We start from the raw sequence: 72,089 nt of genomic DNA on the forward strand, positions 1-72,089 counted from the left end.
TGATTTTCAAGATTTCCATGACTGTGTTGCACAGCTGTGTGGTTTGCATTCACACTGTTATCATCTGCCTTATCTGTGAGGCTTTAGCTAACAAGGGTATTCAGGGGGTAATGTGTTTTGTCTATGTTTACATACATAACTAGGAAGCTCTTGTGATGCGCCACTGGTAAGTCGTGTTTGCGCACACACACACGCACAAACACACAATTACTGCTACACAGAGGGATTAGCAGGTAGTAGGCAACAGAATAGATTGTTCAATTATTTAAATTGTATGCATGGTTCTTATTGTTTGTTTTGGTAAAGTTAAACAATCATTTATCAACCCAACTGACTAGAGTCCTTTTCCTGTTGCCTGGTTTTGCTGCATACTGGGGAGCCCACCCTGTACACGACTTAAAAGGAAGCATAAGTCGCAATGTGAATTTCACTGTGCTACAATGCGGCCTAGCGTGCCTGTGCAACCACCGCCTGCCCCATCAAGTGTATCTGCGTGCTCTTCATCCTCTGTGACTGGGGACAGCAGTCTCACATGGTTTTTCACACTGAACTTCCACCCCTTTACACGCAACAGGGAGTGTGATTGGCAGGTCATCACTTGTTTTGGAAGTGGAAACAGATGGTATTGTTGAGCTGTCAGACATCGAGAAAACCAACATTGCATGCAGGCTACATTATATCCACACCTGCACCTTCGTCACAGATTGGCTGGACTACCTGGATTCAATAATTGCATTCCAGAAATGGAAAGGAGTGTAGAATGCACATGTGTTGTACCTTGCATGGCAGCAAAGGAACACTAACTTAGTATTACAGACAATTTTAGGAAGGCAGAAAAAGAGTCAGCTCTTTGGGCAAATTAAATAGCGTGGCAAAAGTGGAAAGTGGGTACAGTGGCTGTGTTCTGTGGGTACCAGGACAGTAAAGGAAGCCTCACTTTCTATCCCTCCGAATGATCAAATGCAGCAAGGAATTCCCTGAGTTTGCTATAAAATTAGCGTAGCAAAATGTGCATGAGGGTGTCATGCAGAGGTGCTGCAAATAGATTTGCACCAGTGGGGCACTAATGGAGTACAACAGCCAGTACTTGTATGCCACTAAATGGGAGCATTTTTTGCTATTATTATAGCTTAATAAAAACAGAGCAGGAGGGTGTCATGCAGAGGTCCTGCACATAGATTTGGACCAGTGGGGCACTAATGGAGTACAACAGCCAGTTCTTGTATGCCACTAAGTTTACTCATTTTTTGGTATTATAATGGCTTAGTAACAATGAGTTTGAGTGTGCAATGCAGGCAGAGGTGCTGCACATAGATTTGCACCAGTGGGGCACTAATGGAGTACAACAGCCAGTTCTTGTATGCCACTAAATGGCAGCATTTTTTGCTATTATTATAGCTTATTAAAAACAGAGCAGGAGGGTGTCATGCAGAGGTGCTAGAAATAGCTTGGCACCAGTGGGGCACTAATGGAGTACAACAGCCAGTTCTTGTATGCCACTGAATGGCAGCATTTTTTGCTATCATTATAGCTTATTAAAAACAGAGCAGGAGGGTGTCATGCAGAGGTGCTGTACATAGATATGCACCAGTGGGGCACTAATGGAGTACAACAGCCACTTCTTGTATGCCACTAAATGGCAGCATTTTTTGCTATTATTATAGCTTATTAAAAACAGAGCAGGAGGGTGTCATGCAGTGGTGCTGCACATAGATTTGCACCAGTGGGGCACTAATGAAGTACAACAGCCACTTCTTGTATGCCACTAAATGGCAGCATTTTTTCTATTATTATAGCTTATTAAAAACAGAGCAGGAGGGTGTCATGCAGAGGTGCTGCACATAGATTTGCACCAGTGGGGTACTAATAAAGTACAGCCACCACTTTTAGGATGCCACTAAGTTCACTCAGTGTTTGCTAGTATAATGGCTTAGTAACAATGAGTTTGAGTGTGCAATGTAGGCAGACGTGCTGCAAATATCTTTGCACTAGTGGGACAATACAGAAGTCCAACAGCCACGTTTAGGATGCCACTAAGTTCACTCAGTGTTTGCTAGTATAATGGCTTAGTAACAATGAGTTTGAGTGTGCAATGCAGGCAGACGTGCTGCAAATATCTTTGCACTAGTGGGACAATACAGAAGTCCAACAGCCACGTTTAGGATGCCACTAAGTTCACTCAGTGTTTGCTAGTATAATGGCTTAGTAACAATGAGTTTAAGTGTTCAATGCAGGCAAATGTGCTGCAAATATCTTTGCACTAGTGGGACAATACAGAAGTCCAACAGCCACTTTTAGGATGCCACTAAGTTCACTCAGTGTTTGCTAGTATAATGGCTTAGTACAATGAGCTCGAGTGTGCAAAGGGCAGGAGGGTACAGTGGCAGGGTTGTGGGTCTGGGTAGAGGAAAGGAAGCCTCCCTTTCTATCCCTCCTAATGGGGAAATGCAGCTAGGAAATCCCTGACCTTAGCTACACAGACGCTGTCATCTTGTGTAGCTGTTAAACTCTGTTTTCACGGCCCTGACTGTCACCTATGGCTCTGACCCTGCCGGTATTAGCCCTTAAAAGGACTGATAGAAACTTCTATCCTTATTCTGTACAGCGCTGTGTATAGAGCATACACAGCAGTATCGGAGACAGGAGCTACGCCAGCGGTGACTGACACCAAGGACGCAGAAGGCAGATAATGGCGTGCTGGAGGAAAATGTCCGTTTTTATAATGCAGGGACATGTGACATGGACATCCTATCACACATGCCGTTGCTTCTCTGGCTAAAAGTCCACTTAGCTGTGTATGTGTCTGGGATTGGTGACATGATGGCCCGCCCCACTACACGCGCGCGCTTAGGGAAGGAAGACAAGGAAAAAAAAAAAATGGCGATCGCCATTATCCAAACAGCAGTGATCTGAATGCGCTTTTCCCGCACACTCTACACTGAAATTTCATAATAGTGTGAGTCACAGAGTGACTTACACTATTACAGCGGAAAGCCAGCTAGTAATTAGCTGGTCGTTTTGCTGCAAGAACCGTTCTCAAATGTATCTAGAACTATCGAGCTTTAGCAAAAAGCTCGAGTTCTAGTTTGATCTAGAACAGCCCCCAAAATCACTCGAGCCGCGAACTGGAGAACCGCGAACCGCGCTCAACTCTAATCCTAATCTAAGTATTACAAAAATATTGTCTGGAATTTGTTAACAAGGATATCTATTGGCAGTTCACAGCAAAGATTATTTTTAACTTTAATTGTTTAATGATTTAGCAGGTGTAAAATAACATTTAATGCGCACTAATATTTAGATTATGTGTAAATACAATAAACAGGAAAGAAAATATTTAGATGCATACTTCTGATTCCCTTATGTTCAGAAAGGTTTATTTTTATTTCCCTATTGTTTGTTCTTTTAGATTTTGTGCAGCTATTAAGATATAGAAATGATGTAAACAATAATTAATTTTCTGCATTAAACAATTCTGCAGTTGTCTTAAAAAAGGAAATATATATATTTTTTTAAATGACATATAAATAACTTTTCTTACATAAAGCAGTCTAAGCCTTTATTAAAATTGAATGCAAATAATGAGTGTTCGCCATCTTATAAAGCAATGGCACATCACTTCAGAGAATAATGGTGATACTGTGCTGCTTTAAATTAGGGTCTAGACTAGACTCTGTACAGAGATCTGCACAGCCGCATATTATTATTTTGTACCAGGTGATTTGGCATATCTTATTTTTACAGGACACTAGTATTTGAATGTGTCAATATATATTTGTGAATTGGGCATTTTGCTGATATTTTTTATCCCATTGTGACTTTCCTTTGACTAACAGTATTTTTCTCAGAAAATGATCTACCTTAGCTATTACTAAGGCTGCATTTATATTCCCTTTTTTTCTCACATATGTGTTGTCCATTTAAAAAAAAAAAAATAATATAAAAAACACTTAGAACTATATACGTATCCATTTTAATAGACTAGAGTATGTTCCATTAGTTTCAGAGCATAATCGATTCATATCTGTTTTTTGAGGATCAGACTAACCCATTCAAGTCAGTCTAAGTGCTTTCAATAAAATTGGAAGAAAAATCAAACTCATACATATCACATCAATTTTCTGTTTACATTGACCCATAGCTAAATATAAAGGGAATAAAAAAGTTTAGATAGTTTACCCATTCTAGTTTTTGAAAATGGATGACAAAAAAGATTTAAAATGGATGACAAGCATAAAAAACTGGTTCTTTTTTGATGGATATAAAAGCAAGAATGGATATGTGAGGCATCCTTTAGAAATAGAAACCAAGCCATAATGGTAAAGTGTATGCCTCATATACACGTCCATTTTTTGATATGGGAAAAAATAAGACCGATTTTTGCTGGATCCAGTTTTCATCAGTATTCACCAGTTTTTCTTGTATGCAAAAAGAAGAGAGAATGAAGATTTCTGAAGCTTCTATTAACATCCAATGAAACACAGCTATCACAAAGATGCAACTTGGATGGCTTCAATTTGCTGTGAGTTTTTACAGATCCATAAGCTTAAATATGCAATTTGACCAAAACGACAAATGCCCCTAGTTTTCTTTATTCATTTTTAAAGAAACACTCAAAAAATAAACTTTGTGAACAGTCCTATTGCCTTTACGAGAATACATGATCAATATGCAAAAACAAGGCTAAAATATGGACATAAAAAATGGACACATTAATGAGGTTTTGGGAAACAAAAGATATTAAATGATCAGACTAATTCAAAACTCTTGTTACAAGGTTATGAAAACGTCTCCAGGCTAATAGTTAAGAAGTCAAGTTTTTGCTTTTGTTCTCTGTTTCATTCATTTCTTGATTTTGAGTCTAACTAAATTTACTCCTATACCTGAGTTTAGGTTTTAACATTTAAAACCTAAGTAAGTAAGAATGCAGGCAAAACAAACATTAAAATCTAAAGCATGTTCTGATAAAATACTTGTTTATTATTGCGTCTACTGAAAGTTTTTGCTAATTTTAAATGGAATAGTGAGCCAAAGTATATTTGAGAAATGCTGATATCCTATAATTACCAAATCTGTTTTGCTTATACTTGGAAAAATATACTCTAAAAAAAATGCACCTGGCAATGTATGTGGATGCCAGATGTTTAACAAGCATCCATATTCTATACTGTTTGCTCCCTGGCAGCACCTGTGTGTCCTTAATTCAAAGACATCTGCTTCACATTAATTCATTGACATAGATGGCATTTTCTATATTACTTTCTACATTTGGACACATGAATCTTATTTATAATTCATAAGGTACAGATGCTTACAGGCAGCAGAATCTCAAGTTTCGTTGAATGTCAATCATCTTTTCTTGCTTTGCGATCATGGGAAATAAATGGACAAGTTCTCATTTATCATGTTATGTATAACCAGAATACTTAATAGTTTGCGTAGGGTTTAGTGTTTCTTTTTCTCCTCTCTTACTTCCAAACTCCGATTACGATTCCAATTCTAATATTCTCTTTGCTTCCCACCATTTCTTATGTGAAATTCTGAATATCAATAGGATGAAAACTTTAGATAAATGGTAATTGTTGATTTATTAATTCATCAGGTACCAAGCTCTGTTTGATTATTTTTCTAATTAAGGGGCTGCTCAGATAGTTTTCTTTTATTTTAAATCATTTGTTTGGTGCACTCAAGGGTAAGAAGTGACTAACAGTAGTACATTAGTCTTCTTCTGCTTGGAACAGTTAAAGAGAAGTCACGTGATCGCTCCTAACAGTGATTGTATCAATTCACGTCATGTCAATAGAATAGTTCCGTTACTTCTGCTCTGCTCGAGGTGTAACTGCTGACATCATAATGGATGTCCGCTGCATAACTCAGTGCATTTAAGAGTGCAACTGTAATATTTTTTATTATATTGACTAGTTGTCTCAGCCTGTACCTGTTCGAACTTGTCTTTTTCTTGGAGGTGCTGGTCAGTTATTTTATATTTGTAGTACACTCATTTCTGACTGAACATTCCTCCCATCAGCCCAGGGTATTTTTAATTGCAGCAGGATCTTGCCTGCTCTTAAAATTGTAGGATTCCAGCTGTGGTGGAGGCATATATGGTTAGGGTCCCAACAAAGGGTACACCTTATCACTGTCTGTTGGGCTTCTATAAATTACCCAGTTTGTGAGCTTAGTACTTCATTTTTTAACACAGTTTCTATAACACTAATGCATTTCCAATTTCATATATTCAATAATTATGCAAGCATGCTGAGTTAGTGCGAGTGGCAGCATGTGGAGAAAGATATTCATGTGACACAGAGAGACAGAGCTTGGGAAGATGCTGCTGGAGGGAAGTATGCATTCATCGAGGAGATGAAAACAAAAAGCTCACCATTAAAGGATTCTGTATTGTACAGTTTTTGGCTGCTCTGCTAAAGATCAGTGGGAGTTATAACCATAGCTTCAACACTCACACAAATGGAGTTGCACTTTCAGTATGAGGTCATCACCTGCAACATCACTTGATCTGTATGAAAGATCAGTCTGCTGAAATAATACGTTCAAACGCTGCAGAATGACCAACCATGGACATGACAAAACTTTCTTACAGGAATGTCCTGATGACAAGAGAGTTGTGATTTGCAATATGTGCCGTCAGAGCCTCTAGCGAGAGAAAAATGTTTTCAACCTTTGCACCACCTGCATAATGCGTCATATGACTTCAAAGCACAAGGTGCAGTAGAGTAGTTTCCTGAGAAATCACAAAAGAAGCCTGGCTTATTCCTCTTCTGCTGCAATGTTGGCCTCTTCAGCTGTGGTGTCAGCATCTTGCATCTGCCCACACTCACCAGGGCCACCTTCCTCCCTGCAAGCACCTGATGTGGCAGCAACACCACCATCAACATTACCACCACTATTACGACCACCCCAAGCATCACCTACTATATCCACACTGTCCCATGGAAGTCTGTAGCTTTCCATCACTCAAACCCTCAAAAAAAGGATTAAATATCCACTAGACACTCACAAGCCTTGGCCTTGAATGACAGCATTTCCAAAATGCTTGACTTTGAAATGTTGCTATTCGGGCTGGTGGAAATGGACAGTTTCCAACAAATGATTTCTGTGGCTGTACCATAGTATGTTGTTACAAGCCACCATTATTTTTGCAGGTGTGCTATCCCTGCCTTGCACACACATGTGGCGGAACAAATCCATTGTTCACTTCACAATACCATAAATGGAAAGGTTCACGTAACTAAGGATACTTAGCGGCAATGATAAATCTTTCTAACTGCACACTGGATAAATGTAGTGGAGGCTGGGCATGAGGCTCTAAGTGATCAAGTAGAAATCCTATCACCACCTCAGATTGCTGGATGTTTGTCGGTAAGTGTTGCTTCCTCCTCCACCTCCTTCTCATCCCATCAGAGTAAGAACTGCACCACCAACTTCAGCACAGCCAAGGGTAAATGACAGCAGGCCATTCTTAAACTCATCTCCCTGGTTGACAAACTTAACACAGCGCAGGAGCTGTAGACAGGTGTAAAACAACAAACAGATGAGTGGCTGGTGACGGTGAACCTACAGCTCAGCAAGGCTGTGTGTGATAATGGCCAAAATTTTGACACATCTCTGGGCCTAGACAGCTTGATGCACATCCCTTACCTAGTGCATGTGCTGAATTTGATGGTGCATAGCTTCCTCAAAAATTACCCAAATATAGTAGAGAGACTGTGCAAGCATTAGTCATAGTGGAGTTTCAGCTGCAGCATGTAATGCAGAATTGCTTTGTGGACCATCACAACTTTACTATCAACAAGTGGGCCTCCATGCAGAACCTGTGTGCCGTGTTGGGCTGCATTGAAAACTCTATCAACATGACTAGCGCTGATGATGCCATAATCAGTGGCACTATACTAATTTTATGCCGGCTGGAAAAACCACTGGATGCAATGATAGGCAAGGTGATGGCACCGGAGGAAGAGAAGCAGGAGGAAACATTGACTCATTTATCTAGTCTGTCGGCCACACAATTTTTCCAGGTACAGTTTGTGGGGCGAAATCTGCCCCGAACCCAACTTTACAGGGGACAGTTTTGGAGGAGGAGGAGGAGGAGGAGAAACCATCTGCACAGTAGTGTGTTCAGGAAGTTTGGTTAGAGGCATCATGGCAGTGTGGCTGGGGGGATACAGGTGAGCCATTCCTCACACTTGACTGAGGAAAGCTTGTCATTGACTCTGGGAATCCTGGTGCACATGAGCCAATACATGCTGTTGCGCCCGCACAATGACCCTCAAATTGCAAGGATTCTGACCAGTGGTGATTACTGGGTGGTGACTGTTCAGGGTCCACACCTCAAAGACAACATCGCTATTTTCGCCTCTGAAGTGAAATAAAAAAATGTCAAAATATAAGTACAAGGTGTGTAAGGCTGTATGGCAATTCCACCAGACATCAGGGGCTCAGTTGAACATTAAGGGGGTGTAGGAGGAGGAGGAGGAACGACAGCATGGTTGCTCCAGCCACACCCTCGGAGGGAGAGTTATCATGGCTCCAATGTGGCAACAATTCCTGTGCAGCCCTCCACACCATCCAGCAATACCATCTGCTATGGTGCAAATTTCCAGGAAATAGCATTTAGCAATCATGGTGGAAGAGTACATGTCCCCATGTATCAAAGTACTAGCTGATGGTTCTGCACCACTTAATTTCTGGGTGTCAAAATTGAAGACATGGCCTCATCTTGCATAATACGCCTTAGAAGTACTGGACTCCCCTGCCACAAGTGTACTGTCTCAACAGCACAGTAGGTGCATCAGCACCGACAGGCGCATCCACCTGTCCTCAGCTAACATAGACAAGCTGACTTTCAGTGAAATGAATAAGCCATGAATTACACAAGACATGTCTATATCTTTGGATGAGTAGACAACTAGACCACCCAAAAACAGACATTAGTATACTCTATTTGCCATGCCCAATGTTTTGGAAACTCCAAATAAATAGTTGGCTGCCTCCTCCTCATTTTCCTCCATAATTCTACTTGTCAGTCTGTGGTTTTAATTTTTTTGGAGAAACCATCTCTCACCATTACTCACCAGGGTTTGTTGCTTTAATTTTTTGAAAAAATACCTCTCACCAATCTTCACCAGGTTCTGTGGCATTATTTTTAAAAAAAATAATAACTCTCACCACTTAATAACTACTAATTACCTGACCCCTTAGTATGGAAGGTAATAGAATATGCTCTAGCAGATATATATTAAACACGGTGTGTAAAACATGAAAGGAGACTATATTCACAAACTAGTATAAACGTTATTATTAAAGTACATATCAACAAATATATATTGGACACAAAGGCCAACATACATTAAATACACAGTGCATAGGTATAGAGGGGGGCTCTATCAATCCCTCCCACAATATGGCAAGCAAAAAGAACTACATAAAACTGCTACATAACAGTTAGTTCACATCATCTTTAAAATCATTAAATAGCACCCATCCAGGGTAGAGCACACCAACGTGAATGCATACTGGCATGCACTAGTAGTCAAAAATATATCTTCATAAATACAACCAACCCATTATGGTTCAAAAGTGCTTGTTGCCGACAACCAGTGGGAGAAGCAGGGTCCCAAGAGAGTCTGTTGCTTTACTTTTTAACAAACCAAAATTCTAATTATGGCCAGTCTGAAGCCTGGTCTGTTACTTTAAAAACAGAAGCTTAAAATTAGGCTGTATAGAGGAACTTAGAAAACAGGCTCTCTTGGCGCCTTTTTTAAAAAAATGTTGTTCTGTGAGGGTATCCTCCCAATCTTGGCTAGTATGGTAAAATTTGAAATCAGGGTCGGCAGGCTGCAATTTAATGTGGGCTGCATCTTAGGCGGAAACCATTTTAGCGCAAGTCTTACCACCAAGGATTGATGTACATTGTACATTTCTCCGGGAGACAAGGACATTTCTCTGGGAAACAAGGTGGTGGATGATAGAGTCACTGACCCAAAGTGGTATGCAGAGCAAGGACAGCAGTGGATTTGCACCACTGCAATGAGCACGAAAAGGCAGTGGGTTGGCCAGAGAAAGAAGACATTATATTGTTCCATTTAGCACACATGCAGCAAATTCCCAGACCAAACATTTGATGTTTCCCAGTTTTTTAAAGAAAATTTGCAACCTGTTATTTGCAACACGTACTGTAAAAAGATCAGCAGAGTCTAACCACTATGAGTCATACCACCTCTAGCACACTTAAGGCCGCTTTACACGCTGCGACATCGCTCAAGCGATCTAGTTGGGGTTACGGAATTTGTGACACACATCCGTCCGCTTTAGCGATGTCGTTGTGTATGACACCTATGAGCGATTTTGAATCGCTGCAAAATTGTTCAAAATCGCTCATCGGTGACATGCCCCCCTATTCTTGATTATCGCTGCTGCTGCAGCTAGCGATGTAATTCCTCATTGCTGTGGAAGCACACATCGCTATGTGTGACACCGCAGGAACGAGGAACCTCACATTACCTGCATCCGCCCGCAATGAGGAAGGAAAGAGGTGGGCGGGATGTTACATCCCACTCATATCCGCCCCTCCGCTTCTATTAGCGGTGGTTCAGTGACGCTGCTGTGACGTCATTGTGACGCTGAACGAACCGCCCCCTTAGAAAGGAGGCGGTTTGCCGGTCACAGCGACGTCGCTAGGCAGGTAAGTAGTGTGATGGGTCCGCGCGATGTTGTGCACCACGGGCAGCAATTTGCCCATGTCGCACAACTGATGGGGGTGGGTACACACGTTAGTGATATCGGTCACGATATCGCAGCGTGTAAAGTGGCCTTCAGTCACTTGTCATCAAAGTAACTTGCTAAGAATACCAATTGCCTGGCTCCACAATTGGTGTCTGTGGTTTGCAAGACTGCATATCCTGTGCTATGTGTTTGCCAACCCCTGTCCAGGAAGTAGGCATGGATGCCTCCTGCCCTGCACCAGTTGTTGCACAGTCACAAGCATTTTAAGCAACCATGTCTATTTCTTTGTCACAATGCAGCATGCAGCTGCACCCATCCCAGGTCTTGGAACAAAAGTGGAAATAAAAAGCCACCTACCCACAGTCCCAAATGCTTAATACTTGCACTTGGTGTATATGCTTTACCACTATAGGAATTACATGCTTTTTAAAATTGTCCAAAAATTTATTATGAGGTTCTCCCCTATGTGTCTTCCATTGTGTATTGCAATAACTCCTTTCATTTTTTGTTATGCCTTCTTGTGCATAGGCATTACCACTGTAGGAGTCCCACTCTATTTAGAATGAGCAATTTGTGCTGGTTCAGAAAACCTGAACATCCACAGATTCACAAATAACTACTAGTAACACCATTCTCCATGCATATAGCAGTCACCCTAAACATACTGTTAAAGCTATAAAAGAAAGGGCATTTAAAGGAATGAAGAGAAATTGCAATGAAAATTAAAACTTTGTAAAGAACTTCCTCTTTGTCAAGAGAAAATGTAAAAGAGTTAATTATTTTCCCTGCATTTGAAATAGAACAACAAATATTCTGAAAAGAAAGAATTGTGACGATCTCATTATTTCTAGGCACAATAAATCGCTTAATAAAATTACAAAATCTGTTTTGTCACTGCAATACATAGTAAGTTGAACTCAAAGCTCCAACATTGTAACACTCTCTGGTGTTGCGAATGGGAGTAGACCCATTGGACTGCAGGAGGGAACTAACTATCACTTGGGAGGGGCTTAACTAGCACCATCAGAAGCCTCCTAGGTGTATCCAGCACCATTTTAGATGTGTTTTTTTTAAGTGTATTAAACACCATTTTAGATCTATTATGTATGTGGTGATGCATTTATACATATATTGTGTAATGTGCCAATATCATGGATTGTGTATTAATATAATCAAAATGTTAAGTGTATCATTATACCATAACAAATTCAAACAACAATATAATATTAATTTCCCACTCGTAGATCAGATTATTTCCCTAACATTTCCCGTCTCTTGTTTGTATTTCTAAACATACACCTATTGCTTGATCATTATCGTGTACCCCAAGTGTCTCTAATCTCTACCTGCCTAGGCCAGTGAACCCCCATGTTAGCTGGTTCTTACCTGAGGTTCGTGGATAGGTAACTCAAATCAATAGACCCAACGGTCCGTCCCCAGACTGTTAGTTGCTCACTGTAGTTAAGGCAAACACTCATGGTTTATTTCTCATTCAACCACACACATTCTCTATTACTAAGCTCATGTGTAAAACTGTCCAGATGTGCACTCCACCACAGGTTCAGGCCTAGGACAATAACCCAAACTACTAGGGTGCAACTGTGAGACCCCCTTCAGAAATGAAGTTCTCTATCCATCCTTCAAACAACGGGTGAGTCTTAAAACAGGAAGAAGAGACAGTTGGGTTGGACCATTAGATTGTCATTTCCAGAGTTACATTTGAGCTTCAGTTTTTGTGGTACACATGAAGTGCCATGCAAACCCAGAGTCAAGCCACAAACCTCATTTTTCTGACAAGAAATTAGACATCAACTATTGCTAGCAATATTTTTGCAGCAATTACATGATGCTCACCAATCAATGTTCTCATTACTTTGAGCCGGTTGGTAGGGTTGAGTCAGATGAGCCAATCAGGGCACTGAAATTATTGAGAATTGAGTTCTGTTTAGATAATCTGGCAAGCTATATGTCCTATATGTCCTATATGTCCTGTTGCACTGGCATTATACACATAGTGGCCACACCAGCCTTTTTGGAAATCGCCACAGGTTGGTCCCCTTTTGCTTTATGTATGGCTTCTAGCTGATGATGGTCCCTTGCTTTCATTGGATTGCAGGCTTTAAACAATTTCATCTGAGGTTCTTTTACTGCTTCCAACACAAACCTTGGTAAGACGCTCTGTGCTCAGTTAGCTGGGACAACGAGTTGCTCCAGAGACCAGTATGGGGACCTTCTAAGAAGTTAGGGTCTGGAAAGAAATATGGAGATTTCTTATAATGACCATGACTCGCCTACCCCAGGGCCTTAGGTGACTCGGTGTCGGGCTAGTCAGCGGTGGTGGGGCCCGACTCCGTGACCCTGGTGGAGTCAATTAATGTGTGGCGATATTGGGGGAGATGGTGATAATGTTTATATGAATGATTTGTGACACCACCTGTGGTAATTTGCAGCTATGGAGCTGCAGCTGCTGGAAGGGACCTCCGGGGCTGATGTTATGGCAGCTAAAGTGTTTCTTGCTCTCCAAAGGTAGAGCGGATACCCGGGGCAACCTTTGGTGCTTGGTAAAGTCTATGGTGTTTGTAGACGAGATGCAGGATAAACCAGACGACACACAGCTTGCAGTCAAGATGTTTACTCACTGTTCAGTTCAATTCGGCCGCGGACTGGTTGCCCACGGAGTGCCAGGATCCGCTGTCAGGGTCTGCCGCCGATCCCGGTTAGGTCAGAGGTCAGTCCTGGTGTACCCCTAGTTGTGTGTCCTTTTCTGACTGACTTCTTAGCCTTGACTATTTTAGCTGAGCTGGTCTTGGCCTCCACCATAGGGCCTGTACAAAGGGGGCTAACCGCAGTTGTTTCTTGCCCACTTCACCAGGGATCTGTGGCGGGTAGTGGCCCTGAGCGCCTGCAACGATCTCCCAGGCCTTCGGTGTTACTTTTGAGGAATTGTCTTTCTTCCCTCTGTCTAGGGACCGTCCCTGAATGCAGCCAGATCCCTCCCCCCAATGTTGTCAGTGGAACAGGTCACGGGACAATTGCCCTTTCGTGGCCCTGGAATCCTTTCTTTCTTTGGGTGTCACCTGGGCCTAGCTAGACCCCAGGATCTCCACCAGGAACCTCTTTCTGTCTCTCTCCTTTCTCTCTGCTGTCCTCTCCTGACAGCCCACCTCCTCACTCCTCTACTCCTTCTCTCTCACTGCCTGACAGGCTGACTAAACTTGAACTTCCTAGTTCCCTTTGTCTACTCTCTCTTTCTGACTCCTCCCACACACCCACTGACTAGGCCCCACCCACACTATTGGGACCATAAATGGGACTTACGGCCCCATGAATACATCTATGGGGGTTGCTGTCACTATCCCTGACCCAGTTTATGCCTACCAGTTGGTGTGTGCAAGTTTAGTCTGTAAACCGGTAGTTGACCCATTCTTACCCGGGATGAGATACCACACCTCTGGCTGAGGTGCAATATCTCTGTGGTGATGGAAGCCTCAGAGGCGCCACAACCACCCTTATAAAATATGCATTGTATCAGTTCAGGAACTCCATTTTTACATACCACCTCAGCTATGTGATTTTCAGCAGTAAAGCGGTTTTCTGCACTGGGTATGCCCCACAACTATCCTTGAAAAATACCAACACAACATAATTGCTCACAAACCTACTTATGAAATATATATATATATATATATATATATATATATATATATATATATATATATATATATATATATATATATATATATATATATATATATACTAGCTGTACTACCCTAACAAAATAGAATGAATTAACATTCCCGGGATAGAATGTATAAATAGAATGTATTAACGCCCGGGATAGTAACTGTCTCTCTGTTTCTCTCCCATTCTCTGTCTGTCTCCCCCTCTGTATATATCTCTCTGTCTCTCTCTCTATCTCTTTGTCTGTCTGTCTCTTTCCCTGTCTGTCTCTGACTGTCTCTGTCTCTTTCTCCGTCTGTCTCTGTCTCTTTTCCGTCTTTCTCAATCTCTTTCCCTGTCTGTCTATCTATCTATCTCTTTCCCTGTCTGTCTATCTATCTCTGTCACTTTCCCTGTCTGTCTCTTTCCCTTTCTTTCCCTGTCTTTCTCTTTCCCTCTCTTTCCCTGTCTGTCTCTTTCCCTCTTTCTCTTTCCCTGTGTCTGTCTCTTTTTCTGTCTCTTTACCTGTCTTTGTCTGTCTGTATCTTTATCTTTTTTTCCCTGTCTGTCTCTTTTCCTGTCAGTCTGTCTCTTTGTCTATGTCTGTCTCTTTGTGTCTGTCTCTTACCCTGTGTATGTCTGTTTCTTACCCTGTCTGTGTCTGCCTCTTTCCCTGTCTGTGTCTGTCTCTTTCCCTGGCTGCATTGTGACACGCCAACATTCCATATAAGGGCGTGGCTGTGCATTCTTCTGAAGTTCTGGCAGCACTGTGGCTCCCAGCTCCATTCGCTTTAATGGAGGCAGGTTTTTTGGTGAATAAGTGTAAAGCGCAGAGTTAAAATTTCCCCTCAAAACATAGCCGATGACGCTCTCGGGGTCCAGAAGTGTGAGTGTGCAAAATTTTGTGGCTGTACCTGCGACGGTGCAGATGCCAATCCCGGACATACATACATACACATACACACATTCAGCTTTATATATTAGATATATATATATATATATATATATATATATATATATATATACAGTCAGGGCCAGAAATATTTGGACAGTGACACAAGTTTTGTTATTTTAGCTGTTTACAAAAACATGTTCAGAAATACAATTATATATATAATATGGGCTGAAAGTGCACACTCCCAGCTGCAATATGAGAGTTTTCACATCCAAATCGGAGAAAGGGTTTAGGAATCATAGCTCTGTAATGCATAGCCTCCTCTTTTTCAAGGGACCAAAAGTAATTGGACAAGGGACTCTAAGGGCTGCAATTAACTCTGAAGGCGTCTCCCTCGTTAACCTGTAATCAATGAAGTAGTTAAAAGGTCTGGGGTTGATTACAGGTGTGTGGTTTTGCATTTGGAAGCTGTTGCTGTGACCAGACAACATGCGGTCTAAGGAACTCTCAATTGAGGTGAAGCAGAACATCCTGAGGCTGAAAAAAAAGAAAAAGTCCATCAGAGAGATAGCAGACATGCTTGGAGTAGCAAAATCAACAGTCGGGTACATTCTGAGAAAAAAGGAATTGACTGGTGAGCTTGGGAACTCAAAAAGGCCTGGGCGTCCACGGATGACAACAGTGGTGGATGATCGCCGCATACTTTCTTTGGTGAAGAAGAACCCGTTCACAACATCAACTGAAGTCCAGAACACTCTCAGTGAAGTAGGTGTATCTGTCTCTAAGTCAACAGTAAAGAGAAGACTCCATGAAAGTAAATACAAAGGGTTCACATCTAGATGCAAACCATTCATCAATTCCAAAAATAGACAGGCCAGAGTTAAATTTGCTGAAAAACACCTCATGAAGCCAGCTCAGTTCTGGAAAAGTATTCTATGGACAGATGAGACAAAGATCAACCTGTACCAGAATGATGGGAAGAAAAAAGTTTGGAGAAGAAAAGGAACGGCACATGATCCAAGGCACACCACATCCTCTGTAAAACATGGTGGAGGCAACGTGATGGCATGGGCATACATGGCTTTCAATGGCACTGGGTCACTTGTGTTTATTGATGACATAACAGCAGACAAGAGTAGCCGGATGATTTCTGAAGTGTACTGGGATATACTTTCAGCCCAGATTCCGCCAAATGCCGCAAAGTTGATCGGACGGCGCTTCATAGTACAGATGGACAATGACCCCAAGCATACAGCCAAAGCTACCCAGGAGTTCATGAGTGCAAAAAAGTGGAACATTCTGCAATGGCCAAGTCAATCACCAGATCTTAACCCAATTGAGCATGTATTTCACTTGCTCAAATCCAGACTGAAGACGGAAAGACCCACAAACAAGCAAGAGCTGAAGGCTGCGGCTGTAAAGGCCTGGCAAAGCATTAAGAAGGAGGAAACCCAGCGTTTGGTGATGTCCATGGGTTCCAGACTTAAGGCAGTGATTGCCTCCAAAGGATTCGCAACAAAATATTGAAAATAAAAATATTTTGTTTGGGTTTGGTTTATTTGTCCAATTACTTTTGACCTCCTAAAATGTGGAGTGTTTGTAAAGAAATGTGTAAAATTCCTACAATTTCTATTAGATATTTTTGTTCAAACCTTCAAATTAAACGTTACAATCTGCACTTGAATTCTGTTGTAGAGGTTTCATTTCAAATCCAATGTGGTGGCATGCAGAGCCCAACTCGCGAAAATTGTGTCACTGTCCAAATATTTCTTGACCTAACTGTATATATATATATATATATATATATATATATATATATATATATATATATATATATATATATTCCTATAACCTCTTGAATGGGTAGAGCAGATGAAGGGTGTGTATCTACAGGGTCTTTGCAGTCTTTCCTACATTGTATTAGGCATACGTCTTACAAGGCTGGACGTATCTGGCCACCTGGGTACTGAACTCTGGTGCCACCCATACTCTTATCCTCCAGAGCACATGCACATATAACTCTTTTTGACAAGTGTTTAAGTCCATGGGTTATCTGGGCCATCACTGAGAAGAGAGTTAGTGGCAGAAACGTTTACCACCCTTTATCCACAGACCTTCCTCAGTCAGCTAGGATTTATGCATCTCACACTCCTTTGGTTGTTCCTGTAGGGATTTAAGGACACCAGTAGAGATGAGCGAACCGGTCGCGGTTCGGCTCGAGGTTGGTTCGCCGAACGGACCTCCCGTTCGAGTTCGGTTCGTCGAACGTTCGACGAACCGAACTCGAACTGCATAGGAAACAATGGCAGGCAATCACAAACACAGAAAAACACCTAGAAAACACCCTCAAAGGTGTCCTAAAGGTGACAAACAACTCAAACACATTGGAAAGTGACAAGGACATATACTCATGCGAAAACAAAACAGCTGGACAAGGAAAAAGAGGAGGACACACAGATATAGGCATGGCACGCCCTTCTAAAATCATGTAAAACACCGCAAGGTGACTCCAAGCGGAGTCTCCCTTTTTTCCAAAAATTGGGCCACACACACACCCACCCCTTCAGTGGCAGCACTTGTGCCCCAGTTGTACACTTCACAGCTACATTTGCATCAAGCACATTCAAAAATACGCCATTCTTATCCGTCCCCAGGATGACACCGGGGTAGGTAGCAAAGTCTTTCCTGATCCCAGCTCTGTTCATCTTGGCTTCTTTTAAAAACACAGCAAGCAAGGGTTACTCCAAGCGGAGTCTCCCTTTTTTCCAAAAATTGGGCCACACAGACACCCACCCCATCAGTGGCAGCACTTGGGCCCTAGTTGCAAACAGGATGTTTTGATTTGCATCAAGCACATTCAAAAATACGCCATTCTTATCCGTCCCCAGGATGAAACCGGGGTACGTAGATAAAGTCTTTGCTGATCCATGACTTGTTCATCTTGGCTTCTTTTAAAAACAATGTAAGCAAGGGTTACTCCAAGCGGAGTCTCCCTTTTTTTTCCAAAAATTGGGCCACACAGACACCCACCCCATCAGTGGCAGCACTTGGGCCCTAGTTGCAAACAGGATGTTTTGATTTGCATCAAGCACATTCAAAAATACGCCATTCTTATCCGTCCCCAGGATGACACAGGGGTAGGTAGCAAAGTCTTTCCTGATCCCAGCTCTGTTCATCTTGGCTTCTTTTAAAAACACAGCAAGCAAGGGTTACTCCAAGCGGAGTCTCCCTTTTTTCCAAAAATTGGGCCCACACACACCCACCCCTTCAGTGGCAGCAGTTGTGCCCCAGTTGTACACTTCACAGCTAGATTTGCATCAAGCACATTCAAAAATACGCCATTCTTATCCGTCCCCAGGATGACACCGGGGTAGGTAGCAAAGTCTTTCCTGATCCCAGCTCTGTTCATCTTGGCTTCTTTTAAAAACACAGCAAGCAAGGGTTACTCCAAGCGGAGTCTCCCTTTTTTCCAAAAATTGGGCCACACAGACACCCACCCCATCAGTGGCAGCACTTGGGCCCTAGTTGCAAACAGGATGTTTTGATTTGCATCAAGCACATTCAAAAATACGCCATTCTTATCCGTCCCCAGGATGACACCGGGGTACGTAGATAAAGTCTTTGCTGATCCATGACTTGTTCATCTTGGCTTCTTTTAAAAACAATGTAAGCAAGGGTTACTCCAAGCGGAGTCTCCCTTTTTTTCCAAAAATTGGGCCACACAGACACCCACCCCATCAGTGGCAGCACTTGGGCCCTAGTTGCAAACAGGATGTTTTGATTTGCATCAAGCACATTCAAAAATACGCCATTCTTATCCGTCCCCAGGATGACACCGGGGTAGGTAGCAAAGTCTTTCCTGATCCCAGCTCTGTTCATCTTGGCTTCTTTTAAAAACACAGCAAGCAAGGGTTACTCCAAGCGGAGTCTCCCTTTTTTCCAAAAATTGGGCCACACAGACACCCACCCCATCAGTGGCAGCACTTGGGCCCTAGTTGCAAACAGGATGTTTTGATTTGCATCAAGCACATTCCAAATCCACAAGCATTTACTCTCCCCAGGATGACACAGGGGTAGTAAATTCCTTCTGGATCCATGACTTGTTCATTTTGATGAACGTCAGTCTGTCCACATTGTCACTGGACAGACGCGTGCGCTTATCTGTCAGCACACACCCAGCAGCACTGAATACACGTTCAGAGACAACGCTGGCAGCTGGACACGACAAAATCTCCAAGGCGTAACTGGAGAGCTCTGGCCATTTTTCTATGTTTGAAGCCCAAAAGGAGCAAGGCTCCAGTTGCACAGTCATGGCATCGATGTTCATTTGGAGATACTCCTGTATCATCCTCTCCAGCCGTTGAGTATGTGTCAGACTTGTTGTCTCTGGTGGCCTTGCAAAAGAGGGTCTAAAAAAATTATGAAAAGATTCCATAAAATTGCTGTTACCGGCACCAGATACGGTCCTACTGGTACGGGTAGACTGGTGAAGATGACGAGACCGTCCCATGTTTGTCAAGTTACAACTGGGAGATTCCCTCCCTGCACCTGCACGGTTGTTTGGTGGAAAAGCCGAGCTAAGATCGAGTAACAGCTTCTGCTGATACTCCTTCATACGTGCGTCCCTTTCTATGGCTGGAATTATGTCACAAAATTTGGACTTGTACCGGGGATCTAATAGTGTGGCAATCCAGTAGTCATCATCACTTCTAATTTTGACAATACGACTGTCATGTTGGAGGTAGTGCAACAAGAAGGCACTCATGTGTCTTGCGCAGCCATGCGGACCAAGTCCACGCTGTGTTTGTGGCATAGAGGTGCTAACCGTTCTTTCTTCCTCTGACATCTCCCCCCAACCTCTTTCAACTGAAATTTGACCAAGGTCTCCCTCATCCGCTGAGTCTTCCATGTCCATGGACAGTTCGTCCTCCATTTCTTCATGTTCTCCTGCACCTTGCTCAACATTTCGCCTGCTACTATGCGCCTTTGTCGATCCCTGTTCCCCATGGTCCCATGCCTGCTGCGTTGGTGATGATGAACGTCTGGATCTTGGTGATGTTGTTGTCCCTTGCACATATGAATCCTCCTGTAGTTCCTCCCCTTCATGTTGTCCCACCCCCTGACTCCGAATAGTGTTTAGCGTGTGCTCCAGCATGTAAATGACTGGAATCGTCATGCTGATAATGGCATTGTCAGAGCTAAACATATTCGTCGCCATGTCGAAACTGTGCAGAAGGGTGCATAGGTCCTTGATCTGAGACCACTCCATCAGGGTGATCTGCCCCACCTCTGCATCTCGTTGGCCCAGGCTATACGTCATGACGTATTGCACCAGGGCTCTGCGGTGCTGCCACAGTCGCTGTAACATGTGTAGAGCTGAATTCCAGCGTGTCGCCACATCGCATTTCAGGCGATGAACCGGCAGGCCGAAAGACTTCTGGAGCGATGCAAGTCGCTCAGCTGCGGCGCTTGAACGCCGGAAGTGAGCAGACAGTTTTCGTGCCCTGTTCAGAAGGCCATCTAGGCCGGGATAGTGTGTTAAAAATTGCTGCACGACAAGGTTCAACACGTGAGCCATACAAGGTACGTGTGTCACCTTGCCCAGGCGAAGGGCCGCACCCAGGTTTGCAGCATTGTCGCACACGGCCTTACCAGGCTGCAGGTTGAGTGGAGACAACCATTTATTAAACTCGGACCGCAGAGCTGACCACAACTCCTCAGCTGTGTGACTCTTATTACCAAGACATGTCAAGCTAAAGACCGCCTGATGCCGTTGCGCTCGGCTGCCAGCATAGTAATGAGGCGTGCGTGATTCCTTCTGCGCAGTGAGAACGCTGGTGGCCTGACCAGGCAGGCTTGGGGCGGAGGTGGAGGACCCAGATGAGGTGGAGGATGCAGAAGCTGTGGCGGAACTTGGACAGACAGAGGATTGACACACAAGTCGTGGGGACGGCAAGACTTGTGCAGCAGACCCTTCACCATCTATCACCATAGTTACCCAGTGCCCAGTCAGCGACATGTAACGTCCCTGTCCATGCTTACTGGTCCAAGTATCGGTGGTGAAATGCACCCGTTCACACACAGAGTTTCTCAAGGAAGCGGTGATGTTGTGTGCGACATGCTGGTGTAGCGCGGGCACACCTTTCTTAGAGAAGTAGTGGCGACTAGGCATCTGGTACTGGGGCACAGCGACAGACATAAGGTCTCTAAAATCCTGTGTGTCCACTAGGCGGAAAGGCAGCATTTCGGTAGCCAACAGCTTACAGAGGGATAGAGTCAACCTCTTAGCTTTGTCATGGGTCGGAGGAAGTGGCCTTTTATTTGACCACATCTGAGGGACAGAGATCTGGCTGCTGTGTGTAGACGGTGTTGAGTAGGGTGTCCCTGGAAAAATGCAGGTTTGTGAGGAAAGTGCAGGCGGAGACATGATGTTGCCTTCATCCAACGTTGGTGCTATCGATGTCTGAGAGAGCTGTACACACTCACTTGTTTCCCCTTCCAAACCAACTGACGACCTTACAAGCAAACTGCCTGTTGCGGTTACAGTGGTGGAAGTTTTGCGTGGAAAAACAGGTGTGACAGCTGTCCCCACAGTCCTAGAAGATGAAGAGCGCGCGGATGCACTGGAAGGGGCGGGCGGTGGATGGTTCGCTCCGCTAGCCGGCATTGCAGCACGGTGAGCTTCCCACCGGGACTTATGATATTTATTCATGTGACGATTCATGGAAGAAGTTGTCAAACTGCTGAGGTTTTGACCTCTACTAACAGAATCATGACAAATGTTACATATCACATGAGTTGGGCGATCTTTTTCGATGTGAAAAAAGGCCCAGGCTAGGCAAGGCTTAGAGGCCATGCGACCTGTTGATCCACCCCGAATAATGCTCATAGGCAGAGTGGTGGCTGAGGATGCAGTTGTAGACGTGCTACCAGTGCTCCGACTCTGTCCAGGAAGGCGCAAGGTAACTTCGTCGTCGGTTGCATCCTCCTCCACCGCCTCTGTTGACCTCCTCGAGTGCCTGACTGGGGGTTGACAGTAGGTGGGATCTAGAACGTCATCATCAATTGTTGTGTTTGCACTCCCCTCCCCCTCAGACCGAGCCTCTTCTTGCCCTGACCGAATATTTAAGTTGTCATCCCAATCGGGTATCTGCGTCTCATCTTCATCAGTATGTTCCTCATTGTCTATAACCACAGGTGTTACAGTTTGTGACAAAGGGTCAACATTATGCTCAGAAACTTGGTCCTCACGGCCTGAATCTGAGTCACAAAGGTTCTGGGCATCACTGCAGACCATTTCCTGTTCTGTACTCACTGTAGCTTGGGAGCAGACCTCTGATTCCCAGGCTATAGTGTGACTGAACAGCTCTGCAGACTCAGCCATCTCAGTTCCACCATACTGTGCAGGGCTGATGGAGACTTCAGAGCTGGGAGAAATCAAGTGTGATTGGGATGACAACTCAGAGGAATGGTGTTTTTTGGATGCGGTACTTGAAGTGGCTGAGAGGGCACTTGTTGGACCACTTGAGATCCATTCAAGCATTTTCCTTTTTTGCCCATCATCTACCTTTGTTCCTCTTGTTCGTGTCCGTAAAAAAGGGAGCACATCGGATTGTCCACAATAAGTAGTAGACATCTTACTTTTGCTAGTAGATGGTCTATCTTCAGCAGATGATAATGGAGCTTTGCCACCTTCCCCACTGACAAAACATTTTTTGCCTTTTCCACCACGCCTCTTCCCATTTCCACCAGCATCTGTCATTTTGCCACTCATGTTGATTGCGACAAGATTGTGGACTGAAAATGTGGTAGTAAAAATTGAGAGGTGGTGAAGATTGCAGTGGTGGTCTAGCTTTATTAACAGCAGAATAATAAAGAATAAATGTCCCTGACAATGTAACTTAGTTATAATTCGTTGGAGTGTGCAACGCAGGCAGACGTGCTGCAAATGTCTTGGCACTAGTGGGACTATAGCAAAGTCCAATAGCCACGTATAGGATGCCACTAGGTACACTGAGTGTTTGCTAGTATAATGGCTTCGTTATAATTTGTTGTAGTGTGCAACGCAGGCAGATGCGCTCTGCAAATGTCTTGGCACTAGTGGGACTATAGCAAAGTCCAATAGCCACGTATAGGATGCCACTAGGTACACTGAGTGTGTGCTAGTATAATGGCTTCGTTATAATTAGTTGGAGTGTGCAACGCAGGCAGATGCGCTCTGCAAATGTCTTGGCACTAGTGGGACTATAGCAAAGTCCAATAGCCACGTATAGGATGCCACTAGGTACACTGAGTGTTTGCTAGTATAATGGCTTCGTTATAATTTGTTGTAGTGTGCAACGCAGGCAGATGCGCTCTGCAAATGTCTTGGCACTAGTGGGACTATAGCAAAGTCCAATAGCCACGTATAGGATGCCACTAGGTACACTGAGTGTGTGCTAGTATAATGGCTTCGTTATAATTAGTTGGAGTGTGCAACGCAGGCAGATGCGCTCTGCAAATGTCTTGGCACTAGTGGGACTATAGCAAAGTCCAATAGCCACGTATAGGATGCCACTAGGTACACTGAGTGTGTGCTAGTATAATGGCTTCGTTATAATTAGTTGGAGTGTGCAACGCAGGCAGATGCGCTCTGCAAATGTCTTGGCACTAGTGGGACTATAGCAAAGTCCAATAGCCACGTATAGGATGCCACTAGGTACACTGAGTGTTTGCTAGTATAATGGCTTCGTTATAATTAGTTGGAGTGTGCAACGCAGGCAGATGCGCTCTGCAAATGTCTGGGCACTAGTGGGACTATAGCAAAGTCCAATAGCCACGTATAGGATGCCACTAGGTACACTGAGTGTTTGCTAGTATAATGGCTTCGTTATAATTAGTTGGAGTGTGCAACGCAGGCAGATGCGCTCTGCAAATGTCTTGGCACTAGTGGGACTATAGCAAAGTCCAATAGCCACGTATAGGATGCCACTAGGTACACTGAGTGTGTGCTAGTATAATGGCTTCGTTATAATTAGTTGGAGTGTGCAACGCAGGCAGATGCGCTCTGCAAATGTCTTGGCACTAGTGGGACTATAGCAAAGTCCAATAGCCACATATAGGATGCCACTAGGTACACTGAGTGTTTGCTAGTATAATGGCTTCGTTATAATTAGTTGGAGTGTGCAACGCAGGCAGATGCGCTCTGCAAATGTCTTGGCACTAGTGGGACTATAGCAAAGTCCAATAGCCACGTATAGGATGCCACTAGGTACACTGAGTGTTTGCTAGTATAATGGCTTCGTTATAATTTGTTGTAGTGTGCAACGCAGGCAGATGCGCTCTGCAAATGTCTTGGCACTAGTGGGACTATAGCAAAGTCCAATAGCCACGTATAGGATGCCACTAGGTACACTGAGTGTGTGCTAGTATAATGGCTTCGTTATAATTAGTTGGAGTGTGCAACGCAGGCAGATGCGCTCTGCAAATGTCTTGGCACTAGTGGGACTATAGCAAAGTCCAATAGCCACGTATAGGATGCCACTAGGTACACTGTGTGTTTGCTAGTATAATGGCTGAGTTTAAAAAACTTGGAGTGTGCAATGCAGGCAGATGTGCTCTGCTAATGTCTTTGCACTAGTGGGACTATAGCAAAGTCCAATAGCCACGTATAGGATGCCACTAGGTACACTGAGTGTGTGCTAGTATAATGGCTTCGTTATAATTAGTTGGAGTGTGCAACGCAGGCAGATGCGCTCTGCAAATGTCTTGGCACTAGTGGGACTATAGCAAAGTCCAATAGCCACGTATAGGATGCCACTAGGTACACTGTGTGTTTGCTAGTATAATGGCTGAGTTTAAAAAACTTGGAGTGTGCAATGCAGGCAGATGTGCTCTGCTAATGTCTTTGCACTAGTGAAACTATAGCAAAGTCCAATAGCCACGTATAGGATGCCACTAGGTACACTGAGTGTTTGCTAGTATAATGGCTTCGTTATAATTAGTTTGAGTGTGCAAAGCAGGCAGATGCGCTCTGCAAATGTCTTGGCACTAGAGGGACTATAGCAAAGTCCAATAGCCACGTATAGGATGCCACTAGGTACACTGATTGTTTGCTAGTATAATGGCTTCGTTATAATTAGTTGGAGTGTGCAACGCAGGCAGATGCGCTCTGCAAATGTCTTGGCACTAGAGGGACTATAGCAAAGTCCAATAGCCACGTATAGGATGCCACTAGGTACACTGAGTGTGTGCTAGTATAATGGCTTCGTTATAATTAGTTGGAGTGTGCAACGCAGGCAGATGCGCTCTGCAAATGTCTTGGCACTAGAGGGACTATAGCAAAGTCCAATAGCCACGTATAGGATGCCACTAGGTACACTGAGTATGTGCTAGTATAATGGCTTCGTTATAATTAGTTGGAGTGTGCAACGCAGGCAGATGCGCTCTGCAAATGTCTTGGCACTAGAGGGACTATAGCAAAGTCCAATAGCCACGTATAGGATGCCACTAGGTACACTGAGTGTGTGCTAGTATAATGGCTTCGTTATAATTAGTTGGAGTGTGCAACGCAGGCAGATGCGCTCTGCAAATGTCTTGGCACTAGTGGGACTATAGCAAAGTCCAATAGCCACGTATAGGATGCCACTAGGTACACTGAGTGTTTGCTAGTATAATGGCTTCGTTATAATTAGTTGGAGTGTGCAACGCAGGCAGATGCGCTCTGCAAATGTCTTGGCACTAGTGGGACTATAGCAAAGTCCAATAGCCACGTATAGGATGCCACTAGGTACACTAGGTACACTGAGTGTTTGCTAGTATAATGGCTTCGTTATAATTAGTTGGAGTGTGCAACGCAGGCAGATGCGCTCTGCAAATGTCTTGGCACTAGTGGGACTATAGCAAAGTCCAATAGCCACGTATAGGATGCCACTAGGTACACTGAGTGTTTGCTAGTATAATGGCTTCGTTATAATTAGTTGGAGTGTGCAACGCAGGCAGATGCGCTCTGCAAATGTCTTGGCACTAGTGGGACTATAGCAAAGTCCAATAGCCACGTATAGGATGCCACTAGGTACACTGAGTGTGTGCTAGTATAATGGCTTCGTTATAATTAGTTGGAGTGTGCAACGCAGGCAGATGCGCTCTGCAAATGTCTTGGCACTAGTGGGACTATAGCAAAGTCCAATAGCCACGTATAGGATGCCACTAGGTACACTGAGTGTTTGCTAGTATAATGGCTTCGTTATAATTAGTTGGAGTGTGCAACGCAGGCAGATGCGCTCTGCAAATGTCTTGGCACTAGTGGGACTATAGCAAAGTCCAATAGCCACGTATAGGATGCCACTAGGTACACTGAGTGTTTGCTAGTATAATGGCTGAGTTTAAAAAACTTGGAGTGTGCAATGCAGGCAGATGTGCTCTGCTAATGTCTTTGCACTAGTGGGACTATAGCAAAGTCCAATAGCCACGTATAGGATGCCACTAGGTACACTGAGTGTTTGCTAGTATAATGGCTGAGTTTAAAAAACTTGGAGTGTGCAATGCAGGCAGATGTGCTCTGCTAATGTCTTTGCACTAGTGGGACTATAGCAAAGTCCAATAGCCACGTATAAGATGCCACTAGGTACACTGAGTGTTTGCTAGTAAAATTGCTTAGTTTAAAAAACTTGGAGTGTGCAATGCAGGCAGATGTGCTCTGCAAATGTCTTGGCCCTAGTGGGACTATAGCAAAGTCCAATAGCCACGTATAGGATGCCACTAGGTACACTGAGTGTGTGCTAGTATAATGGCTTCGTTATAATTAGTTGGAGTGTGCAACGCAGGCAGATGCGCTCTGCAAATGTCTTGGCACTAGTGGGACTATAGCAAAGTCCAATAGCCACGTATAGGATGCCACTAGGTACACTGAGTGTTTGCTAGTATAATGGCTTCGTTATAATTTGTTGTAGTGTGCAACGCAGGCAGATGCGCTCTGCAAATGTCTTGGCACTAGTGGGACTATAGCAAAGTCCAATAGCCACGTATAGGATGCCACTAGGTACACTGAGTGTGTGCTAGTATAATGGCTTCGTTATAATTAGTTGGAGTGTGCAACGCAGGCAGATGCGCTCTGCAAATGTCTTGGCACTAGTGGGACTATAGCAAAGTCCAATAGCCACGTATAGGATGCCACTAGGTACACTGAGTGTTTGCTAGTATAATGGCTTCGTTATAATTAGTTGGAGTGTGCAACGCAGGCAGATGCGCTCTGCAAATGTCTTGGCACTAGTGGGACTATAGCAAAGTCCAATAGCCACGTATAGGATGCCACTAGGTACACTGAGTGTTTGCTAGTATAATGGCTTCGTTATAATTTGTTCTAGTGTGCAACGCAGGCAGATGCGCTCTGCAAATGTCTTGGCACTAGTGGGACTATAGCAAAGTCCAATAGCCACGTATAGGATGCCACTAGGTACACTGAGTGTGTGCTAGTATAATGGCTTCGTTATAATTAGTTGGAGTGTGCAACGCAGGCAGATGCGCTCTGCAAATGTCTTGGCACTAGTGGGACTATAGCAAAGTCCAATAGCCACGTATAGGATGCCACTAGGTACACTGAGTGTTTGCTAGTATAATGGCTTCGTTATAATTAGTTGGAGTGTGCAACGCAGGCAGATGCGCTCTGCAAATGTCTTGGCACTAGTGGGACTATAGCAAAGTCCAATAGCCACGTATAGGATGCCACTAGGTACACTGTGTGTTTGCTAGTATAATGGCTGAGTTTAAAAAATTTGGAGTGTGCAATGCAGGCAGATGTGCTCTGCTAATGTCTTTGCACTAGTGGGACTATAGCAAAGTCCAATAGCCACGTATAGGATGCCACTAGGTACACTGAGTGTTTGCTAGTAAAATTGCTTAGTTTAAAAAACTTGGAGTGTGCAATGCAGGCAGATGTGCTCTGCAAATGTCTTGGCACTAGTGGGACTATAGCAAAGTCCAATAGCCACGTATAGGATGCCACTAGGTACACTGAGTGTTTGCTAGTATAATGGCTTCGTTATAATTTGTTGGAGTGTGCAACGCAGGCAGATGCGCTCTGCAAATGTCTTGGCCCTAGTGGGACTATAGCAACGTCCAATAGCCACGTATAGGATGCCACTAGGTACAGAGTGTTTGCTAGTATAATGGCTGAGTTTAAAAAACTTGGAGTGTGCAATGCAGGCAGATGTGCTCTGCTAATGTCTTTGCACTAGTGGGACTATAGCAAAGTCCAATAGCCACGTATAGGATGCCACTAGGTACACTGAGTGTTTGCTAGTAAAATGGCTTAGTTTAAAAAACTTGGAGTGTGCAATGCAGGCAGATGTGCTCTGCAAATGTCTTTGCACTAGTGGGACTATAGCAAAGTCCAATAGCCACAGATAGGATGCCACTAGGTACACTGAGTGTTTGCTAGTATAATGGCTTAGTTAGAATGAGTTGGAGTGTGCAGAGGACAAGAGGGTACAGTGGCAGGATTGTGGTGCTCTGGGTAGAGGAATGGAAGCCTGCCTTTCTATTCCCTCCTAATGGTGAAATGCAGGGAGGAAATCCCTGACCTGGGCTACACAGACGCTGTTGCTGTTTGCAGGACCTGTCACCTATGGCTCTCTGACCCTGCCGGTACGAGCCCTTAAAAGGACTGCTAGAATGTGCTCTCCCTAAGCTGTCTAACGCTGTGTATGCAGCGCATACAGCTGTATCGGCGATAGGACAAAGGACGGAACTGCGACAGTGATGTTTGACACCAAAGACGCAGAAGGCAGATAATGGCGATCGTGAAGAAAATGTCCGGTTTTATAATGCAGGGACATGTGACATGCAGATCCTATCACACATGCCGTTGCTTCTCTGCCTCAAAGTCCACTTAGGTGTGTGTGTGTCTGTGATTGGCTGACATGCTGGCCAGCCCCACAAGACGCGCGCGCTTAGGGAAGGAAGACAAGAAAAAAAAAAAAAAAATGGCGATCGCCATTATAGAAACAGCAGTGATCTGAAGGCGCTGTTCACGCACACTATACACTGAAATGTGATAATAGTTTGATTCACAGAGTGACTTACACTATTACAGCAGAAACCAAGCTAAGATTTAGCTGTTTTTTGGCTGCTAGAACCGTTCTCGAACGTTTCTAGAACTATCGAGCTTTTGCAAAAAGCTCGAGTTCTAGTTCGATCTAGAACATGCCCCAAAATCACTCGAGCCTAGAACTGGAGAACCACGAACCACGAACCGCGCTCAACTCTAGACACCAGGCGTGACAGATGCCACAGAGATGACAGATGTCACTGATCTGTATTGTTAGGACACTCTCAACTCTAGGCCTTTCTATGGTCTTTATAGGTTTCTCATAAGACAGCTTATATACACATTTGAACAGTTTACCCTTCTGCCATTCCACACAGTGACTGAATGGTGCCTTTATTAACCTCTTATTACTTCATGCTGTGCAATGGCAACATATCCAGTGAAGAATTCACCAGTATCTATCCCATCCATAAGAGATAAATTCAAAATCTGCATTAGTATCAACTGGAGGTGTCTCTGTGCATTCCAGCTAACATTAATTTCTGTTAGTTATAATTTTAAAATTATTTTAAGCTGAGTCACGCTGTTACCGCTTGTGGACACTGTTATCAACCACAGCAGCAGCCACCTTGGTCTCCCTGTATGTTTAAGTTACTTTGCACAGAATTTACTCTAATAGCAACAATTTGGGGCAGCTGAGAAAAAAATCTATAGATGCTTTTATGGCACTCAGTACGCAACCACCCAACAAATTATAGGGATCATCTGGACTCATCAGTACTCATGTAACAATGGACAAGACATCATGAATATTGAGCCTTACAGGTTTTGTTAGTGGAAGTTTGACGGTTGCTCCCTTTACCCCTTGAAAGTGGATAATAATTTGAGGAGATAAACTCCTCCGGTACATATTTTTCCTCTGTCTACTAGAAAATTGATTGAGCCCCATGCCCTCATGCAGAGTTTAGGACTTGGGGAAGTGTCAAAGGAATTGCTGCTATTTTATTGCCGGGATGTCATGACATAGATTTTGGACTGACTGCTTTTTGTAGTGATAATCTACGTGACGGTATTTGCATGCTACCTGTGCCATAGGAAAAATGTTGAGCCCTATATGATCTACTCTGTGATACTGGGATCCCAATTATAAAAGTTAAATTACTGCAGTAAAAGTTGAGTGGCAGTTGATGTTCCCCAGATGTGGGGTACTAGGTAACAGCCACTGTTTGCCTTGCAGAGTGTCGGGTGACACAGTGTCGGTCAGCGGACCCCACATGGAAGTGTATCCAGGTCTGTGGACAATACTGTGATCACGGGATCTATGACCACGTAGACTTTGTATATCTATGAAGTGGATGGGTACTATGAGTCTTATAGGGCAAACACAAGAAGGCAGTTACTGTAGGACAACAGATACAGGAAATTAGGCACAGGATATCTGACACAGGACATAAGCTACTGGCATGGGACTTCGGGTACAGGTCTTCAGGCACAAGTCTTCAGTCACAAGTCTTCAGGCACAAGTCATCGGGCACAGGATATCTAGCACAGGTCATGTGGCACAGGACATCTGGTACATGTCATCAGGAAGGACACAGGATATCAGGCACAGGTGAACAGGCACAGGAGATTGGAAGGATACCAGACATCATGCCCATGGTCATGGGGAACCTGACATATTCCCTTTAAAATAAATTTGATGGTGGGAGATTCTAGGTTCCTCCTATTTCCTTCCTCCCAATTCATTATTTGACCCTTTAGCCTGCTTCCCACTCCACAATTCATTATATGGCACTCATAGTGTCCTCCCCACCCCACAAATCATTATATGGCCTCATAACCTCCGCCCCACCCCACAATTCATTACATAACCCTTATAGTGTCCTCCCACATCTAACAATTCATGATATGGCCCTCATTATGTCTTTCCCCACGATTCATTATATGTCTCTCGTAGTGTCCTCACTCACCTCACAGTTCATGATATAGCCCTGATATCCTCCTACCCACCCAAAATATGACTTATATAACTCTCATAGCATCCCCCCACCACAAAATTCATGATATGGGCCTAATAGCTTCCTCCCCATCCCAAAATTCATTTCTTGGCCCTGGTTTTGTCTTGTCCCATCACCCTACAATTCATTATGAAGTGATCAGAGACTTATGATAAATTGTGGAGGGAGGACACAAGACAGGGTCTAACACATTTTTACATGCATTTCTGTTGCATGTTTTTCCCCACTTATTAGTATGGGTGAAATACACCACAAAACACAGCAAGAATTGACATGCTGCAGGTCTGAATCTGCTGCAAATCTGCAAAAAAAAATATAAGCAATGTGTACATGAGATTTCAGGGACCTCACTCTCTTTGCTTGTAACTATAAAAGCTATGTATTTTCCTCTACAAAATCGCAATGTGCGCACATAGCCTTATAACTAATTGGTGAGAAAGTATCAGGGACTGATTAATTTATACTTATTTGGCGGTAGAGATTATAGTCAGTGGCAGAAAGTGTCAGCTTATATATCACTTTATATTGTAAATGGTATTACATAATATATAGTTGGGTACATATTTATATTCAGAGGCGTATTGTTGCATATTTTTTATTCAGTTGGCAAATGTATGTACTGTATATAATACCTGTGATCTTTTTATTTTCAGGGTACGGTGGTCAGTGTGACAAGATAAGTCATGTCTGGAAGATGTCGGGATGAAGGTCTGAGCAGATGGAGAAGAAACAACAGAACACTAATCAGATGAGACATCAGCGGTAAGTCACTTTATGAAAATATTTATTCTGTAGTGTATAACTTAAAGAAATGCTTTTATTTGTTAAATCCCTTAGGCCACATTCTCCCATTTGTGTAATATATCTGCGTGTTCACAATTTTTTTTTCAGACGGCACATGGACGCCTAGATTTTCATAAATATATCCACATATTCGTGAAAATCATGGAGTCAAAAATGAAATCTGCTATGAGATGGGCTTTTCTGATCTGATTATGTGGAATAAGACACAAGGCTGCTTTACACGCAGCGACATCGCTAGCGATGTCGCTGGGGATAGCACCCGCCTCCGTCGGTTGTGCGTCACGGGCAAATCGCTGCCCGTGGAGCACAACATCGCTAGGACACGTCACACGTACTTGCCTTCCTAGCAGCATCGCTGTGGCCAGCGAACCGCCTCCTTTCTAAGGGGGCGGTTCGTGCAGCGTCACAGCAACGTCACACAGCAGCCATCCAATCGAAGAGGAGGGGTGGAGAGTAGCCGAAAGAAAGTGACGCCCACCTCGTTGCCGAAGGATATAGGTACGGTGTTGTTACTCGTTCCTGTGGTGTCAAACGTAGCGATGTGTGCGGCCTCAGGAACGACGAACAACCTGCGTCCTGCAACAGCAATGATATTTGGGATTAGAACGATGTGTCAACGATCAACGATTAGGTGAGCAATTTTGATCGTTAGCGGTCGTTCATACGTTTCACACGCAACAACGTTGCTAATGAGGCCGGATGTGCGTCACGAATTCCGTGACCCCCAACGACATCTCATTAGCGATGTTGTTCGGTGTAAAGTCCCCTATACTCGATGTGTCTGTGTGCTGTCCGTTAAAAAAAATCAGGCAGTACTGGGACACTTCACATGGATGCAGGAATGTAACCTTCTTTTATATACCGCTGTCAACTAGTATTTAGTGTACTATGCTTTATTACATAGTTTCTTCTTTTATTATTTATAACACTGTCCCTTATTAGTATCCTCTCTAGTAATGTATGGTGTTGTCCCTTATTATATAGTGTCCTCTCTAATGTATAGCACTGTCGCTTATATAGCATATTCTCATTATTTTTCTTATTCACAGTGAACTCTCTATTAGTAAATCCTCTCTTGCTCTCTTGTTAGGCGGGTTTTGCACACTACGACATCGCAGGTGCTATGTCGGTGGGGTCAAATTGAAAGTGACGCACATCCGGCATCGCATGCGACATCGTAGTGTGTAAAGCCTAGATGATACGATTAACGAGCGCAAAATCGTCGTAATCGTATCATCGGTGCAGCTTCGGCGTAATCCATAATTATGCTGACGCGATGGTCCGATGTTGTTCCTCGCTCCTGCGGCAGCACACATCGCTGTGTGTGAAGTAGAGTTGAACGCGGTTCGAGGTTCTCCAGTTCTAGGCTCGAGTGATTTTGGGGCCTGTTCTAGATCGAACTAGAACTCGAGCTTTTTGCAAAAGCTCGATAGTTCTAGAAACGTTCGAGAACGGTTCTAGCAGCAAAAAAACAGCTAATTCCTAGCTGGCTTTCCGCTGTAATAGTGTAAGTCACTCTGTGACTCACACTATTATGACATTTCAGTGTATAGTGTGCGTGAACAGCGCCTTCAGATCACTGCTGTTTGTATAATGGCGATCGCCATTTTTTTTTTTTTTTCCTTGTCTTCCTTCCCTAAGCGCGCGCGTCTTGTGGGGCGGGCCAGCATGTCAGCCAATCCCAGACACACACACAGCTAAGTGGACTTTTAGCCAGAGAAGCAACGGCATGTGTGATAGGATGTCCATGTCACATGTCCCTGCATTATAAAACCGGACATTTTCCTCCAGGACGCCATTATCTCTTCTGCGTCCTTGGTGTCAGACATCACTGGCGCAGCTCCGTCCTTTGTCCTATCGCTGATACAGCTGTATGCGCTCCATACACAGCGCTGGACAGCATAGGGATAGCACTTTCCATCAGTCCTTTTAAGGGCACGTACCGGCAGGGTCAGAGCCATAGGTGACAGGTCCTGAAAACAGCGACAGCGTCTGTGTAGCTAAGGTCAGGGATTTCGTCGCTGCATTTCCCCATTAGGAGGGAATAGAAAGGCAGGCTTCCATTCCTCTACCCAGAGCACCACAATCCTGCCACTGTACCCTCTTGTCCTCTGCACACTCCAACTCACTATAACTAAGCCATTATACTAGCAAACACTCAGTGTACCTAGTGGCATCCTAAACGTGGCTATTGGACTTTGCTATAGTCCCACTAGTGCAAAGACATTTGCAGCACCTCTGCCTGCATTGCACACTCCAACTCATTATAACTAAGCCATTATACTAGCAAACACTCAGTGTACCTAGTGGCATCCTAAACGTGGCTATTGGACATTGCTATAGTCCCACTAGTGCAAAGACATTTGCAGCACCTCTGCCTGCATTGCACACTCCAACTCATTATAACTAAGCCATTATACTAGCAAACACTCAGTATACCTAGTGGCATCCTAAACGTGGCTATTGGACTTTGCTATAGTCCCACTAGTGCAAAGACATTTGCAGCACCTCTGCCTGCATTGCACACTCCAACTCATTATAACTAAGCCATTATACTAGCAAACACTCAGTGTACCTAGTGGCATCCTAAACGTGGCTATTGGACTTTGCTATAGTCCCACTAGTGCAAAGACATTTGCAGCACCTCTACCTGCATTGCACACTCCAACTCATTATAACTAAGCCATTATACTAGCAAACACTCAGTGTACCTAGTGGCATCCTAAACGTGGCTATTGGACTTTGCTATAGTCCCACTAGTGCAAAGACATTTGCAGCACCTCTGCCTGCATTGCACACTCCAAATCATTATAACTAAGCCATTATACTAGCAAACACTCAGTGTACCTAGTGGCATCCTAAACGTGGCTATTGGACTTTGCTATAGTCCCACTAGTGCAAAGACATTTGCAGCACCTCTACCTGCATTGCACACTTCAACTCATTATAACTAAGCCATTATACTAGCAAACACTCAGTGTACCTAGTGGCATCCTAAACGTGGCTATTGGACTTTGCTATAGTCCCACTAGTGCAAAGACATTTGCAGCACCTCTGCCTGCATTGCACACTCCAACTCATTATAACTAAGCCATTATACTAGCAAACACTCAGTGTACCTAGTGGCATCCTAAACGTGGCTATTGGACTTTGCTATAGTCCCACTAGTGCAAAGACATTTGCAGCACCTCTGCCTGCATTGCACACTCCAACTCATTGTAACTAAGCCATTATACTAGCAAACACTCAGTGTACCTAGTGGCATCCTAAACGTGGCTATTGGACTTTGCTATAGTCCCACTAGTGCAAAGACATTTGCAGCACCTCTGCCTGCATTGCACACTCCAACTCATTATAACTAAGCCATTATACTAGCAAACACTCAGTGTACCTAGTGGCATCCTAAACGTGGCTATTGGACTTTTGTCTAGTCACACTAGTGCAAAGACATTTGCAGCACCTCTACCTGCATTGCACACTCCAACTCATTATAACTAAGCCATTATACTAGCAAACACTCAGTGTACCTAGTGGCATCCTAAACATGGCTATTGGACTTTGCTATAGTCCCACTAGTGCAAAGACAGCACCTCTACCTGCATTGCACACTCCAACTCACTATAACTAAGCCATTATACTAGCAAACACTCAGTGTACCTAGTGGCATCCTAAACGTGGCTATTGGACTTTGCTATAGTCCCACTAGTGCAAAGACATTTGCAGCACCTCTGCCTGCATTGCACACTCCAACTCATTATAACTAAGCCATTATACTAGCAAACACTCAGTGTACCTAGTGGCATCCTAAACGTGGCTATTGGACTTTGCTATAGTCCCACTAGTGCAAAGACATTTGCAGCACCTCTACCTGCATTGCACACTCCAACTCATTATAACTAAGCCATTATACTAGCAAACACTCAGTGTACCTAGTGGCATCCTAAACGTGGCTATTGGACTTTGCTATAGTCCCACTAGTGCAAAGACATTTGCAGCACCTCTGCCTGCATTGCACACTCCAACTCATTATAACTAAGCCATTATACTAGCAAACACTCAGTGTACCTAGTGGCATCCTAAACGTGGCTATTGGACTTTTGTCTAGTCCCACTAGTGCAAAGATATTTGCAGCACCTCTGCCTGCATTGCACACTCCAACTCATTATAACTAAGCCATTATACTAGCAAACACTCAGTGATACCTAGTGGCATCCTAAACGTGGCTATTGGACTTTTGTCTAGTCACAACTAGTGCAAAGATATTTGCAGCACGTCTGCCTGCATTGCACACTCAAACTCTTTTTTAACTAAGCCATTGTACTAGCAAACAGTCAGTGTACCTAGTGGCATCCCTAAACGTGGGCTATTGGACTTTTGTCTAGTCACACTAGTGCAAAGATATTTGCAGCACGTCTGCCTGCATTGCACACTCAAACTCTTTTTAACTAAGCCATTATACTAGCAAACAGTCAGTGTACCTAGTGGCATCCTAAACGTGGCTATTGGACTTTGCTATAGTCCCACTAGTGCAAAGACATTTGCAGCACCTCTACCTGCATTGCACACTCCAACTCATTATAACTAAGCCATTATACTAGCAAACACTCAGTGTACCTAGTGGCAATCCTAAACGTGGCTATTGGACTTTTGTGTAGTCACACTAGTGGAAAGATATTTGCAGCACGTCTGCCTGCATTGCACACTCAAACTCTTTTTAACTAAGCCATTATACTAGCAAACAGTCAGTGTACCTAGTGGCATCCTAAACGTGGCTATTGGACTTTTGTGTTATCACACTAGTGGAAAGATATTTGCAGCACGTCTGCCTGCATTGCACACTCCAACTCATTATAACTAGCCATTATACTAGCAAAACACTCAGTGTACCTAGTGGCATCCTAAACGTGGCTATTGGACTTTTGTCTAGTCACACTAGTGCAAAGATATTTGCAGCACGTCTGCCTGCATTATACACTCAAACTCCTTTTAACTAAGCCATATACTAGCAAACAGTCAGTGTACCTACTGGCATCCTAAACGTGGCTATTGGACTTTTGTGTAGTCACACTAGTGGAAAGATATTTGCAGCACGTCTGCCTGCATTGCACACTCCAACTCATTAAACTAAGCCATTATACTAGCAAACACTCAGTGTACCTAGTGGCATCCTAAACGTGGCTATTGGACTTTTGTCTAGTCCCACTAGTGCAAAGATATTTGCAGCACCTCTGCCTGTATTGCACACTCCAACTCATTATAACTAAGCCATTATACTAGCAAATACTCAGTGTACCTTGTGGCATCCTAAACGTAGCTATTGGACTTTTGGTCTAGTCACACTAGTGCAAAGATATTTGCAGCACGTCTGCCTGCATTGCACACTCAAACTCTTTTTAACTAAGCCATTATACTAGCAAACAGTCAGTGTACCTAGTGGCATCCTAAACATGGCTATTGGACTTTGCTATAGTCCCACTAGTGCAAAGGACATTTGCAGCACCTCTGCCTCCATTGCACACTCCAACTCATTATAACTAAGCCATTATACTAGCAAACACTCAGTGTACCTAGTGGCATCCTAAACGTGGCTATTGGACTTTCTATAGTCCCACTAGTGCAAAGACATTTGCAGCACCTCTACCTGCATTGCACACTCCAACTCATGATAACTAAGCCATTATACTAGCAAACACTCAGTGTACCTAGTGGCATCCTAAACGTGACTATTGGACTTTGCTATAGTCCCACTAGTGCAAAGACATTTGCAGCACCTCTGCCTGATTGCACACTCCAACTCATTATAACTAAGCATTATACTAGCAAACACTCAGTGTACCTAGTGGCATCCTAAACGTGGCTATTGGACTGTTGTCTAGTCAAACTAGTGCAAAGATATTTGCAGCACGTCTGCCTGCATTGCACACTCCAACTCATTATAACTAAGCCATTATACTAGCAAACACTCAGTGTACCTAGTGGCATCCTAAACGTGGCTATTGGACTTTTGTCTAGTCACACTAGTGCAAAGATATTTGCAGCACGTCTGCCTGCATTATACACTCAAACTCCTTTTAACTAAGCCATTATACTAGCAAACAGTCAGTGTACCTACTGGCATCCTAAACGTGGCTATTGGACTTTTGTGTAGTCACACTAGTGGAAAGATATTTGCAGCACGTCTGCCTGCATTGCACACTCCAACTCATTATAACTAAGCCATTATACTAGCAAACACTCAGTGTACCTAGTGGCATCCTAAACGTGGCTATTGGACTTTGCTATAGTCCCACTAGTGCAAAGACATTTGCAGCACCTCTGCCTGCATTGCGCACTCCAACTCATTATAACTAAGCCATTATACTAGCAAACACTCAATGTACCTAGTGGCATCCTAAACGTGGCTATTGGACTTTGCTATAGTCCCACTAGTGCAAAGACATTTGCAGCACCTCTGCCTGCATTGCACACTCCAACTCATTATAACTAAGCCATTATACTAGCAAACACTCAGTGTACCTAGTGGCATCCTAAACGTGGCTATTGGACTTTGCTATAGTCCCACTAGTGCAAAGACATTTGCAGCACCTCTACCTGCATTGCACACTCCAACTCATTATAACTAAGCCATTATACTAGCAAACACTCAGTGTACCTAGTGGCATCCTAAACGTGGCTATTGGACTTTGCTATAGTCCCACTAGTGCAAAGACATTTGCAGCACCTCTGCCTGCATTGCACACTCCAACTCATTATAACTAAGCCATTATACTAGCAAACACTCAGTGTACCTAGTGGCATCCTAAACGTGGCTATTGGACTTTGCTATAGTCCCACTAGTGCAAAAACATTTGCAGCACCTCTGCCTGCATTGCACACTCCAACTCATTATAACTAAGCCATTATACTAGCAAACACTCAGTGTACCTAGTGGCATCCTAAACGTCGCTATTGGACTTTGCTATAGTCCCACTAGTGCAAAGATATTTGCAGCACCTCTGCCTGCATTGCACACTCCAACTCATTATAACTAAGCCATTATACTAGCAAACACTCAGTGTACCTAGTGGCATCCTAAACGTGGCTATTGGACTTTTGTCTAGTCACACTAGTGCAAAGACATTTGCAGCACCTCTACCTGCATTGCACACTCCAACTCATTATAACTAAGCCATTATACTAGCAAACACTCAGTGTACCTTGTGGCATCCTAAACGTGGCTATTGGACTTTTGTCTAGTCACACTAGTGGAAAGATATTTGCAGCACGTCTGCCTGCATTGCACACTCAAACTCTTTTTAACTAAGCCATTATACTAGCAAACAGTCATTGTACCTAGTGGCATCCTAAAGGTGGCTATTGTACTTTTGTCTATTCACACTATTGTAAAGATATTTGCAACACCTCTGCCTGCATTGCACACTCAAACTCTTTTTAACTAAGCCATTATACTAGCAAACACTCAGTGTACCTAGTGGCATCCTAAACGTGGCTATTGTACTTTTGTCTATTCACACTATTGTAAAGATATTTGCAGCACCTCTGCCTGCATTGCACACTCAAACTTTTTTTAACTAAGCCATTATACTAGCAAACAGTCAGTGTACCTAGTGGCATCCTAAACGTGGCTATTGTACTTTTGTCTATTCACACTATTGCAAAGACATTTGCAGCACCTCTACCTGCATTGCACACTCCAACTCATTATAACTAAGCCATTATACTAGCAAACACTCAGTGTACCTAGTGGCATCCTAAACGTGGCTATTGGACTTTTGTGTAGTCACACTAGTGGAAAGATATTTGCAGCATGTCTGCCTGCATTGCACACTCCAACTCATTATAACTAAGCCATTATATTAGCATACACTCAGTGTACCTAGTGGCATCCTAAACGTGGCTATTAGTGATGAGCGAGTACAAAAATGCTCGGGAGTTCGAGGCTCGGGCCGAGCATCTCAAAATACTCGTGTACTCGGCCCGAGCACCGAGCCCAATGTTATCCTATGGGAGACCCGAGTATTATTCTGAAATGACCCCCAGCAGCATGTAGAAACCATAAAACTGTAAATTAAAAAAAAAACCGTGCGTGTGTTTGTAAGCGTGCATATATATATACACGCGGAGTGGAGTGCGGGAGGGGCCGTAGCCGAGCGGGGAAGTGTCGGGCTAAAGGAACGGTCATGCTGTGCGGGCCGGCCAATCACTGCAATTCCACAAGTAACAGGGCTGTGGCATTGCAGTGGTCTGCCAGCCAATCCCTGCATTAGGGATGGCTGTAAAAAGAGCGCCAACATGAAGACCACGAGTACAGCACAAGTATCGCGAGATTACTCGGTCCCCGCCGAGTAGCCCGAGTACAGTGATACTCGTGCGAGTACCGAGTAGTAACAAGCATGCTCGCTCATCACTAGTGGCTATTGGACTTTGCTATAGTCCCACTAGTGCAAAGACATTTGCAGCACCTCTGCCTGCATTGCACACTCCAACTCATTATAACTAAGCCATTATACTAGCAAACACTCAGTGTACCTAGTGGCATCCTAAACGTGGCTATTGGACTTTGCTATAGTCCCACTAGTGCAAAGACATTTGCAGCACCTCTACCTGCATTGCACACTCCAACTCATTATAACTAAGCCATTATACTAGCAAACACTCAGTGTACCTAGTGGCATCCTAAACGTGGCTATTGGACTTTGCTATAGTCCCACTAGTGCAAAGACATTTGCAGCACCTCTGCCTGCATTGCACACTCCAACTCATTATAACTAAGCCATTATACTAGCAAACATTCAGTGTACCTAGTGGCATCCTAAACGTGGCTATTGGACTTTTGTCTAGTCCCACTAGTGCAAAGGTATTTGCAGCACCTCTGACTGCATTGCACACTCCAACTCATAATAACTAAGCCATTATACTAGCAAACACTCAGTGTACCTAGTGGCATCCTAAACGTGGCTATTGGACTTTTGTCTAGTCACACTAGTGCAAAGATATTTGCAGCACGTCTGCCTGCATTGCACACTCAAACTCTTTTTAACTAAGCCATTATACTAGCAAACAGTCAGTGTACCTAGTGGCATCCTAAACGTGGCTATTGGACTTTTGTCTAGTCACACTAGTGCAAAGACATTTGCAGCACCTCTACCTGCATTGCACACTCCAACTCATTATAACTAAGCCATTATACTAGCAAACACTCAGTGTACCTAGTGGCATCCTAAACGTGGCTATTGGACTTTGCTATAGTCCCACTAGTGCAAAGACATTTGCAGCACCTCTACCTGCATTGCACACTCCAACTCATTATAACTAAGCCATTATACTAGCAAACACTCAGTGTACCTAGTGGCATCCTAAACGTGGCTATTGGACTTTGCTATAGTCCCACTAGTGCAAAGACATTTGCAGCACCTCTACCTGCATTGCACACTCCAACTCATTATAACTAAGCCATTATACTAGCAAACACTCAGTGTACCTAGTGGCATCCTAAACGTGGCTATTGGACTTTTGTCTAGTCACACTAGTGGAAAGATATTTGCAGCACGTCTGCCTGCATTGCACACTCAAACTCTTTTTAACTAAGCCATTATACTAGCAAACAGTCATTGTACCTAGTGGCATCCTAAAGGTGGCTATTGTACTTTTGTCTATTCACACTATTGTAAAGATATTTGCAGCACCTCTGCCTGCATTGCACACTCAAACTCTTTTTAACTAAGCCATTATACTAGCAAACACTCAGTGTACCTAGTGGCATCCTAAACGTGGCTATTGTACTTTTGTCTATTCACACTATTGTAAAGATATTTGCAGCACCTCTGCCTGCATTGCACACTCAAACTTTTTTTAACTAAGCCATTATACTAGCAAACACTCAGTGTACCTAGTGGCATCCTAAACGTGGCTATTGTACTTTTGTCTATTCACACTATTGTAAAGATATTTGCAGCACCTCTGCCTGCATTGCATACTCAAACTTTTTTTTAACTAAGCCATTATACTAGCAAACAGTCAGTGTACCTAGTGGCATCCTAAACGTGGCTATTGTACTTTTGTCTATTCACACTATTGCAAAGACATTTGCAGCACCTCTACCTGCATTGCACACTCCAACTCATTATAACTAAGCCATTATACTAGCAAACACTCAGTGTACCTAGTGGCATCCTAAACGTGGCTATTGGACTTTTGTGTAGTCACACTAGTGGAAAGATATTTGCAGCATGTCTGCCTGCATTGCACACTCCAACTCATTATAACTAAGCCATTATATTAGCAAACACTCAGTGTACCTAGTGGCATCCTAAACGTGGCTATTAGTGATGAGCGAGTACAAAAATGCTCGGGAGTTCGAGGCTCGGGCCGAGCATCTCAAAATACTCGTGTACTCGGCCCGAGCACCGAGCCCAATGTTATCCTATGGGAGACCCGAGTATTATTCTGAAATGACCCCCAGCAGCATGTAGAAACCATAAAACTGTAAATTAAAAAAAAAAACGTGCGTGTGTGTGTAAGCGTGCATATATATATACATGCGGAGTGGAGTGCGGGAGGGGCCGTAGCCGAGCGGGGAAGTGTCGGGCTAAAGGAACGGTCATGCTGTGCGGGCCGGCCAATCACTGCAATTCCACAAGTAACAGGGCTGTGGCATTGCAGTGGTCTGCCAGCCAATCCCTGCATTAGGGATGGCTGTAAAAAGAGCGCCAACATGAAGACCACGAGTACAGCACAAGTATCGCGAGATTACTCGGTCCCCGCTGAGTAGCCCGAGTACAGTGATACTCGTGCGAGTACCGAGTAGTAACAAGCATGCTCGCTCATCACTAGTGGCTATTGGACTTTGCTATAGTCCCACTAGTGCAAAGACATTTGCAGCACCTCTGCCTGCATTGCACACTCCAACTCATTATAACTAAGCCATTATACTAGCAAACACTCAGTGTACCTAGTGGCATCCTAAACGTGGCTATTGGACTTTGCTATAGTCCCACTAGTGCAAAGACATTTGCAGCACCTCTACCTGCATTGCACACTCCAACTCATTATAACTAAGCCATTATACTAGCAAACACTCAGTGTACCTAGTGGCATCCTAAACGTGGCTATTGGACTTTGCTATAGTCCCACTAGTGCAAAGACATTTGCAGCACCTCTGCCTGCATTGCACACTCCAACTCATTATAACTAAGCCATTATACTAGCAAACATTCAGTGTACCTAGTGGCATCCTAAACGTGGCTATTGGACTTTTGTGTAGTCACACTAGTGGAAAGATATTTGCAGCACGTCTGCCTGCATTGCACACTCAAACTCTTTTTAACTAAGCCATTATACTAGCAAACAGTCAGTGTACCTAGTGGCATCCTAAACGTGGCTATTGGACTTCTGTGTAGTCACACTAGTGGAAAGATATTTGCAGCACGTCTGCCTGAATTGCACACTCCAACTCATTATAACTAAGCCATTATACTAGCAAACACTCAGTGTACCTAGTGGCATCCTAAACGTGGCTATTGGACTTTTGTCTAGTCACACTAGTGCAAAGACATTTGCAGCACCTCTACCTGCATTGCACACTCCAACTCATTATAACTAAGCCATTATACTAGCAATTTTTGCTGCCAGTTTAAGGGCCGTAGTTGCATTGTCAGGGATATTTATTCTTTATTATTCTGCTGTTAATAAAGCTAGACCACCACTACAATCTACACCACCTCTCAATTTTTACTACCACATTTTCAGTGCACAGTCTTGTCGCAATCAACATGAGTGGCAAAATGACAGATGCTGGTGGAAAGGGGAAGAGGCGTGGTGGAAAAGGCAAAAAAGGTTTTGTCCGTGGGGAAGGTGGCAAAGCTCCATTATCATCTGCTGAAGATAGACCATCTACCAGCAAAAGTAAGATGTCTACTACTTACCGTGGACAATCCGATGTGCTCCCTTTTTTACGGACACGAACAACAGGAACAAAGGTAGATGATGGCCAAAAAAGGAAAATGCTTGAATGGATCTCAAGTGGTCCAACAAGTGCCCTCTCAGCCACTTCAAGTACCGCATCCAAAAAACACCAGTCCTCTGAGTTGTCATCCCAATCAAACTTGCTTTCTCCCAGCTCTGAAGTCTCCATCAGCCCTGCAAAGTATGGTGGAACTGAGATGGCTGAATCTGCAGAGCTGTTCAGTCACACTATAGCCTGGGAATCAGAGGTCTGCTCCCAAGCTACAGTGAGTACAGAACAGGAAATGGTCTGCAGTGATGCCCAGAACCTTTGTGACTCTGATTCAGGCCGTGAGGACCAAGTTTCTGAGCATAATGTTGACCCTTTGTCACAAACTGTAACACCTGTGGTTATAGACAATGAGTAACATACTGATGAAGATGAGACGCAGATACCCGATTGGGATGACAACTTAAATATTCGGTCAGGGCAAGAAGAGGCTCGGTCTGAGGGGGAGGGGAGTGCAAACACAACAATTGATGATGAAGTTCTAGATCCCACCTACTGTCAACCCACAGTCAGGCACTCGAGGAGGTCAACAGAGGTGGTGGAGGAGGATGCAACTGATGACGAAGTTACCTTGCGCCTTCCTGGACACAGTCGGAGTACTGGTAGCACGTCTACAACTGCATCCTCAGCCACCACTCTGCCTCTGAGCATTATTCGGGGTGGATCAACAGGGCGCATGGCCTCTAAGCCTTGCCTAGCCTGGTCCTTTTTTGACATAGAAAAAGATCGCCCAAATTATGTGATCTGTAAAATTTGTCATGGTTCTCTTAGTAGAGGTCAAAACCTCAGCAGTTTGACAACTTCTTCCATGAATCGTCACATGAATAAATATCATATGGCCCGGTGGGAAGCTCACCGTGCTCTAATGCGGCCTAGCGCAGCGAACCATCCACCGCCTGCCCCTTCCAGTGCATCCGCGCGCTCTTCATCTTCTAGGACTGTGGGGACAGCTGTCACACCTGTTTTTCCACCCACAACTTCCACCACTGTAACCGCAACAGGCAGTTTGCTTGGTAGGTCGTCAGTTGGTTTGGAAGGGGAAACAAGTGAGTGTGTACAGCTCTCTCAGACATCGATAGCACCAACGTTGGATGAAGGCAACATCATGTCTCCGCCTGCACTTTCCTCACAAACCTGCATTTTTCCAGGGACACCCTACTCAACAACGTCTACACACAGCAGCCAGATCTCTGTCCCTCAGATGTGGTCAAATAAAAGGCCACTTCCTGCGACCCATGACAAAGCGAAGAGGTTGACTCTATCCCTCTGTAAGCTGTTGGCTACCGAAATGCTGCCTTTCCGCCTATTGGACACACAGGATTTTAGAGACCTTATGTCTGTCGCTGTGCCCCAGTACCAGATGCCTAGTCGCCACTACTTCTCTAAGAAAGGTGTGAACGCGCTACACCAGCATGTCGCACACAACATCACCGCTTCCTTGAGAAACTCTGTGTGTGAACGGGTGCATTTCACCACCGATACTTGGACCAGTAAGCATGGACAGGGACGTTACATGTCGCTGACTGGGCACTGGGTAACTATGGTGATAGATGGTGAAGGATCTGCTGCACAAGTCTTGCCGTCCCCACGACTTGTGTGTCAATCCTCTGTCTGTCCAAATTCCGCCACTGCTTCTGCATCCTCCACCTTATCTGGCTCCTCCACCTCCGCCCCAAGCCTGCCTGGTCAGGCTACCAGCGTTCTCACTGCGCATAAGGAATCACGCACCCCTCATTACTATGCTGGCAGCAGAGCGCAACGGCATCAGGCGGTCTTTAGCTTGACATGTCTTGGGAATAAGAGTCACACAGCTGAGGAGTTGTGGTCAGCTCTGCGGTCCGAGTTTAATAAATGGTTGTCTCCACTCAACCTGCAGCCTGGTAAGGCCGTGTGCGACAATGCTGCAAACCTGGGTGCGGCCCTTCGCCTGGGCAAGGTGACACACGTACCTTGTATGGCTCACGTGTTGAACCTTGTCGTCCAGCAATTTTTAACACACTATCCCGGCCTAGATGGCCTTCTGAACAGGACACGAAAACTGTCTGCTCACTTACGTCGTTCAAGCGCCGCAGCTGAGCGACTTGCATCGCTCCAGAAGTCTTTCAGCCTGCCGGTTCATCGCCTGAAATCCGATGTGGCGACACGCTGGAATTCAACTCTCCACATGTTACAGCGACTGTGGCAGCACCGCCGAGCCCTGGTGCAATACGTCATGACGTATAGCCTGGGCCAACGAGATGCAGAGGTGGGGCAGATCACCCTGATGGAGTGGTCTCAGATCAAGGACCTATGCACCCTTCTGCACAGTTTCGACATGGCGACGAATATGTTTAGCGCTGACAATGCCATTATCAGCATGATGATTCCAGTCATTTACATGCTGGAGCACACGCTAAACACTATTCGGAGTCAGGGGGTGGGACAAAAGGAAGGGGATGAACTACAGGAGGATTCATATGCGCAAGACACAACAACATCACCAAGGTCCAGACGTCATCACCAAGGCGCCAGGAATGGGACCATGGGGGACAGGGATCAACAAGGGCGCATGGTAGCAGGCGAGATGTTGAGGAAGGTGCAGGAGAACATGAAGAAATGGAGGACGAACTGTCCATGGACATGGAAGACTCAGCAGATGAGGGAGACCTTGGTCAAATTTCAGTTGAAAGAGGTTGGGGGGAGATGTCAGAGGAAGAAAGAACGGTTAGCACCTCTATGCCACAAACACAGCGTGGACTTGGTCCGCATGGCTGCGCAAGACACATGAGTGCCTTCTTGTTGCACTACCTCCAACATGGCCCTCGTATTGTCAAAATTAGAAGTGATGATGACTACTGGCTTGCCACACTATTAGATCCTCGGTACAAGTCCAAATTTTGTGACATAATTCCAGACATAGAAAGGGACGCACGTATGCAGGAGTATCAGCAGAAGCTGTTACTCGATCTTAGATCGGCTTTTCCACCAAACAACCGTGCAGGTGCAGGGAGTGAATCTCCCAGTTGTAACTTGACAAACATGGGACGGTCTCGTCACCTTCAACAGTCTACACGTACCAGTAGGACCGTATCTGGTGCTGGTAACAGCAATTTTATGGAATCTTTTCATAATTTTTTTAGACCCTCCTTTGCAAGGCCACCAGAGACAACAAGTCTGACACATAGTCAACGGCTGGAGAGGATGATACAGGAGTATCTCCAAATGAACATCGATGCCATGACTTTGCAAATGGAGCCTTGCTCCTTTTGGGCTTCAAATCTAGAAAAACGGCCAGAGCTATCCAGTTACGCCTTGGAGATTTTGTCGTGTCCAGCTGCCAGCGTTGTCTCTGAACGTGTCTTCAGTGCTGCTGGGTGTGTGCTGACAGATAAGCGCACGCGTCTGTCCAGTGACAATGTGGACAGACTGACGTTCATCAAAATGAACAAGTCATGGATCCAGAAGGAATTTACTACCCCTGTGTCATCCTGGGGAGAGTAAATGCTTGTGGATTTGGAATGTGCTTGATGCAAATCTAGCTGTGAAGTGTACAACTAGGGCACAAGTCCTGCCACTGAATGGCTGGGTGTGTGTGGGGCCCAATTTTTGGAAAAAAGGGAGACTCCGCTTGGAGTAACCCTTGCTTGCTGTGTTTTTTAAAAATGATCCAAGATGAACAGAGCTGGGATAAGGAAAGACTTTGCTACCTACCCCGGTGTCATCCTGGGGACGGATAAGAATGGCGTATTTTTGAATGTGCTTGACGCAAATCTAGCTGTGAAGTGTACAACTGGGGCACAACTGCTGCCACTGAAGGGGTGGGTGTGTGTGGGGCCAAATTTTTGGAAAAAAGGGAGACTCCTCTTGGAGTAACCCTTGCTTGCTGTGTTTTTTAAAAATGATCCAAGATGAACAGACTTGGAAAGACTTTGCTACCTACCCCGGTGTCATCCTGGGGACGGATAAGAATGGCGTATTTTTGAATGTGCTTGATGCAAATCAAAACATCATGTTTGCATCTAGGGCACAAGTGCTGCCACTGATGGGGTGTCTGTGTGGCCCAATTTTTGGAAAAAAGGGAGACTCCGCTTGGAGTAACCCTTGCTTGCTGTGTTTTTAAAAGAAGCCAAGATGAACAGAGCTGGGATCAGGAAAGACTTTGCTACCTACCCTGGTGTCATCCTGGGGACGGTTAAGTATGGCGTATTTTTGAATGTGATTGATGCAAATCTAGCTGTGAAGTGTACAACTGGGGCACAACTGCTGCCACTGAATGGGTGGGTGTGTGTGGGGCCCAATTTTTGGAAAAAAGGGAGACTCCGCTTGGAGTAACCCTTGCTTGCTGTGTTTTTAAAAGAAGCCAAGATGAACAGAGCTGGGATCAGGAAAGACTTTGCTACCTACCCTGGTGTCATCCTGGGGACGGTTAATTAGGCCGTATTTTTTAATGTGCTTGATGCAAATCAAAACATCATGTTTGCAACTAGAGCACAAGTGCTGCCACTGATGGGGTGTCTGTGTGGCCCAATTTTTGGAAAAAAGGGAGACTCCGCTTGGAGTAACCCTTGCTTACATTGTTTTTAAAAGAAGCCAAGATGAACAGAGCTGGGATCAGGAAAGACTTTGCTACCTACCCCGGTGTCATCCTGGGGACGGTTAAGTATGGCGTATTTTTGAATGTGCTTGATGCAAATCTAGCTGTGAAGTGTACAACTGGGGCACAACTGCTGCCACTGAAGGGGTGGGTGTGTGTGGGGCCCAATTTTTGGAAAAAAGGGAGACTCCGCTTGGAGTAACCCTTGCTTGCTGTGTTTTTTAAAAATGATCCAAGATGAACAGAGCTGGGGTCAGGAAAGACTTTGCTACCTACCCCGGTGTCATCCTGGGGACGGATAAGAATGGCGTATTTTTGAATGTGCTTGATGCAAATCAAAACATCATGTTTGCATCTAGGGCACAAGTGCTGCCACTGATGGAGTGTCTGTGTGGCCCTATTTTTGGAAAAAAGGGAGACTCCGCTTGGAGTAACCCTTGCTTGCTATGTTTTTAAAAGAAGCCAAGATGAACAGAGCTGGGATCAGGAAAGACTTTGCTACCTACCCTGGTGTCATCCTGGGGACGGATAAGAATGGCGTATTTTTGAATGTGCTTGATGCAAATCAAAACATCATGTTTGCAACTAGGGCACAAGTGCTGCCACTGATGGGGTGTCTGTGTGGCCCAATTTTTGTAAAAAAGGGAGACTCCGCTTGGAGTAACCCTTGCTTGCTGTGTTTTTAAAAGAAGCCAAGATGAACAGAGCTGGGATCAGGAAAGACTTTGCTACCTACCCTGGTGTCATCCTGGGGACGGTTAATTAGGCCGTATTTTTGAATGTGCTTGATGCAAATCAAAACATCATGTTTGCAACTAGGGCACAAGTGCTGCCACTGATGGGGTGTCTGTGTGGCCCAATTTTTGGAAAAAAGGGAGACTCCGCTTGGAGTAACCCTTGCTTACATTGTTTTTAAAAGAAGCCAAGATGAACAGAGCTGGGATCAGGAAAGACTTTGCTACCTACCCCGGTGTCATCCTGGGGACGGTTAAGTATGGCGTATTTTTGAATGTGCTTGATGCAAATCTAGCTGTGAAGTGTACAACTGGGGCACAACTGCTGCCACTGAAGGGGTGGGTGTGTGTGGGGCCCAATTTTTGGAAAAAAGGGAGACTCCGCTTGGAGTAACCCTTGCTTGCTGTGTTTTTTAAAAATGATCCAAGATGAACAGAGCTGGGGTCAGGAAAGACTTTGCTACCTACCCCGGTGTCATCCTGGGGACGGATAAGAATGGCGTATTTTTGAATGTGCTTGATGCAAATCAAAACATCATGTTTGCATCTAGGGCACAAGTGCTGCCACTGATGGGGTGTCTGTGTGGCCCTATTTTTGGAAAAAAGGGAGACTCCGCTTGGAGTAACCATTGCTTGCTATGTTTTTAAAAGAAGCCAAGATGAACAGAGTTGGGATCAGGAAAGACTTTGCTACCTACCCTGGTGTCATCCTGGGGACGGATAAGAATGGCGTATTTTTGAATGTGCTTGATGCAAATCAAAACATCATGTTTGCAACTAGGGCACAAGTGCTGCCACTGATGGGGTGTCTGTGTGGCCCAATTTTTGTAAAAAAAGGGAGACTCCGCTTGGAGTAACCCTTGCTTGCTGTGTTTTTTAAAAATAATCCAAGATGAACAGAGCTGGGGTCAGGAAAGACTTTGCTACCTACCCCGGTGTCACCCTGGGGACGGATAAGAATGGCGTATTTTTGAATGTGCTTGATGCAAATCAAAACATCATGTTTGCAACTGGGGCACAAGTGCTGCCACTGATGGGGTGTCTGTGTGGCCCAATTTTTGGAAAAAAGGGATACTCCGCTTGGAGTAACCCTTGCTTGCTGTGTTTTTAAAAGAAGCCAAGATGAACAGAGCTGGGATCAGGAAAGACTTTGCTACCTACCCTGGTGTCATCCTGGGGACGGTTAAGTATGGCGTATTTTTGAATGTGCTTGATGCAAATCTAGCTGTGAAGTGTTCAACTGGGGCACAACTGCTGCCACTGAAGGGGTGGGTGTGTGTGGGGCCCAATTTTTGGAAAAAAGGGAGACTCCGCTTGGAGTAACCCTTGCTTGCTGTGTTTTTAAAAGAAGCCAAGATGAACAGAGCTGGGATCAGGAAAGACTTTGCTACCTACCCTGGTGTCATCCTGGGGACGGTTAATTAGGCCGTATTTTTTAATGTGCTTGATACAAATCTAGCTGTGAAGTGCACAACTAGGGCACAAGTGCTGCCACTGAATGGGTGGGTGTGTGTGGGGCACAATTTTTGGAAAAAAAGGGAGACTCCACTTGGAGTAACCCTTTCTTGCTGTGTTTTTTAAAAGGAGCCAAGATGAACAAGTCATGGTTCAGCAAAGACTTTGCTACCTACCCCGGAGTCATCCTGGGGACGGTTAAGTATGGCGTATTTTTGAATGTGCTTGATGCAAATCTAGCTGTGAATTGTACAACTAGGGCACAAGTGCAGCCACTGAATGGGTGGGTGTGTGTGGGGCCCAATTTTTGGAAAAAAAAGGAGACTACGCTTGGAGTCACCTTGCGGTGTTTTACATGATTTTAGAAGGGCGTGCCATGCCTATATCTGTGTGTCCTCCTCTTTTTCCATGTCCAGCTGTTTTGTTTTCGCATGAGTATATGTCCTTGTCACTTTCCCATGTGTTTGTGTTGTGTTGTGAGTTCTTTGTCACCTTTTGGACACCTTTGAGGGTGTTTTCTAGGTGTTTTTATGTGTTTGTGATTGCCTGCCTTTGTTTCCTATGCAGTTCGAGTTCGGTTCGTCGAACGTTCGACGAGCCGAACTCGAACGGGACCTCCGTTCGGCGAACCAACCTCGAGCCGAACCGGGACCAGTTCGCTCATCTCTAGTGTGAAGTCGCAGGAGCGAGGAACATCTCCTACCGGCGTCACCGCGGCTTCCGTAGGATATGCGGAAGGAAGGAGGTGGGCGGGATGTTTACATCCTGCTCATCTCCGCCCCTCCGCCGCTATTGGCTGCCTGCCGTGTGACGTCGCTATGACGCCGCACGACCCACCCCTTTAGGAAGGAAGCAGGTCGCCGGCCAGAGCGACCGTCGCAGGGCAGGTGAGTGCATGTGAAGCTGGCGTAGCGATAATGTTCGCTACGCCAGCTATCACACGATATCGTACCTGCGACGGGGGCGGGGACTATCGCGTGCGACATCGCAGCATCAGCTTGCAATGTCGCATTATGCAAAGCCGCCCATAGATGTAAAATGACTGCTCATGGAGTAGCATCTGACCAGAACACCAGTATATCTGCCTCTCCATTAGAAAATAATCCCAACCATGTACTATTAGCAGTCATGTCATTTTGTATCTATCAAGAGCGGACACTATAAAAACATATAGATATATACCGTGTTTTTCCAAAAATAAGACACTGTCTTATATTTTTTTTGCCCCACAAAAAAGCACTAGGGCTTATTTTTGGAGGAGGTCTTTTTCTTGGAGAAACACGGTTGGGGGTAAGTTTACCCCCCCAAAAAGCAGACCCCCCCACTTCCCAGGAGACTCGTACTCACCAGACCAGGACGTCTGTGTGGCTCCCAGGTCCTCCTGTGATCTCCGGTGGTTGCTGCACGCCGTCCTACCCTGCTGCTAGCTGACACACACAGCAGATCACACACACAAACACAGCAGATCACACAGACACACACACACACAGCAGATCACACACACACACACAGCAGATCGCAGATATACACAGCAGATCACACACACAGCAGATCTCAGGCACACACAGCCGATCACAGATACACACAGCCGATCACAGATACACATAGCCGATCGCAGGCACAAACACACAGCAGATCGCAGATATACACAGCAGATCACACACAGCAGATCGCAGACACACACAGCCTATCACAGACACACACAGCCGATCACAGATACACACAGTTGATTGCAGGCACAAACACACAGCAGATTGCAGATATACACAGCAGATCACACACAGCAGATCGCAGACACACACAGCCGATCACAGATACTCACAGCCGATCACAGATACACACAGCCAATCGCAGATATACACAGCAGATCACACACAGCAGATCACAGGCACACACAGCCGATCACAGATACACACAGCCGATCACAGATACACACAGCCGATCGCAGAAAAATACAGCCAATCGCAGACACACACAGAAGATCACACACACACAGCAGATCACTGACACACACACACACACACATCACATCACATCACATCCAGCACTTACGGCAGCAGTGAATGAGAGCAAGTCACGTGTCCGGCCGCAGGTCCTGTTGGTTGCGCTCCACTACGCTGCCTCTAAGGATTCTCCCGGCAAGAAAAGATCGGTGTCGCTGGATGAGGTGAGTGTGTATGCGATCCGATGTGTGTGCGATCTGATGTTTGTGTGTGTGATTTGATGTTTGCGTGTGATCCGATGTTTGTGTGTGCAATCTGATTATGTGTGCGATCCGATGTTTGTGTGTGAGATCTGGTGTGTGTGAGATCTGATTGTGTGTGTGTGTGTGTGTGTGAGAGCTGATGTGTGCGGGTGTGCGATCACTGCAGGTCCTGCCGCTCAGTGTCGGGTGAGTATAATTGCCGGGTGCCGCTGTGTATAATGAAGTGTCCTGTAGTATCTGTAACTTTATTACCTGCAGGGACACTTCATTATTGATCCGCGACTAGGGCTTATTTTCGGGGGAGGGCTTTTATTTAAGCCTTTCTTCGAAAATGCTGAAAATCCCTGCTAGGGCTTATTTTTGGGGGAGGTCTTATTTTTGGAAAAACGCGGTATATATATATAAGCTGGGGACACCTTTGAAAGGTGTGCGTACTTCCCCTTTAAGAGACAGGTAGCACACACATGAACACCCTGGGCTGGAGCTCAGGAAACCCTGTACAGCATGTACAGTTCCTGAGACCTAAGGGACCATAAATAACTGCTGTCTCCCAGCAATTGGCATGGGACACCTTTTCAAGGTGTGGGCGCTGACTGCTTCAGTGGTGGAGAGTGCACGTGTGTGCATGATACGCTAGAGACCATGAAACCGCATGCGATTTATGCAGATACTTGGGCCTAGGGACCTCAGTGGGATCTAGGGGCTGAAACACACTTGGCCAGCGGTGAAAAAGAATCGTGGTCCACTCTACACGTTGTTAGCAACTCAGGGGCACATAGGATAACACAACATGTGGGTGGCCATGTGGGTGACCAGAAGACCATGCAACACGAGAATAGCCAGGAGTTCAGGGAACCACTCATGCTTATACCCCCAAAGACATATATCAAATACCCACATGGACATGCAGTCGGCTAGGGAGGTAATGGCAACAGTATCCTTGCTGGGCTGGGAAAGAGCAGAGTGCAGGGACACATTGGGATCCCTGTATATTTGGTAACAGGGACACTGGTGTTACACTTATAAAGTGTATGATTGGCCACCTTTCCCTTATACACAGTATGATGCACATGGGCCCACAGCTCCCCTATACACAGAATGATGCCCCCACAGCTCCTCTATACACACAATGAAGTTCCCACTGCTCCCCTATACACAGTTTCATAAGTTATAGTTACCCTATACATAGTATGATTTTCTGACTGATCCCTCAAACACAGTATAATAATATTCAAAGTAGCCCACCCCACCATAAAATGGCTCCCACAATAATCCGTGCACTATATAATGGCCTCTACAGTGTATAATGACCCACACAATAATCTGTACACTTTTAGGGCCCCCACTAGAGATGAGCGAACCGGTCGCGGTTCGGCTCGAGGTTGGTTCGCCGAACGGACCTCCCGTTCGAGTTCGGTTCGTCGAACGTTCGACGAACCGAACTCGAACTGCATAGGAAACAATGGCAGGCAATCACAAACACAGAAAAACACCTAGAAAACACCCTCAAAGGTGTCCAAAAGGTCACAAACAACTCACAACACATGGGAAAGTGACAAGGACATATACTCATGCGAAAACAAAAGAGCTGGACAAGGAAAAAGAGTAGGACACACAGATATATGAGTATATGCAAGGAAACATCGATTCCATTATTGTGCAACTTGAGCCCTGCTCATTTTAGGCTTCCAATGTTGATAAATTGCCTGAGCTCGCCACGTACGTCTTGGGGATCTTGTCGTGTCCTGCAGCCAGCGTTCTCTCGGAACCTGTCTTCAGTGCTGCTGTGGGTCTGCTGGCAGATAAGCACACGTGTCTGTCCACTGACAATGTGGACATGGCTCTCAGAGGACTTTTCTTCCCCTGGGTCAGCCAGGGGACGGGAAAGGCACGCGTATTTTTGAGAGTGCTTCATGCAAAGCATCTTTTTCTTTTTCAAAAGGGGGCTCAACCGATGCCAGTCAAGTGGGGTGTGTGTGGCCCAGTTAGTGGCAACGAGGGAGACTGTGGTTGGAGTCCCCTCGCTTTGTTTCTAAAAGAACCAAGATGAACAAGTCATGGCTCTCAGAGGACTTTTCTTCCCCTGGGTCAGCCAGGGGACGGGAAAGGCACGCGTATTTTTGAGAGTGCTTCATGCAAAGCATCTTTTTCTTTTTCAAAAGGGGGCTCAACCGATGCCAGTCAAGTGGGGTGTGTGTGGCCCAGTTAGTGGCAACGAGGGAGACTGTGGTTGGAGTCCCCTCGCTGTGTTTCTAAAAGAACCAAGATGAACAAGTCATGGCTCTCAGAGGACTTTTCTTCCCCTGGGTCAGCCAGGGGACGGGAAAGGCACGCGTATTTTTGAGAGTGCTTCATGCAAAGCATCTTTTTCTTTTTCAAAAGGGGGCTCAATCGATGCCAGTCAAGTGGGGTGTGTGTGGCCCAGTTAGTGGCAACGAGGGAGACTGTGGTTGGAGTCCCCTCGCTGTGTTTCTAAAAGAACCAAGATGAACAAGTCATGGCTCTCAGAGGACTTTTCTTCCCCTGGGTCAGCCAGGGGACGGGAAAGGCATGCGTATTTTTGAGAGTGCTTCATGCAAAGCATCTTTTTCTTTTTCAAAAGGGGGCTCAACCGATGCCAGTCAAGTGGGGTGTGTGTGGCCCAGTTAGTGGCAACGAGGGAGACTGTGGTTGGAGTCCCCTCGCTGTGTTTCTAAAAGAACCAAGCTGAACAAGTCATGGCTCTCAGAGGACTTTTCTTCCCCTGGGTCAGCCAGGGGATGGGAAAGGCACGCGTATTTTTGAGAGTGCTTCATGCAAAGCATCTTTTTCTTTTTCAAAAGGGGGCTCAACCGATGCCAGTCAAGTGGGGTGTGTGTGGCCCAGTTAGTGGCAACGAGGGAGACTGTGGTTGGAGTCCCCTCGCTGTGTTTCTAAAAGAACCAAGATGAACAAGTCATGGCTCTCAGAGGACTTTTCTTCCCCTGGGTCAGCCAGGGGACGGGAAAGGCACGCGTATTTTTGAGAGTGCTTCATGCAAAGCATCTTTTTCTTTTTCAAAAGGGGGCTCAACCGATGCCAGTCAAGTGGGGTGTGTGTGGCCCAGTTAGTGGCAACGAGGGAGAGTGGTTGGAGTCCCCTCGCTGTGTTTCTAAAAGAACCAAGATGAACAAGTCATGGCTCTCAGAGGACTTTTCTTCCCCTGGGTCAGCCAGGGGACGGGAAAGGCACGCGTATTTTTGAGAGTGCTTCATGCAAAGCATCTTTTTCTTTTTCAAAAGGGGGCTCAACCGATGCCAGTCAAGTGGGGTGTGTGTGGCCCAGTTAGTGGCAACGAGGGAGACTGTGGTTGGAGTCCCCTCGCTGTGTTTCTAAAAGAACCAAGATGAACAAGTCATGGCTCTCAGAGGACTTTTCTTCCCCTGGGTCAGCCAGGGGACGGGAAAGGCACGCGTATTTTTGAGAGTGCTTCAAGCAAAGCATCTTTTTCTTTTTCAAAAGGGGGCTAAACCGATGCCAGTCAAGTGGGGTGTGTGTGGCCCAGTTAGTGGCAACGAGGGAGACTGTGGTTGGAGTCCCCTCGCTGTGTTTCTAAAAGAACCAAGATGAACAAGTCATGGCTCTCAGAGGACTTTTCTTCCCCTGGGTCAGCCAGGGGACGGGAAAGGCACGCGTATTTTTGAGAGTGCTTCATGCAAAGCATCTTTTTCTTTTTCAAAAGGGGGCTCAACCGATGCCAGTCAAGTGGGGTGTGTGTGGCCCAGTTAGTGGCAACGAGGGAGACTGTGGTTGGAGTCCCCTCGCTGTGTTTCTAAAAGAACCAAGATGAACAAGTCATGGCTCTCAGAGGACTTTTCTTCCCCTGGGTCAGCCAGGGGACGGGAAAGGCACGCGTATTTTTGAGAGTGCTTCATGCAAAGCATCTTTTTCTTTTTCAAAAGGGGGCTCAACCGATGCCAGTCAAGTGGGGTGTGTGTGGCCCAGTTAGTGGCAACGAGGGAGACTGTGGTTGGAGTCCCCTCGCTGTGTTTCTAAAAGAACCAAGATGAACAAGTCATGGCTCTCAGAGGACTTTTCTTCCCCTGGGTTAGCCAGGGGACGGGAAAGGCACGCGTATTTTTGAGAGTGCTTCATGCAAAGCATCTTTTTCTTTTTCAAAAGGGGGCTCAACCGATGCCAGTCAAGTGGGGTGTGTGTGGCCCAGTTAGTGGCAACGAGGGAGACTGTGGTTGGAGTCCCCTCGCTGTGTTTCTAAAAGAACCAAGATGAACAAGTCATGGCTCTCAGAGGACTTTTCTTCCCCTGGGTCAGCCAGGGGACGGGAAAGGCACGCGTATTTTTGAGAGTGCTTCATGCAAAGCATCTTTTTCTTTTTCAAAAGGGGGCTCAACCGATGCCAGTCAAGTGGGGTGTGTGTGGCCCAGTTAGTGGCAACGAGGGAGACTGTGGTTGGAGTCCCCTCGCTGTGTTTCTAAAAGAACCAAGATGAACAAGTCATGGCTCTCAGAGGACTTTTCTTCCCCTGGGTCAGCCAGGGGACGGGAAAAGCACGCGTATTTTTGAGAGTGCTTCATGCAAAGCATCTTTTTCTTTTTCAAAAGGGGGCTCAACCGATGCCAGTCAAGTGGGGTGTGTGTGGCCCAGTTAGTGGCAACGAGGGAGACTGTGGTTGGAGTCCCCTCGCTGTGTTTCTAAAAGAACCAAGATGAACAAGTCATGGCTCTCAGAGGACTTTTCTTCCCCTGGGTCAGCCAGGGGACGGGAAAGGCACGCGTATTTTTGAGAGTGCTTCATGCAAAGCATCTTTTTCTTTTTCAAAAGGGGGCTCAACCGATGCCAGTCAAGTGGGGTGTGTGTGGCCCAGTTAGTGGCAACGAGGGAGACTGTGGTTGGAGTCCCCTCGCTGTGTTTCTAAAAGAACCAAGATGAACAAGTCATGGCTCTCAGAGGACTTTTCTTCCCCTGGGTCAGCCAGGGGACGGGAAAGGCACGCGTATTTTTGAGAGTGCTTCATGCAAAGCATCTTTTTCTTTTTCAAAAGGGGGCTCAACCGATGCCAGTCAAGTGGGGTGTGTGTGGCCCAGTTAGTGGCAACGAGGGAGACTGTGGTTGGAGTCCCCTCGCTGTGTTTCTAAAAGAACCAAGATGAACAAGTCATGGCTCTCAGAGGACTTTTCTTCCCCTGGGTCAGCCAGGGGACGGGAAAGGCATGCGTATTTTTGAGAGTGCTTCATGCAAAGCATCTTTTTCTTTTTCAAAAGGGGGCTCAACCGATGCCAGTCAAGTGGGGTGTGTGTGGCCCAGTTAGTGGCAACGAGGGAGACTGTGGTTGGAGTCCCCTCGCTGTGTTTCTAAAAGAACCAAGATGAACAAGTCATGGCTCTCAGAGGACTTTTCTTCCCCTGGGTCAGCCAGGGGACGGGAAAGGCACGCGTATTTTTGAGAGTGCTTCATGCAAAGCATCTTTTTCTTTTTCAAAAGGGGGCTCAACCGATGCCAGTCAAGTGGGGTGTGTGTGGCCCAGTTAGTGGCAACGAGGGAGACTGTGGTTGGAGTCCCCTCGCTGTGTTTCTAAAAGAACCAAGATGAACAAGTCATGGCTCTCAGAGGACTTTTCTTCCCCTGGGTCAGCCAGGGGACGGGAAAGGCACGCGTATTTTTGAGAGTGCTTCATGCAAAGCATCTTTTTCTTTTTCAAAAGGGGGCTCAACCGATGCCAGTCAAGTGGGGTGTGTGTGGCCCAGTTAGTGGCAACGAGGGAGACTGTGGTTGGAGTCCCCTCGCTGTGTTTCTAAAAGAACCAAGATGAACAAGTCATGGCTCTCAGAGGACTTTTCTTCCCCTGGGTCAGCCAGGGGACGGGAAAGGCACGCGTATTTTTGAGAGTGCTTCATGCAAAGCATCTTTTTCTTTTTCAAAAGGGGGCTCAACCGATGCCAGTCAAGTGGGGTGTGTGTGGCCCAGTTAGTGGCAACGAGGGAGACTGTGGTTGGAGTCCCCTCGCTGTGTTTCTAAAAGAACCAAGATGAACAAGTCATGGCTCTCAGAGGACTTTTCTTCCCCTGGGTCAGCCAGGGGACGGGAAAGGCACGCGTATTTTTGAGAGTGCTTCATGCAAAGCATCTTTTTCTTTTTCAAAAGGGGGCTCAACCGATGCCAGTCAAGTGGGGTGTGTGTGGCCCAGTTAGTGGCAACGAGGGAGAGTGGTTGGAGTCCCCTCGCTGTGTTTCTAAAAGAACCAAGATGAACAAGTCATGGCTCTCAGAGGACTTTTCTTCCCCTGGGTCAGCCAGGGGACGGGAAAGGCACGCGTATTTTTGAGAGTGCTTCATGCAAAGCATCTTTTTCTTTTTCAAAAGGGGGCTCAACCGATGCCAGTCAAGTGGGGTGTGTGTGGCCCAGTTAGTGGCAACGAGGGAGACTGTGGTTGGAGTCCCCTCGCTGTGTTTCTAAAAGAACCAAGATGAACAAGTCATGGCTCTCAGAGGACTTTTCTTCCCCTGGGTCAGCCAGGGGACGGGAAAGGCACGCGTATTTTTGAGAGTGCTTCATGCAAAGCATCTTTTTCTTTTTCAAAAGGGGGCTAAACCGATGCCAGTCAAGTGGGGTGTGTGTGGCCCAGTTAGTGGCAACGAGGGAGACTGTGGTTGGAGTCCCCTCGCTGTGTTTCTAAAAGAACCAAGATGAACAAGTCATGGCTCTCAGAGGACTTTTCTTCCCCTGGGTCAGCCAGGGGACGGGAAAGGCACGCGTATTTTTGAGAGTGCTTCATGCAAAGCATCTTTTTCTTTTTCAAAAGGGGGCTCAACCGATGCCAGTCAAGTGGGGTGTGTGTGGCCCAGTTAGTGGCAACGAGGGAGACTGTGGTTGGAGTCCCCTCGCTGTGTTTCTAAAAGAACCAAGATGAACAAGTCATGGCTCTCAGAGGACTTTTCTTCCCCTGGGTCAGCCAGGGGACGGGAAAGGCACGCGTATTTTTGAGAGTGCTTCATGCAAAGCATCTTTTTCTTTTTCAAAAGGGGGCTCAACCGATGCCAGTCAAGTGGGGTGTGTGTGGCCCAGTTAGTGGCAACGAGGGAGACTGTGGTTGGAGTCCCCTCGCTGTGTTTCTAAAAGAACCAAGATGAACAAGTCATGGCTCTCAGAGGACTTTTCTTCCCCTGGGTTAGCCAGGGGACGGGAAAGGCACGCGTATTTTTGAGAGTGCTTCATGCAAAGCATCTTTTTCTTTTTCAAAAGGGGGCTCAACCGATGCCAGTCAAGTGGGGTGTGTGTGGCCCAGTTAGTGGCAACGAGGGAGACTGTGGTTGGAGTCCCCTCGCTGTGTTTCTAAAAGAACCAAGATGAACAAGTCATGGCTCTCAGAGGACTTTTCTTCCCCTGGGTCAGCCAGGGGACGGGAAAGGCACGCGTATTTTTGAGAGTGCTTCATGCAAAGCATCTTTTTCTTTTTCAAAAGGGGGCTCAACCGATGCCAGTCAAGTGGGGTGTGTGTGGCCCAGTTAGTGGCAACGAGGGAGACTGTGGTTGGAGTCCCCTCGCTGTGTTTCTAAAAGAACCAAGATGAACAAGTCATGGCTCTCAGAGGACTTTTCTTCCCCTGGGTCAGCCAGGGGACGGGAAAGGCACGCGTATTTTTGAGAGTGCTTCATGCAAAGCATCTTTTTCTTTTTCAAAAGGGGGCTCAACCGATGCCAGTCAAGTGGGGTGTGTGTGGCCCAGTTAGTGGCAACGAGGGAGACTGTGGTTGGAGTCCCCTCGCTGTGTTTCTAAAAGAACCAAGATGAACAAGTCATGGCTCTCAGAGGACTTTTCTTCCCCTGGGTCAGCCAGGGGACGGGAAAGGCACGCGTATTTTTGAGAGTGCTTCATGCAAAGCATCTTTTTCTTTTTCAAAAGGGGGCTCAACCGATGCCAGTCAAGTGGGGTGTGTGTGGCCCAGTTAGTGGCAACGAGGGAGACTGTGGTTGGAGTCCCCTCGCTGTGTTTCTAAAAGAACCAAGATGAACAAGTCATGGCTCTCAGAGGACTTTTCTTCCCCTGGGTCAGCCAGGGGACGGGAAAGGCACGCGTATTTTTGAGAGTGCTTCATGCAAAGCATCTTTTTCTTTTTCAAAAGGGGGCTCAACCGATGCCAGTCAAGTGGGGTGTGTGTGGCCCAGTTAGTGGCAACGAGGGAGACTGTGGTTGGAGTCCCCTCGCTGTGTTTCTAAAAGAACCAAGATGAACAAGTCATGGCTCTCAGAGGACTTTTCTTCCCCTGGGTCAGCCAGGGGACGGGAAAGGCACGCGTATTTTTGAGAGTGCTTCATGCAAAGCATCTTTTTCTTTTTCAAAAGGGGGCTCAACCGATGCCAGTCAAGTGGGGTGTGTGTGGCCCAGTTAGTGGCAACGAGGGAGACTGTGGTTGGAGTCCCCTCGCTGTGTTTCTAAAAGAACCAAGATGAACAAGTCATGGCTCTCAGAGGACTTTTCTTCCCCTGGGTCAGCCAGGGGACGGGAAAGGCACGCGTATTTTTGAGAGTGCTTCATGCAAAGCATCTTTTTCTTTTTCAAAAGGGGGCTCAACCGATGCCAGTCAAGTGGGGTGTGTGTGGCCCAGTTAGTGGCAACGAGGGAGACTGTGGTTGGAGTCCCCTCGCTGTGTTTCTAAAAGAACCAAGATGAACAAGTCATGGCTCTCAGAGGACTTTTCTTCCCCTGGGTCAGCCAGGGGACGGGAAAGGCACGCGTATTTTTGAGAGTGCTTCATGCAAAGCATCTTTTTCTTTTTCAAAAGGGGGCTCAACCGATGCCAGTCAAGTGGGGTGTGTGTGGCCCAGTTAGTGGCAACGAGGGAGACTGTGGTTGGAGTCCCCTCGCTGTGTTTCTAAAAGAACCAAGATGAACAAGTCATGGCTCTCAGAGGACTTTTCTTCCCCTGGGTCAGCCAGGGGACGGGAAAGGCACGCGTATTTTTGAGAGTGCTTCATGCAAAGCATCTTTTTCTTTTTCAAAAGGGGGCTCAACCGATGCCAGTCAAGTGGGGTGTGTGTGGCCCAGTTAGTGGCAACGAGGGAGACTGTGGTTGGAGTCCCCTCGCTGTGTTTCTAAAAGAACCAAGATGAACAAGTCATGGCTCTCAGAGGACTTTTCTTCCCCTGGGTCAGCCAGGGGACGGGAAAGGCACGCGTATTTTTGAGAGTGCTTCATGCAAAGCATCTTTTTCTTTTTCAAAAGGGGGCTCAACCGATGCCAGTCAAGTGGGGTGTGTGTGGCCCAGTTAGTGGCAACGAGGGAGACTGTGGTTGGAGTCCCCTCGCTGTGTTTCTAAAAGAACCAAGATGAACAAGTCATGGCTCTCAGAGGACTTTTCTTCCCCTGGGTCAGCCAGGGGACGGGAAAGGCACGCGTATTTTTGAGAGTGCTTCATGCAAAGCATCTTTTTCTTTTTCAAAAGGGGGCTCAACCGATGCCAGTCAAGTGGGGTGTGTGTGGCCCAGTTAGTGGCAACGAGGGAGACTGTGGTTGGAGTCCCCTCGCTGTGTTTCTAAAAGAACCAAGATGAACAAGTCATGGCTCTCAGAGGACTTTTCTTCCCCTGGGTCAGCCAGGGGACGGGAAAGGCACGCGTATTTTTGAGAGTGCTTCATGCAAAGCATCTTTTTCTTTTTCAAAAGGGGGCTCAACCGATGCCAGTCAAGTGGGGTGTGTGTGGCCCAGTTAGTGGCAACGATGGAGACTGTGGTTGGAGTCCCCTCGCTGTGTTTCTAAAAGAACCAAGATGAACAAGTCATGGCTCTCAGAGGACTTTTCTTCCCCTGGGTCAGCCAGGGGACGGGAAAGGCACGCGTATTTTTGAGAGTGCTTCATGCAAAGCATCTTTTTCTTTTTCAAAAGGGGGCTCAACCGATGCCAGTCAAGTGGGGTGTGTGTGGCCCAGTTAGTGGCAACGAGGGAGACTGTGGTTGGAGTCCCCTCGCTGTGTTTCTAAAAGAACCAAGATGAACAAGTCATGGCTCTCAGAGGACTTTTCTTCCCCTGGGTCAGCCAGGGGACGGGAAAGGCACGCGTATTTTTGAGAGTGCTTCATGCAAAGCATCTTTTTCTTTTTCAAAAGGGGGCTCAACCGATGCCAGTCAAGTGGGGTGTGTGTGGCCCAGTTAGTGGCAACGAGGGAGACTGTGGCTGGAGTCCCCTCGCTGTGTTTCTAAAAGAACCAAGATGAACAAGTCATGGCTCTCAGAGGACTTTTCTTCCCCTGGGTCAGCCAGGGGACGGGAAAGGCACGCGTATTTTTGAGAGTGCTTCATGCAAAGCATCTTTTTCTTTTTCAAAAGGGGGCTCAACCGATGCCAGTCAAGTGGGGTGTGTGTGGCCCAGTTAGTGGCAACGAGGGAGACTGTGGTTGGAGTCCCCTCGCTGTGTTTTACATGCTTTTAGAAGGGCATGACATGGCTTGGAGGTTGACTTTCATCATATGCAAACTGTTGGCTACCAAAATGCTGCCTTTCCAACAACTGTGGTTATAGGCAATGAGGAACATACTGATGAAGATGAGACGCAGATACCCGATTGGGATGACAACTTAAATATTCGGTCAGGGCAAGAAGAAACTCGGTCTGAGGGGGAGGGGAGTGCAAACACAACAATTGATGATGAAGTTCTAGATCCCACCTACTGTCAACCCACAGTCAGACACTCGAGGAGGTCAATAGAGGCGGTGGAGGAGGATGCAACCGACGTCGAAGTAACCTGGCGCCTTCCTGGACACAGTCGGAGCACTGGTAGCACGTCTACAACTGCATCCTCAGCCACCACTCTGCCTCTGAGCATTATTCGGGGTGGATCAACAGGTCGCATGGCCTCTAAGCCTTGCCTAGCCTGGTCCTTTTTTGACATAAAAAAAGATCGGCCAAATTATGTGATCTGTAACATTTGGCATGGTTATCTTAGTAGAGGTCAAAACCTCAGCAGTTTGACAACTTCTTCCATGAATCGTCACATGAATAAATATCATATGGCCTGGTGGGAAGCTCACCGTGCTGCAATGCGGCCTAGTGGAGCCAACCATCCACCGCCTGCCCCTTCCAGGGCATCCGCGCGCTCGTCATCTTCTAGGACTGTGGGGACAGCTGTCACACCTGTTTTTCCACCCACAACTTCCACCACTGTAACCGCAACAGGCAGTTTGCTTGGTAGGTCGTCAGTTGGTTTGGAAGGGGAAACAAGTGATTGTGTACAGCTCTCTCAGACATCGATAGCACCAACTTTGGATGAAGGCAACATCATGTCTCCGCCTGCACTTTCCTCACAAAGCTGCATTTTTCCAAGGACACCCTACTCAACACCGTCTACACACAGCAGCCAGATCTCTGTCCCTCAGATGTGGTCAAATAAAAGGCCACTTCCTGCGACCCATGACAAAGCGAAGAGGTTGACTCTATCCCTCTGTAAGCTGTTGGCTACAGAAATGCTGCCTTTCCGCCTAGTGGACACACAGGATTTTAGAGACCTTATATCTGTCGCTGTGCCCCAGTACCAGATGCCTAGTCGCCACTACTTCTCTAAGAAAGGTGTGCCCGCGCTACACCAGCATGTCGCACACAACATCACCGCTTCCTTGAGAAAATCTGTGTGTGAACGGGTGCATTTCACCACCGATACTTGGACCAGTAAGCATGGACAGGGACGTTACATGTCGCTGACTGGGCACTGGGTAACTATGGTGATAGATGGTGAAGGGTCTGCTGCACAAGTCTTGCCGTCCCCACGACTTGTGTGTCAATTCTATGTCTGTCCAAGTTCCGCCACAGCTTCTGCATCCTCCACCTCATCTGTGTCCTCCACCTCCGCCCCAAGCCTGCCTGGTCAGGCCACCAGCGTTCTCACTGCGCAGAAGGAATCACGCACCCCTCATTACTATGCTGGCAGCAGAGCGCAACGGCATCAGGCGGTCTTTAGCTTGACATGTCTTGGGAATAAGAGTCACACAGCTGAGGAGTTGTGGTCAGCTCTGCGGTCCGAGTTTAATAAATGGTTGTCTCCACTCAACCTGCAGCCTGGTAAGGCCGTGTGCGACAATGCTGCAAACCTGGGTGCGGCCCTTCGCCTGGGCAAGGTGACACACGTACCTTGTATGGCTCACGTGTTGAACCTTGTCGTCCAGCAATTTTTAACACACTATCCCGGCCTAGATGGCCTTCTGAACAGGGCACGAAAACTGTCAGCTCACTTCCGCCGTTCAAGCGCCGCAGCAGAGCGACTTGCATCGCTCCAGAAGTCTTTCGGCCTGCCGGTTCATCGCCTGAAATGCGATGTGGCGACACGCTGGAATTCAACTCTCCACATGTTACAGCGACTGTGGCAGCACCAGCGAGCCCTGGTGCAATACGTCATGATGTATAGCCTGGGCCAACGAGATGCAGAAGTGGGGCAGATCACCCTGATGGAGTGATCTCAGATCAAGGACCTATGCACCCTTCTGCACAGTTTCGACATGGCGACGAATATGTTTAGCGCTGACAATGCCATTATCAGCATGACGATTACAGTCATTTACATGCTGGAGCACACGCTAAACACTATTCGTAGTCAGGGGGTGGGACAACAGGAAGGGGAGGAACTACAGGAGGATTCATATGCGCAAGACACAACAACATCACCAAGGTCCAGACGTTCATCATCACCAACGCGGCAGGCATGGGACCATGGGGGACAGGGATCAACAAGGGCGCATGGTAGCAGGCGACATGTTGAGGAAGGTGCAGGAGGACATGAAGATATGGAGGACGAACTGTCCATGGACATGGAAGACTCGGCAGATGAAGGGGACCTTGGTCAAATTTCAGTTGAAAGAGGTTGGGGGGAGATGACAGAGGAAGAAAGAACGGTTAGCACCTCTATGCCACAAACACAGCGTGGACTTGGTCCGCATGGCTGCGCAAGACACATGAGTGCCTTCTTGTTGCACTACCTCCAACATGGCCCTCGTATTGTCAAAATTAGAAGTGATGATGACTACTGGCTTGCCACACTATTAGATCCCCGGGACAAGTCCAAATTTTGTGACATAATTCCACCCATAGAAAGGGACGCACGTATGCAGGAGTATCAGCATAAGCTGTTACTCGATCTTAGCTCGGCTTTTCCACCAAACAACCGTGCAGGTGAAGGGAGTGATTCTCCCAGTTGTAACTTGACAAACATGGGACGGCCTCGTCATCTTCAACAGTCTACCCGTACCAGTAGGACCGTATCTGGTGCTGGTAACAGCAATTTTATGGAATCTTTTCATAATTTTTTTAGACCCTCCTTTGCAAGGCCACCAGAGACAACAAGTCTGACACATAGTCAACGGATGGAGAGGATGATACAGGAGTATCTCCAAATGAACATCGATGCAATGACTTTGCAAATGGAGCCTTGCTCCTTTTGGGCTTCAAATCTAGAAAAATTGACAGAGCTCTCCAGTTACGCCTTGGAGATTTTGTCGTGTCCAGCTGCCAGCGTTGTCTCTGAACGTGTCTTCAGTGCTGCTGGGTGTGTGCTGACAGATAAGCGCACGCGTCTGTCCAGTGACAATGTGGACAGACTGACGTTCATCAAAATGAACAAGTCATGGATCCAGAAGGAATTTACTACCCCTGTGTCATCCTGGGGAGAGTAAATGCTTGTGGATTTGGAATGTGCTTGATGCAAATCAAAACATCCTGTTTGCAACTAGGGCACAAGTGCTGCCACTGATGGGGTGTCTGTGTGCCCAATTTTGGGAAAAAAGGTAGACTCCGCTTGGAGTAACCCTTGCTTGCTGTGTTTTTTAAAAATGATACAAGATGAACAGATCTGAAGGCAAGATGAAGGCAACATCATGTCTCCGCCTGCACTTTTCTCACAAACCTGCATTTTTCCAGGGACACCCTACTCAACACCGTCTACAGACAGCAGCCAGATCTCTGTCCCTCAGATGTGGTCAAATAAAAGGCCACTTACTGCGACCCATGACAAAGCTAAGTGGTTGACTCTATCCCTCTGTAAGCTGTTGGCTACCGAAATGCTGCCTTTACGCGTAGTGGACACACAGGATTTTACAGACCTTATGTCTGTCGCTGTGCCCCAGTACCAGATGCCCAATCACCACTGCTTCTCCAAGAAAAGCATGCCCGCGCTACACCAGCATGTCGCACACAACATCATCACCACTTCCTTGAGAAAATCTGTGTGCGACAGGGTGCATTTCAACACAGATACTTGGACCAGTAAGCATAGACAGGGTCATTACATGTCACTGACTGGGCACTGGCAAACTATGGTGAGAGATGGAGAAGGGTCTGCTGTACAAGTCTTGCCGTCCTCACGAGTTGTTTCAATCCTTGTTCTGTATGTAGAAGTTAATACACTGCTTCTGCCTCTTCAACCTCGTGTGGGTCCTCTACCTTGGCGCAAACCCTGTGTGGTCAGGCCACCCTTCCTTGCAACTGCGCACAAGGACTACCACACACCTCCTTACTATGCTGGCAGCAGAGCTCAATGCCATCAGGCAGTCAAAGTTTTACTTTGAAATGTATGGGAAATGTGAGTCACACCGCTATTCCAGAGAATAGTAGTCAGGCAGGGTCAAAACATTAATTGAGGAACAGGAACAGAATGGGACGGCCAGGACTTAATCAGAAAACAAGCAGAGGTGAAATGCGTATCGGCCAACAAGGTACATAAACAGCAAGCAGGAAAAGTAGTCAGGTAACAAGCACACAAAATCATAAAACTGAACTGGGGGTAAAATTAACCAGAGGTTCATAGCTATGTCTGGCAGTGGTCTGCAGACAGGATGGGCATAAAAAAGGGTGTGGTGTCTTCCCATTGGTTGTAGCTGAATGATGGTATTTCATCTGTGAGATACCCACCAGCTACATTCAGCCAGAGATTCTGCATCTGTCAAGGTAATGCAGCCCAGTGGGTGAGCATAACCTGCGTCCACCTGCGCCGCTGGCATCGACTACTCTCCCATCATCAGCACTATTCATGAAAGGAACACGTTGTCACCTGGCAACCGGAGTACAAATTGACGGAGCGGACTACGTTGGTGACTTAACAGCCGTGTGCGGCAATGATGCAAACCTGGCTGTGGGCCATCGTCAGGGCAATGTGACACACGTGCCTTGTATGGCTCACGTGTTGAACTGAATTCTCCAGCAATTTTTAAAACACCATCACGGCCTACATGGACTTGTGCAGCGGGCACGCTCACTATGTGCTCACTTCCATCGTGCGCACACAGCAGCTCAACAACTTTCATCACTCCGGAAGTCTTAGGGTCTGGCAGTTAAACGCCGGAAATGCGATGTTCCGACACGCAGGAATTGGAATCTGCACATGTTGCAGCGTGTGTGGCAGCACCGCAGAGCCCTGCTGAAATACGGTAAGACATATAGCCTGGGATAACTTGATCCAGAGGTGGTGCAGATCACGCTGCTGGAGTGGTGTCAGATCAAGGACCTATGCACCCTGCTACACAGTTTTGAAATGTCGACGAAGATATTTAGCACTGGCAATGTCATTCTCAGGGTGACAATTCTGGTCATCTACATGATGGAGCACACTGTAATTATTATTCAGAGTCAGGTGTTGGGACAAGAGGAAGGGGAGGAAGTACAGGAGGAGTCATATGCGGAAGGGATAACAAGATCTACGAGGTCCAGATGGTCAGCGGCACCTATGCGGCAGTCATGGTGAGGGAGAGGGATTAACAAGGGCGCATAGTATCAGCAAAAAGTGTTGATGAAAGTGCAGGAGCCCATGAAGAAATGGAGGACGAACTGGCGATCGGCATGGAAGACTCAGCAGATGAGTGAGAGCTTGCTCACATTTCGGTTGTGCGAGGTTGTGGGTAGAGGACAGAGGAAGTATGCACGATTCTCACCTCTCTGCCACCAACACACCAAGGACTTGGTCCTCCTGGATGCACAAGACACATGAGCGGATTCTTGCTGCACTACCTACAACATGACCCTCGGATTGTACGAATTCAAAGTAATCCAGAATACTGGGTTGCCACACTGTTAGATCCCCGGTACAAGACAAAATTTGCCGAACTAATTCCTGCCATAGAAATAGACGCACGTATACAGGAGTATCTGCAGAATGTGGTACGCAATCTTAGATCTACTTTTCCACTAAACACCAGTGCTGCACAGAGTGAATCTCAACGCTTTGTCATGGATAGGAGGAAATGGTCTTTTACTTGTCCACATCGGAGGGACCGAGGGATGGCTGCTGTGCTGAGATGGCGTTGAGTACGGTGTCCCTGCACAGTTGCACTTTTGGTCATATCCCAAAATGAGTTGGAAAAGGACAGATGCTGTTGGAAAGGGGAACAGGTGTGTTGGAAAGGGGAAAAAAATTTTGGTCCGTGGATTTGGTGGTTAAGCAACTGTAACATTTGCTGAAGAAACAACATCTGTTACAGTGGGACTGGCAGATTTGGATAAAGTGGTATATAATCTGTGACCGCTATATAACGAAAATTAATAAGAAAAGAAAGAGAAAGGTATATATCCCCATCAGCAGTCAGTGTCCACCGTGCTCCCAGTTGGAAAAGGAGAGGTTGGCAACTGGAAGGTTTGGTGGAGGATACAGAGCTGTGTGGCTATGAAACTAATAGTAGCCTGAACCGAGTTAGACGCCATTCGGATCTGGAGACTGTGAGCCCTGTTAGCGTCACAGGGTCCACATGCCCACCCAGCCCAGGAACTCCCTGTTAACAACACAGGGGCCATTGAGTACGCTGACCGTGTGCGTAGGGGCCACACCTGTGGACAGCAGGCGCATCAGCAGCAGCAGGCCTGTTAATGCCACTGGGCTGCACAAGCAGGACTGTTAGGACAGGAGCTGGTCTTAACCGTTCTGCGTTACCAACTGTGGTGGTGGCCTGCATCCACCACCCTATCCCTGCCTACCTCTGGCCTAAAGCCGCAATGGGTTCAACACATGGAGGTGTGCTCTTTCGGAGCATAATAGAAGACTGTGCACCTCCTTGTTGGCTCCAGCCCCTTTGATAACCTGGGTCCGCCCCAAACCATGGTGAACCACAATGCACCTCCTATAGACAAAAGTAGAGTGACACGTCATGAGTGGCATAACTAGCGTCCTATTTGGAAACGCAACTTCAATGATGACCTCATGGCTGCCATGACCCAAACACCTCACCAGTCATCGTCTGACCATCAATAATGCGATGACAAGTCATAGGTGTGGGCCTCTGCAAGCCATTTGGGAGGACACCTGATGCCCTGTGGTCTATATGGGACCCCCACATCAGGGCCAGGGCCAAAGAGTTCATTACCGGACCTAGTCTCTGATGCAGGAAGTGCCTGAGCATGCTCAGTAGCATGAAATACAGTCTCTGAAAAAAGACTATCAGCTTTAGCATGGTGTCTAGGCACAAAACAGGACTTAGACCCGGCACGGAATGCAAGCACCTGTGCAAAGAGGCTTTTCACACTTAGTGTGGGAGCATGCGCTGTATCCCGAAATGAAGACTTAGCGTCAGGAATGGCACAGTCAGGCTGAGCATACTCACTAGGCGAAACACTGTAATTATGCTGCAGCTGGGGTACATCGGCACACGCATGCGCACTTGCTGCCTCTCCACACTTAGACGTGGAGGGGAAATTTGTCTTGGAGATGCTGTCTATGAACAGAAGGAAAAGCTAAAGGAAGCCTGACTTTCTATCCCTCCGAATTATGAAATGCAGCAATGAATTCCATGAGTTTGTTATAACATTAGCGTAGCAAAATGTGCATGAGGGTGTGATGTAGAGGTGCTAGAAATAGCTTGTCACCAGTGGGGCACTAATGGAATACAACAGCCAGTTCTATGATGCCACAAAATGGCAGTATTTTGTGCTATCATTATAGCTTATTAAAAACAGAGCACGAGGTTGTCATGCAGAGGTGCTGCACATAGATTTGCAGTAGTGTGAATAGACAAAAGTACAATAGCCACGTTTAGGATACAACTAGGTACAGTGAGTGTTTGCTAGTATAATGGCTGAGTTTAAAAAAGTTAGAGTGTGCAATGCAGGCAGACGTGCTGCAAATAACGTTCCAATACTGTGAATTGACAAAAGTACAATAGCCACGTTTAGGATACAACTAGGTACAGTGAGTGTTTGCTAGTATAATGGCTGAGTTTAAAAAAGTTAGAGTGTGCAATGCAGGCAGACGTGCTGCAAATAACGTTCCAATACTGTGAATAGCCCAAAGTACAAAAGCCACGTTTAGGATACAACTAGGTACACTGTGTGTTTGCTAGTATAATGGCTGAGTTTAAAAAAGTTAGAGTGTGCAATTCAGGCAGACGTGCTGCAAATAACGTTCCAATACTGTGAATTGACAAAAGTACAATAGCCACGTTTAGGATACAACTAGGTACAGTGAGTGTTTGCTAGTATAATGGCTGAGTTTAAAAAAGTTAGAGTGTGCAATGCAGGCAGACGTGCTGCAAATAACGTTCCAATACTGTGAATAGACAAAAGTACAAAAGCCACGTTTACGATACAACTAGGTACACTGTGTGTTTGCTAGTATAATGGCTGAGTTTAAAAAAGTTAGAGTGTGCAATGCAGGCAGACGTGCTGCAAATAACGTTCCAATACTGTGAATTGACAAAAGTACAATAGCCACGTATAGGATGCCACTAGGTACACTGAGTGTTTGCTAGTATAATGGCTTAGTAACAATGAGTTGTAGTGTGCAATGCAGGCAGACGTGCTCTGCAAATGTCTTTGCACTAGTGGGACTATAGCAAAGTCCAATAGCCACGTTTAGGATGCCACTAGGTACACTGAGTGTTTGCTAGTATAATGGCTTAGTAACAATGAGTTGTAGTGTGCAATGCAGGCAGACGTGCTCTGCAAATGTCTTTGCACTAGTGGGACTATAGCAAAGTCCAATAGCCACGTATAGGATGCCACTAGGTACACTGAGTGTTTGCTAGTAAAATT

Source organism: Anomaloglossus baeobatrachus, chromosome 1 (genome assembly GCF_048569485.1).
Source record: "Anomaloglossus baeobatrachus isolate aAnoBae1 chromosome 1, aAnoBae1.hap1, whole genome shotgun sequence".
Taxonomy (NCBI): Eukaryota; Metazoa; Chordata; class Amphibia; order Anura; family Aromobatidae; genus Anomaloglossus; species Anomaloglossus baeobatrachus.